The 72,089-nt window shown below is 39.0% G+C and overlaps 1 protein-coding gene across 2 annotated transcripts; it reads right to left on the reverse strand.

Annotated features, from left to right (window-relative positions):
- Window positions 1-1,970: 1,970 nt before the first annotated feature.
- hhip (hedgehog interacting protein) lies at window positions 1,971-42,035 on the reverse strand. Of its 2 annotated transcripts, none has more exons than XM_008420114.3 (13): window positions 41,276-42,035; window positions 36,958-37,150; window positions 32,629-32,773; window positions 31,604-31,805; window positions 24,818-24,969; window positions 22,624-22,797; window positions 22,398-22,541; window positions 20,008-20,126; window positions 18,850-18,973; window positions 17,918-18,060; window positions 14,817-14,898; window positions 5,064-5,212; window positions 1,971-4,357 (listed from the first exon to the last, which is right to left on the reverse strand). In XM_008420114.3, the coding sequence occupies exons 1-13, from the start codon at window positions 41,543-41,545 to the stop codon at window positions 4,161-4,163; spliced, it is 2,094 nt and encodes a 697-aa protein (XP_008418336.1). In that variant the 5' UTR covers window positions 41,546-42,035; the 3' UTR covers window positions 1,971-4,160. The 2 variants fall into 2 exon arrangements, with proteins under 2 accessions (XP_008418336.1, XP_008418346.1); XM_008420124.2 differs by lacking the exon at window positions 41,276-42,035 and adding an exon at window positions 40,904-41,248.
- Window positions 42,036-72,089: the final 30,054 nt, after the last annotated feature.

Below are 72,089 nucleotides of genomic sequence, written 5' to 3' on the forward strand. Positions count from 1 at the left end.
TTGCTAAAAAGTTACTTTTAAGTTATTATTCTTATTTTAAGTATTTATTTTCACTAAAGACTAGATAAAAATGGTAAGATTTTAAGTTTATTTCCCCACATTTTGTTACGTTACAGCCTAACCATTCCTACAATGAAGCAAAGTGTTGGCAACATCATGCCAACACTTTGAGAGTCAGCATAAGCCATTACTTTCAAACAAGTCAGGATAGAGGGAAAGATAGAGACAGATACATAATTGATGAAAACCTGCTTCAGAGCCTTTTCACCTCAGACTGGGCTGAAGGTTCATTTGTCAGCAGGACAATGGCCCAAATTAAGATCTCAGAGGCTTCAGATCCAGTCTGGGAATGTTGTGGTGGAGCAAAGTCAGAGTTCAGACTCGGATCTGCCAAACATTCCTGGAGAGATCTGAAAATGGCAGCACAGACGTCTCCCATCTAACCTAATGGAGCTGGAGAAGAACTGCAAAGCAGAATGACCCAAACTGCTAAAAGATAAGATGAGCTGAGCTAATTGCTAAGTTAAATGCTACCAGAGGATGGGAAACATTTTTTTTACACAAAAAATGTTTGTGTAAACAAAAACATTTTTTTGTTTACACAAGAAACATCCTCATAACATTGTTTCTCAGTTTTGTATTTTAAATATCCATAAGCAAATGAACACAGAAATCGCGTCTCCACATCTAGTTTAAAGTTTTGATTAATAGTAAAACTTACCAGCAAGTTTTGAATCGATGACGTCATCAGCTTTCCGGACTTCCGGTTTGATTCGTTGTAGAGGATGTAGCACAGGAGCGGACGTATTTTTATTTAGTTGTGTTTGTCCTACGAAGAGTGTAGCCACCCAGCGAAACGGTGCGACGAGGAAAACAACGATGATGTGAAACAACCTCAGATTTATCTTAGTTAGCGACTTCTGTTTGTGTCTGTAAGCTGAAGGAGGGAAACGCCATCTTTAAACCGGAAAACAACCGCTGGAGCAGCGGACCAATCAGGTGAGTCCATTGGGAGACGTGATCTAGCGCGTGTCTTAAATTGTGAAAGAGGTAAATAATCAAAGAGATATCTTGGTTTTGTTTTTAATACATTTACAAACATTTCTAAAACCTTTTCCACACTGTGAAAATTATGTATTTTTTTGTCAAAGTGTCATAAAGTTGTGAGAAAATAATACAAACTTTCCATCATTATGTGACATTATAAACTCAGAAATCTGTAGGATAAAAACTCAGAAATGTTCTGTAATTGTAAAGTAAAACATTTGCAACAACAAATATGCCAGAGAGTAAGTTGAGATGGAAACCTCAGGGAATATTTTTTCTCTTTTCAGGCATCAAAATCTGCTTCGATTCGCTTTCAAGTCTGAACCCGAGTTCAGACTTTGAATCCTCAAAGTCTTAAGCAACGTTTTGTCACGAATGTCTGATAATTTCTTGTTTTCATTTAACTTCTGAGATTTTCTTTCAAGTTTCTGAAGTTGTAAGACAGAATCTTAGGTTTAATATTGTAAATTAATGCCTTTAAGCATGAAAATTAGAATTCTTTTGAAATATCAACATTTCTGAGAAAAAACCCCCCATTAATTTTTAAATATAAAAAATAGATTTTTTGTAATATCAGAAATGTTTTTGGTTGAATTATACTCCTCAATGGCCACATTTTCTGTCATATCTACAATGGCCTTAATATTCTGCCGTACAGAATCTTATTTTTAATATTTAATACGCAGTCGGACCTGAAAAGGATGCTCAACTCATCTTACTTACACTTGATCTGACTTTTACAATAATTAATGTCTAGCAATTTATTATCTGCTTTATTGTCTTTGTACTGTGCACTAACTTGAAAACGTTAAAATATTAGCTTTACACTAAGTTTTTGTAATTCTATTTACAAAATGCTTTTGTAAATAGAAAACGAACATATAAGTGTACAAAAGTAACGGTCAGAATAAAGGAGACGAGTGTTGAACACATGCTATAAACTTTAATAGACATATTGATATTTCCGAGGAGAAACAGAGTTATCCCTAGTTTTATTTACAATACAGGAATAAAAAAAATGTCACATACAGTACAATGGTAAAAACAAAATAGAGAACTTAAATAATTATTTTATTTGTGTAACTACTTAAATAATGAAAACGGTTATTCTATTCACACCACGCCGTCTCAGCAGCTACAATGCAACTTTCACATTAAGTGCTAAAAAAGTTATGATTTTTTTTTAATTTCATTTTACAGCATGAATATTCCATCCTGATGCATTAAACCCAGGTAGAGCTGAGCGAAGCAGGAGATGAACGACAAATACAGAATTTATTGGAGTTGCTTTTTAAAGTACACGTAGAAGAAAAACAAAACAAAACAAAAACATTTTACCATCCAAACTGTTAAACAGAACTGGACTCATTTTCATAACTTTTGGGGAAACAAAATAAAACGATCAATTAAAGGAATGAGTGTATGCGTATGCATGAATGCCTGCGTGAGCCAGCTAAAAAACACGCACTGATGGATCTCCTGACAATCCCAGCTGTGTTTAACTTTTTGTTGCTCGCGAGACAGTTTAGTCACGACAAATATTTTCCCTACGGTTATTCAGAAATCTGCACTTGGCGGATAAGATCTAGCCCCGACTGTGAGCTACTTCCACTGCGACTCGGAGGCCCGACTCCATCTTTGATCATCTCACAACAGAGACACATTTTTGACAGTGGTAATATAATCATATGTCAGGGGAAATGGATGTTCTCCCCCAACTGTGGTGAGTTATTCTATGCAGGCACAGACATGCAATACGTTTACACTGACAAAAAAAAAAAGAAAAGAAAGAAAAATCCACACGTGTCTCTTTAAAAGCTGCAATATATATATAAGTACAACATGACCTGACAAGCTTAGTGTAAAACTGCCTTCTAGAAACACCATATTCTCCCATATATTATTACGATTAAAAAAATAAACTCTCTTCTACGAGAGTAATGCTAGATTCTTTTTTTGCGATGCTAAGTAGTAAGCTCTATTGGAAATATACATCACCGTGTTGCTTCTTCCCTTTGTAGTTTAGAGTTTGGGTTTTAGTTTCAGTGTGTGACAATGAACTCAGTTTGTTGGTGGAAGCCTGTGATTTTTCTGGTGTTTAACGTCAAGCCACTCTTAAAATTCATTTCAGGAAGTTAAAAGGAATACAGTGCATGAAAGCCAGATGCGCATCCTGAATCCTGAAACTCGCTTGGTTCTTTGTGTTTTTGCTTCTTCAATTCAATTTAAAAATACTTTATTCACCTCAAAGGTAAACTAAATGTTGGCATCTTCAAAGAGCCGTTGTGGATGGTGATGCTGTGGGCACTAGCAGTCAGTCTCGCAACAAACCTGAAGAGGCCTCTGACATGCTAACAGTTCAGACGATATTCCACAGTGACATGTCCTGGATGACACCATCAGTTGTTAGCTAGCACTGCTAATCCACCTCATTTGCTTTTGCTGCTCCTCTTCGTATCTTCTCTATGTTGATAATAGATGAATGGTGGAAAACAAAGTATACAGACTGCAGATTGGTTTAGTTGTCGTGACAACGTGCCCACTAACTAAAGATAACAACATAGATGGTACAACATGATCTTTGCAAATGCAGGCTCAATGTGGCTTCTCTTCCTTCAATGTGTTGCGTTTGCAGATGGATTGAGAATGAACTTGTTCTCGAGCTGAGCCAGGCTTTTTAATCCCTAACAAAGTCCTGAAACTGGTCTTAGTAAGCCCCTGAAAAAAAAAAAAAGAAGAAGAGGAGCCAGAGTCTCGGTGTGGTGGGGTCCGTTCCAGATAAGTTCCTGAAGCTGTGGAGACAGCCGAGAGCGGGTGAAGAAATGTCTGCAGGCCTCTTCCAATGTGAACACGGCTTGGATGCCAGGCCCGGTGCTCAGCGCAAATAGCTTATAGGCGAGAGGGGGGAGAGTTTCTTTAGGGTGGAAGTGGATCCAAAGCAGTCTGAAGGAATCCCGGATGTATCTGTGGTGTTTCTGTGTGTGTGCGCTCGTTTGCACTCAGGTGAGGGAGATTACATAGCCACGTTAATGACGCCTTGGTACGAGTCTGCTGGCGGTGATAGGTAGATCTGTGTCAATGTGGCGGCGGGGAGCAGGCCCCTCCGCGCGCCCCTATACGATGTAGGTGGTCAGGTCCAAGAGGTACGAGGTCATGTCGATGATGTGATCCAGGATGCCGTCTTTCTCCTGGTCGTTGGGCATCCCTCGCTCACTCTTCTCGCACTGAGCGCCAGAGTAGCCGCTCTTACACAGGCACTTGTTTGGCTCTATGCAGACTCCTCCATTGCGACAGGCTGGTTCACATTTAGCTACAGTCACAGAAAAGCACAAAAATTTGCCTTAAGCTAAATTAAAACTTCCACTACTGCACATGTCAGGAGGGGAAAAACAAATGTATTTTAGTCCTAACGGTAATAAAGCTTAATCAATTAATTGGATTAATTGTGATTAATCAACTATTGAATAATCGTCAACTAATTTAGTAATTGATTAACTGGAATATACAGAATCAAAAACGGCCATTTTCAGAGGAGCAACATATTCAGAGCAGTAATTAAGCTAAAACTTACAAAAAAAAAATAAAATAAATATATATATATATATATATATATATATTTGCATTTAAGTTAAAATGACCTTCACTGTCTACAAATACCTGTTTAAGTTTCACCAGGTTCTAATTCTGGGGGATATTTAATCTGTTAATCCAAAAAAACAATCAAACGATCAGCTCCAGACTGTATTGATATTAGGTCAAATAGAAAAGGCTGAGCTTTTCACATGTTGATGCTTGAAGTATTGTTTTAGCCACAGAGGCATCCTTGGCAACAGATCATCAAAAGAAACGCTATGTTGTTGCCTTTTTTAAATAATACAAATTTTATTCAACTGAATAATAGTAATTGAATTATTAGTATATTTGCATCTTTTAATGCATTTCTAACATTGTATAAAAGGCTTAAAAGAAAAAGAATGTGCCATCTTATCTGATTAACAGCCTTTAATAATACTAACCTATTCGGCAGAAGGGTCCCTCCCAGCCGGGGCTACAGCAGCACTTGCCAGTCGGAGTGCAATGTCCGTTTTTGCAGTTTCTGGAGCAAGCTGTCGTTAGTAGCTCTGGTGGCTCCACCGGGCGCTGACACTCCTTGGGGGAATGAGGCCTGCAGAGAAGAACAAGATCAAAGTCAGTAAGATGAACCAGAAACTTAGCAGACGTGATCACAGAAGACCTAAAACAATCTGCTAATTCTCAAACATTATGCTAATAAGTGGACATATTTGGACACTTTGGGTTCACAACAGTCCTGTTTAGTCCGCTTTAATCCAACTCTACTTTGTTTGCCTAGATAGTTATGATGTTCCACTTGTGGGCTTCACCTTGACAACAGTTTTGAGTGCTACACTGCTGTGCAGGATATGAAAAAAATAAAAGAAAATAGAATAAAAAATAAGAAAAAGATGGACAAAATATACATTTTAAAGTTGAGCTATTTCACAAGAAAATGTAGGAATATTTCAAATTCTACACATGCAAAACTGGTGAAGGGACCAGGGACCCCCTGGGATACCAGCAGCTGTGACTCTAGTTGGTTCTTCTAAGTACAGAGGTACAGAACACAAACACGCGCTGCACTTCACTGATTTCATTTGTAATAAATCCTAAAACCCATCTTCCTTATGCTGCGTCTATAAACATGAAATCCAAGTGTGAGTGAAAGAAAACTTCGGTCACATTTTAGTGCTGCACGTCGAAGGGTGAGGCTGAAAACAAGAAAGGAGTAAGTAACTATTTATTTGCTTTTTTAATTACATTTTATGAGGATTTTCCTTTTATTTGAGTCATGCGGCCATTGTTTTTTTATAAGCCCCAGAAGGAACAGCTATAAACTTTCTAAATGTTAAGAGCTTATAAATCAGTGTGAAGGACTAGGATAACAACAATAAGATGCAGGGCAGCAGCCAATGAAGAACTACAAAGTCTTTCAAAACTATTCATATCTCTTGAAGTCTCACAATCTGGCAGAATAAATGCAGAATAAATGCACACATTCAGCACCTTTCATTTGGAGGTTTTTGATAGGCAAACACAATGGAGTGCACAATTGGAAAGTGGATGGAAAATGATGACCGCTTTTCACAAATAAAAGCCCGGCGTGAATTGACCACACCGGCATGAGTCAGATTTGACTGCCACATAATATCCATCACACTTTATTTATTCTTTGACTAGGCCACTCTAACGTAGCTGTGGGCGTATGGTTTGAGTCATGACTTGGTGTAAGTTTACCCTCCTGCAGAACAAGTTTTTATAGCCTCTGAAATGTTTTCCTCTAGGACTAAACTGTATTGAGTTCCATCCATGTTCCCCTCCCCACAGAATAATGTTGCCACCACCATGGATCTCCGTAGATATCGTGTTTTCAGGGGGATGAATAATGTTAGGCTGCCGTCACACTGTTTCCTATCTTGCCATGTGTGCTGGCTATTGAGAGATGTGTGGTTTGCAGAAAGGTCTGAACTTGACAAAATGAAGGACACTTTGTGGAAATATGCGTGGCACTTTTGATGCACACCTTTTCTGTGCATGTGTGACGGGATCAATGACGTGGAATTCAGCGTCTCACTGCATCAGGATGCAGTTTGTTACTTTTTGGCTTAATGAAGTCTGAGGACTCCAAAGCACTTCACACTATAATCAGTCATTAACTAATTCATTCACACACTCGTGGTGGAAGGAAGAACTGGTCGATATGGCTTAAAAATAAAATCTACGATTGTTTCATACTAAATCTAATTTCTGGATTTTTTTCTTCTCACTGACATTTCTTATAAAGAATTAGTAATGACAGAGCATATTTTTCAGAACTTGCTTTTACTTAAATCAGTCTGAAGTTGACCTGAATTCAAAATGCAAATGCATATAAGCTGGAAAACAAGACGGAGGGTTCTGGGTAGACTGACATCCGTCTGAGTTACAGAAACCCAAATGTTTATTGGTGGAACAAAATCCCAGTTTTCCAAAAATGTAGTCTTCAAAAACAGAAAATTAAATAAACTGATCAAACTTATTTAAAGTCCGGCTCTAATGGTAAGCCACATTGCAGCCACAGTTACAGAACCACCACCAGCAGGTAAAACAAATGTCTTGTCCAAGGAAACGATGGCAAAGTGACTGACATGGGGGTTCAACCCAACAACCCACTGGCTGCATGACAAACCCAAACCTCTGGTGCCATATATCCATATACCTGAGCTGTCAACCTCTGCATCTAAGCATGTCTTGGTTACTTCTATTTCTGTTAGATGTCCAGCCTACCAGTTCAGGTAGAGATGTTGGGTCATCTCCTGGTATGTTTCCAACTTAGCCAGACTTAGCCAGACTCTTCTTCTTTAACTCCCATTTAAACTTTTCCACAACCTTTCCCCTGACCTTTCCGTTGTGTTCCTTGGTCTTTATGATGCTGTTTGCTCAGTAATCTTCTCTAAGAAACCTCCGAAGCCTTCACAACAACTGAATTTATGCCGAGATTTACACTTCTTGCACTGAATTTGACCTAAAACTCAAAGTAAAGGGAGGCTGAACACAAATGCAAAACACACTTTCAAAATCTTTATTTGTAAAACTATAAATTGAAACCTTTCACTTTTACATAATACTACTTTGAGCAAATCTGTCACATAAAATCCCAGTGAAATACACTGAAGTTTGTGGCTATAATGAGGCAGAAAATGACTACTTGTGCAGAGCACCGTAACAATCCTTGTACATTCTGTCTTTTTGTGGTTCCCCCTCTTATATTTCTCCAATCTGAGGAGCAAAACAATTCATATGGCTAAGACAAGGCCACTTCTAGGATATAAACATTACTTGGAAAATTCACACAGACACAAACACAAACATCTCCACACCATATGTGTCAAGTTTGAGAACCAAAGAGACACACTGCGACCGTTCCGTATTAAGACAAACATCCAGACACGCACATCGGCAAATGGGCTGAAACTGAATCTTTTCACATCACGCTCCATGAGTCTGGAAATAATACAGAGTGCGTAATCAAGTTCAAATGTGAAGTGTCTGTTTTACACTGGGCCACACACAAACACACACACACACACAAACACATGAGTGTGTCTGTTTGTGGGGGAGAGAGAAAGAAATATTGTTGCGTTAACATTTCCGTTGTGCTGAGGGACCAAACACTGGACAACCCAACACACGGTAACACAAGCGGAGTAACTGGACTCTGGTCGACTCAGTCTGGTATGAGAGGCAACAAGCATGAGAGGTGAAGTCAGTGTGTGTGATGTTTAGGCCATTAGAGAACGAGCCTCATCAATCACGGTCTAAGAGCAAATGGTCATTCAGCAGCAGAGGCCAAAACTAGATGCAGTTCAGGACCAGTGTTGAAAATGTCTGACTTTCGAGCCAAAGTTTCTTTATGAATATAACTTCCACCTGTGGCTGATATCATTCACCTGACCAAAAGACGGCTTAAGTGTTTCGTGTGGCCTTGTTTAAGTTTAATAAAAGAAAAAACATAAAATAGCATTTTATTTTGCTCTCGTGCTCAATTCTCTTACATTGTGGTGAAATCCATATTTATCAGAATATTGTTCAGAATATTCTTGTGCTGCAATTTTGACAAACATGGTGTATTTTTAAATAAAGACTTAATTATTTGACTGAAATGATGGCAAGATCAACAGTAGTAGACTTCATTGCTGGTTTATCCACTGATAAACAGGCAGTGATTGATATTCTCCTTTTTTTCTGTGGGCCTTCCACCATGACAGGTGCTTTAATTGCATTTTTAGCACTCTATAAACTGACCTGCATTTAGTCATAGTCACAATCCTGATTTTTTCTAATCACCTCTGTTGTGGGCATTTCTACCAGAAAAGTTAGTAGCATCAACCCTAAAGCACTAATAATAAGCATTAGCTATTGCTAAAGCGCTACACCAACATTATACTTAGCAGAAGCTAATGCTAAAGCGCTAACTGCAATTCAAACTACAATCATCGGGTACAAAATAAATTTTAACATTACAATTTATATGTTCTATTATATTGTATTTATGTTGTTAGTGTATGTTTCATGTTTGGGAAAGAAAGACAAAGTGAGGAGAGGAAATGGAAGTGCTGCGTAAATAGTCTTCACCATATCAAAATAAAAGCATGGATATAAACGTCTAACCACCTGACGAGTTCTTAAGTCTATAACCAAAACTTAAACACAGATGTTGAACTTTATTCAACAGAAAGTTTACAAAACAGCCAAGAAAATTTGCACGTTAGAGTTTGTCCTGAAAAATGAACTGTGTTAAACGTTTTCAAAGTAAGCAAACATACTAAACGAAAAATCTGCGCCACTATTACTGCATTAGCGAAGTGTGCCCATCACTGGTTGACCTACTGTCTTAAAAGTCTGAGGAATTGGTTTGGGAATTTTTACACTCTTCAATCACGTATCACTCCACATTTTCTCACCTACGTATCTTCAAGGTTTCAGTCAGTTAAAAGAGATGATTTACCTTGATAAAATATATTTCTGTTCACCTCCCTGCTAAAAAGACACCCACCAAATGCTCTGATAAACATATTGACTGATAGCAGTGACAATAAAGTGGCTGTTCATGTGCTGTAATGGCTTAATTTCACGATTGAAGGTGGGGACGGAGGGGGGTCTGATTCCCATGATCCCATCAGCACCCAACTGCAGACTCCATGCCTGTTGGCTTTTGTTGTTGCAGGCTGCATGTAGTTAAAAAAAAGAGCAAAAAAAGGAAGAAAACAGAAAGAGAAGGAAAAAGAGAAAGAGTAAGAGTCCCTGGAGAGTTGGGGGGTCTGTAGCGAACACTGTTAATAGCAGGCAGGGGTCAGCAGCACTGCTAAACAGCCTGTACGGCTGCCAGGGAGGCTGTGAAAACAGCACCTGCTGGTAGCGCCACTTGACAAAGGCAGCTGGGTCAACAGCCACTGTGGGAATTTATCAACTCTGGAAGGGCTGGTGCATGTGTGATAGGGAGAGAGTAAAAAAGGAAACACTGCGCTCACGTCGGTCAGATAAATTCACAGAAAGAGATACAAATAACTCAACTTCAATGGTTGCATTTACATTACAATATAATATATATATTATAGGATAATGTTCAGGATTGGAAACAGCTGTTTACACAACATATGAGAGAAAAAAGTCACACATACGCTTGTGTTGTTTCAGACGTTTGTTAAATATTCTTTTAAAAATTAGTTTCAGATTTGATTTGTATCGAAGCTGGGGCGTATTTAGCTTGTTAGCTTGTGAGCCCTGTTTGATTGACATGAGGTATATGTGAGAAAAGCGCTATGGAGTGGTGTACATTGTGCACCTTAACAATGGCTTAATCAAACGGCCCAGTGTGGTCTCCTTTGCTGTTTTGTCATCTGACTCCATTGTTTGCAGGCTCCTTTTGTAGCTTCATTCCTTGTTTTCTCTTTGTGCGAGAAATTTACTGTGCATTGTAGAATCTGGGGCTATTCAGTGGGGCTGGCATGCAGCTTTGTGAAGGAAAGGACCACAGCAGAGATGTAGGAAGATTTAAGAGGGAAAGGGAAATAGAGAAAAGGCTTTTTTTTTTTTTCCTGCAGGGTGCTGGGAGCAAACGCAACGCACGCTCACAAAGACTCACAGATGTGCGAGTAGCCACCACCCACACAGTTTGCATCCATACACACAACCCACAGAGAAGCACCCCATGTCCGCTTTCTGAACACATTCGAGATTTGTAACTTCCAGAGCTAACACAGTTCATAAACGGGGAGCCTGTCTGAAGGAAATTAGCAAACCTCCAGTTGAGAAAGCCTTGAATATGTGAAATATCCTTCCTGGTGATGCTCTTTCTTGTTCTTTGTGGCAAATGGTCGCACTGATCAGGAAGGCAAATAGAATTTTACACTAGAAAGCATCACAAGGGTTAGCTCTTTTTACTTACAATGGCTGTATGAAAATACATTGTGTTTTTCTCACTAAATCAGACTGAACCGTAGCTGTTAGGGTTCAAATTACTTAAATTTGCTAAAATATTGAGAGAATGCTTTATTACTTAGTTCAAATTGAGTATATTCAGTATATTCACTTAGATTACTATGCCTTCAAACTATTTGGAAAAGCATAATTATGATACCATGTCCTGTAGAACTTCAGATAGACATCTCAATTAACTGGAGGCACAACTATGGGTGCAACTTAACCTTAAATAGTGCTTTATGTGTGACACCGTTGGGAAATCAAAGGAAATCAGGAAAGAAATCAGATAGAGAACTAAGAAGCTCAACAAATCTGGTTCGTCTTTGGGCATTGATCTTAATTTAAAAAAATCATGCTTAGCTAGAAAGGTGTGTGTGCAAGGAAAGCAGCCCAAAGGCCTCAGGTGCAACAGGTTTGTCAAGCAAAAAGAGCCAAAATTCCACTTAATTATACCAAATAAATGTTCATCCATGCCATCGGTCCACTACCGTTTGAAAATGTATGTAAAGTTTAAAATTTAACAAAAAAATTTGAAAGTAAAGAAAAAAAATTTCGTATTTAACAAATAGAAATAATTTTGTTAATTTTAACAGAATTAAAGCAGGAAAAAATATATAATCTGATTTGAAGTTAGACTAAGTTTTAACTGTGATGTATGCATGGAGAGTATATCTGCTGCTGGTCAATACTTTATGTTGGGAGCACAGGCGAGATCACAGTGTGAGAGATAAATCCCTACAAACATTTTAAAATGTATTCTTAAAGTGTATAAATAAGTGGTTAAACAAGAGACGAGTCTCAATGACACTCGGGTCTCAGTCTCGTTAACCTGCTGCTTTGCCCACCTGCTGTGAGCTACATTAGCATTCTATGCAAAGCACTTTCTATTACCTTGTTGTTGAATGTTGCGGCACAACACACATGCATTGATGCCCATTCTAAAGCTGCGGCAATAATTATGGTGGTTATATAAAGATTATATCTTCTGAAATCTTTTCATCCCACTGCTCTGCCACAAATAAGCCCCCTCCAACATTTTTTTTCTTCCTCTCAAATCAGTCATGCCGCACACATTCAGAGTGTTTCAAAATGCATGGTGGCCTATTTATTATTGGAGGGGTACTCCAACTGACAAACAAATACCTAGGAATGAAGTCATCTGGCCAGGACATGTTTACACAAACACTGCTGAGCGATTTTATGGCTGATGTTTTCTTGTAAGCCTTTACCGCTCCCCCTAACAGTTCCACCATTTTCCCCCTGCTGCTCTATGTTCCCAAACATAAAGTCGATGAGAACGCTGCCCAAGATGCTGTACTGGACCACAAAACCCACTACACTCCAAAGCAAAGCTCGGTTTGAACAGGCTTTAGGGTCTGGATGAGAAAAGACCACCAGACTTGATAACGTGCTGAGGTCAGACACGTTAGCTGCTTCGGTCCTCGTCAGCCCCTCTCCTTTCTCTTTGTAACAAGATCCTAATAACGAAGTCGGTGTGTATTAGGAGTCGGGCCTCCAGCACCACAGGGTCCGGTCAAACTAAACACCTCCAGTTGATGGTGGAAAGAACTGTTCTGTGGGAGAAACGCGTTCGGCAGCCACTCCAGAAAACATAAATACAAAGCAAGCCACGAGGGCCCCTCTGAAACATCTGCGGTTTCATTAATTGTGCGGATGCCTGGGTGGCACTGTCGTCACTCAGGAATAATCAGCTGCAAATATGTTTCTATTATGAATCCGACGCATACAAATTCTCCTTCTGAGAGTCTGCTTTGCTTATTTGATCTGTCTGATTCAATCAAGCGTGACAAACCTTTAAGCAATAAAACAGATCAGGGATTTTCTCTCTACATTCCACTTGATGACTTCGTGACTTGAGTGGTTAGTCTCAGTCCTACGAGAACGTTCTCATCCATCTTGAGCAGAATGCTGATGATAAGATAGGTGGAAACATCAGCTGTGGTTTGGCTGGGCGCATAAAACAAAATTGGTTTGAAAAACAAAGTCTCTTTATGTCTGAACTGTTTTCTTTCTTGTGACTTTTTTGCCTGCTCCTCCCGTACTGTGTGGGATATATTATTTTTCCTCCGTTTGGGAGACAAATGTTTTTCACATGGGTTTTATAGAGCCCTTATTTTCAAAATGATTTTTAATACTTGGATGCATGTGGAACAGATTATGACCTACAGACACGCACATTTATAAATGATAAAGTTGCTTTCATGCACACTCTATGCACATTTTCCTGCACGTTACAGTTGCGGAGCATCAAATATTTGAGTATTAGACTGCACACAGAGATTGGGTTTCACTCTGGAAAATCAATGTGTGTGTGCTGAAGCCTTGTGACATGTGCGTCAACTTTTACCCCAAATGTGCTTATTAAAATAGTTGAGAGCAGGTGAACTTTTCAGTAAAACACCACCAGCAGAGTCATACAAGTTAATCAGTTTAGCTGCTATAATTCCCTTCCTTACAATAACAGTTTTGAAATATTATCCACCAGTTTCTGCTCAACTCTTTTTTGAAAAGGTGCTCGGGTGACGACCTGTTGAAAAGCGTTATTACTTGACATGATGTTTAGGCTGTTCTGGAACTATTTCTGGTTTCTTTGAGGTTTAGCGTGCAGAGAAGTATCGCTCATAAAAAAGAAAAGAAAATGTGGAGTAGGTTTCTTGATACAGGTAATCATTTTAACAGAAAAATACCCTTATGAGTTAAATACTACTCTGACTAACTGCATTACAGTAAATACATTTAAATGACGCATGTAGACACAAAATGACAGGAATTGTAGTTGGGAAAGGAGTTGCTCAGTATTTATTTTGCAGATTACTGATCTGATTGCTTAATTATTCTGCTCTTTGGACCAATAATTGGTGCATTTCCAATCATTACTCTGCAATATATCTAATAGGGGTCTAATGCTAATACGCTTTTGGTTCATTTTGATGAAGAAATCCCAATAATTAAAGAACACGTTAGTGAAGCCACTTACAGGACGGATGAATTACACAAAAATGAAACCACTTGAAAATTATGAAAAATAAATGTGGAGACATTTGAGAATTCAAAAATGTTTTAAATGACAATGGAGTTTAAAAAATATATATATTTAGACAATCTAGTGTACCAGAAGTACTTTAATGCACCAGAAAATCACAGCTGTTGTGAGCCGTCACTCCACAATGCCAGGGTGTTATTATGCTGTGCAGTGTTTTGGACTGGTTGAAAGCTGCAGGCAGCTGGATTTGGACGTTAGGTGATTTTTAATCTAGTACCAATAATTGTTATGCTCCCAAACAGCAGAGTTCAGTGATAGCTGGGAGTCCTGTCTGTTTTGTTTTGGAGTTGTGCTACAGAACATTCTTAGTTCCACACACACACACGATTCATGCGTTCGGTTTAAAACAACACTGGATTTGTTTGGTGCATGTAAGTACCGAACTGACAAAGATGTACTGGATGTGTTTGATACAAATACGAGTGACACTTCACCCCTGAAGTCGAGAAGGGCAAGAGCTAAATGAGTAGAAAAAAAGAGACATATCTGTGTTGCAATCTGATACACTATGATCAATGCCTTCATTTGTGTAAGTTGGAACCATGAGGGATGCATCATAAAGACAGAACAGCATGAAATCACGAGTGAAGGACTAGTTGGTCCTTCTGGACAAACAAGAATCACTTACTCGCTGAGCAAAGACTCAATTAAATAGAACAAAAAGTGCAAAAGAATTTGCTGAGTGTACCTTTTCGGGTCTACCAACTTGTAGAGTTTCCCGCTGTGTGACTGTGCCATGCTTTTACTGCTCGCTAGAATGTAGACTTCACCTGCAAAAGTGAAACAGTCACAGCAAATTCCTGTTAATATTTCATCGGTGGATTACAAAAGGCTATTTGTAGCACGCATGCAGGCATAAGCAATTTATAAAAAGAGATAACATGTGACAAGACAGGCAGACAAGAGGATGAAAGGAAAGGACAGATGAAGAAAATAAATGTAGCTAAAGCTTCCACAATGCTCCACTAGCGAAGGCACTTTAAGAAAAAGTTTAATGGGACAATTGGGTACTCATGACTGGGAAACAGGCGGATAATTTAATGAGGAACAAGCCTGCAAGAAAATTCCATACGGGAATAAATTGTAAACATGTGTCTGTGAGGCCCCTTCGTTGGGACATATAATTCTAGCGTTGCTGGCAAAGCATGAGCCAATGCAGGAATCTATAAAAAGCTCATCAAATAATAACTCCAAGACCTGGCAATAACAGCGATCCAACATTTATGAAGCCTGTGTGAGCAATTCACATCATATGTACATTTTGATTCAAAACATCACAGCCCACAGAGAACCATTTAGTAAGTGTGAGTGCATTTATCTCTGTTTATGTTTAGTAACTGTTAATTTCTACAGTCGTGCTGTTAGAAATTAACATCATTAGCAAAGCAAAACATTGCTTCAGGCATTGTTTTGGAGCAATGACTTCAATATTGATTCTACTTTCCGTGTTTTAGGGTCGCTCGTCTTTCCCCAACACCACTTTTTACGTCAGACACCGTTTCTCAAAACGTATAAAATCTCAATCACTCTGCATTATGGTCCTGATCTGGCACCACTTCCTTAAATCCTGTCAGAAAGCAATCAAATCCATGACTTGATTGCAATATTTAGCATTAATACAACAACCATGTTGTTTTATTATTATTATTCACTCTAATTTAAAGGTGGATGCTCCTCTTCCTAATTGAGAATTGATGTAGTGCTAATAGCAGCCACAGCGCCAAGAGCATTGTGCTTCACTGCAGTGTTTGTGAAAATATGTCGAGGTCGAACTTTACCAACATATTTTAATATTGTCTGACAAAAAACGTAACCTTGCTGGGCATGTTAACCTTGCAGATATATTGCCATTAAAAAAATTCTTAAAAACCACAAACTGCAGCTTGTCCATTGCCATGAGAGATTGTCACTGATTGGGTGGCTGCTGCTATTCAGGCTGTTTTAACATGAGATTAGCTAATTTCTTAATCAATCAATCAAATTTTATTTGTATAGCACATTTCAGCAGCAAGGCATTTCAAAGTGCTTTACATAATTAAAATAAAAACAGCATGTGACATTGAATAAACAGTGAGAAAGAGAAAGTTTTAAAAAAAGATAAAAACATTAAAACCCGCACCCCTTTTAGGACTTCAGTTAAACGTCGTTTAACTGGGACTCTAACCCTCAGGGACTTTAGTCAAAAACACCGTTTGACAAGGACTCCAACCTCTAGGTTTTTAGTTGAACGCTGTCAACTGGGACTCTAAACCCCGTAGAACTTAATATTTTCATGCATTTCTGGGGTTTTTTATTATTATTTCTGGTGTTTTCTAGTTTTGCATGACATTTCCTAATAATTTTAATTGATTGTTTCTAATCCATTCTGTGGGTTTATTTAATTTTCAAAGCAAAGTGAGTTTTTAAAATATATAAAATAAATAATAAAAATAATAAAACATTTAAAGTATTTAGCATTTTGCAAAAATCACAAGTCATTTTTTTCCCCTTTTTTTCCAAATTATTACAACAAATAAATTATTGTAGCAATACTTGCGGTAAAGATACTAGTTTGACCTCAAATCACCTTTATTAGCAAATAATCCCTGTATCAGATTACAGCTCAGACTGAAATAAATTACTGCAAAGATTTACTGAAAAGAGAAACTCAAATCAGACGTAAAACAGCCCTCCAATTCTCTACGGTTGGTCTGAAATTCCTGTTCATCAAAGCTCTCATCATCATCATCATCATCATCATCATCATCATCATCATCATCATCATCATCATCATCATCATCATCATCATCATCATCATCACTGTCAGGCATATCTGTCCTCTTTAGATGTTGTAGCCAAAACAGTAGCAACTGTGATCTATTGTATCAAATTCTTATCCACCATGTTTGAAGTACAGTGTAAAATTTGCAAATGTCAGAGGTCACTACAATACCTACAAATAAATGGGTACAAATCTGCATCACACGAGTGTGTTGTCTTGTGTTTCACAATCATCCTGCCTGAGAAGCTCCCAGCTCTGCCAGTGTGGCAGGAGTAGCTCAAACGATTTGCAAACATTCACTTGAACCAAACTACACCAGACTAGCCTGTGCTAAGAGCTAGCTTAGTGTAGTTTGTGAGGGGATCAAAGCCAAAGCATGAAGACAAGACTCACTTCAGCTTCTCTTCTAGTGTGGCTCCACCGTGACTTTCAAACTCCTCACCCAATGGGCTTTAAAGCACAACAGTCGTACTTTTCAATCATTTTTGGTGTAGTTTTTTGTGCAAATATCTTAAAACAAAACAAATCTAACTTACACGTAACTTTTCAGCAAGGTGTAAGAATTTGTTTTAAGTCAATAATTCCTTAATATTGATTTTAATAAAGTACTGGAAGGTCATTTTTCTGAAGAAATTGTTTTCATTTTCAGTTATTCAAGTCATGGTTATAGTGGTGCATAAATAAAAAAAAAACGTAATTACTTGTTTGAGCTGGACAATGTCTTACCTCTCATGGAGAAAACATTTCAACAAGAAGCACATTTCTTTTTTTCTTGAATTAAATCTCCAGCTTGGAAAATTTTATAAAATAAGAGACTAAATGAATTGTAATAAAGTAAAAATAAGCAGACCAACATATCTAATATCGGTCATGTAAATTGTTCAACTGCTTAATGATTAGTATTTTAAGACTCTGTTTGTTAGCAGCAATGTGGGTGAAACAGGAAAGGACAAAGATTGATGGCTCAGTGACGGATTAGTTTATTAGAGAGGAGGATGTGATCTTTGGGTTTCTGCTGCAGTACTCACCGAGTTCATCCTCTCCGAAACCCAAGACATGCCCCACGAGGGGAGAGGCGCAGGAAACCGAGCCCAGACACAGAGCCTTTTCCTGCCACTGCTCGCTGTCAGACGATGTGGCAAACGGAGACTTCTGGAGGATCCGCAGGTTACTGAGGCAAACAAAACATACAGAGCGTTTAATGTTGAGCTAAATTGTAACCCGGAGCAAACTGGAACAGAAAGATTTATCTTACACTTATGATTCACAGTTCTTGTGACAAAGCCTGAGTGAATATCTGGAATCGGGCTGAACTGTTCTCATAATATGGTTCAGGAATCAATCTTCTTTTCCAACCAAAGTTGCAATTGGTGTTATTTAAGACCTCCGCTTTGGTTTCAAAACAAACATCGTGCCGGGGCTTTTCTACAGCCGCAGCGCTGCGCTCACAAATGGTAATGAGACACAGAATTCAGCGACCACACATTGTTTTAAACACGGTGCCAACTCCTGATAGCGCACCAGCACAATATTTACTTCCTTTGCTTACTCGAGCGTCAGAGTTTGACATCAGCGAAGCAGGATGAATTACAAACCGAGGGAAAGTGTGAACAGCACAAGACAGGATGCCTAGTCTCCATTTACACTCATTGGGCAATTCTGCTGTGCTGATAGTAACAGGAAACCCGTTTGCCCTACATGGATGGAACTGGGTGCAGCTACTTACTGCATGTGTCAACTACAGGAACAACTTTTTCCATTTTTCGTCTGATATCCTTATATTTCCACATTAATTTCGACTGTTTTCAAATCACTTTCCCACTAGAACAGATGTTGTTTCAGGCCTTTTCCTGCTGGAAACATACATCTAGACTGATTTCTATAAAAACGATTAAACACTACTTTGAGACACTTGAATCATCCCCCTTATGCTTCACATGTGAAAACCAGTCATGCTTACCCGTTTCTATCTCCAAACACATAGCTGCCATACAGTCTCCTCGACTGGCAGCCCCTGTAGATGAAGCCCCCCACAGGTGGCGCTCCTCCACTGGACTGCAGGTCATACACAGAAGGCTCATTTTCTATGAAGGAATAAGGAGATATTGGTTTGATCTAAGCCCAACTTGATGAACTTACAGACTGCTCGCTACCTGTAAAACCAAATCCAATATGGTTGCAATATAATTAAGCCCTTTTTCCTAGAATGCAATGTTTTGTTTTTGGTGGCTCTTTATTACATTTAGAAAAGAATGTGTTGCACTTTTAGATTAGATAAAATTTTAGTGTCACTACACATGTCACCAGAAACTGGAAATGGGAAGGAGTAAATATATGATTTTAATTATGAGTTCAACAGTAGAAGACATCTACTTCTGAGATGGTTTCATTAGTAACAAAAGAAAATCGTATAACTAACGTAATACGAATAATTTTCTGGGAAACAATCATTCTGGTAAATAAAAATTTAAAGGATCTTGGCTAATTTAAAAAGAGTTGCGTGCTTGTTTTCCAGTTGAGTGCATTTCAAACTATGGTGACTGGTTGGATCCCACATAAAACCAGATGACAGCTGGTCTGAAGTAAGAAATAAATTCAGGTGAGAGATTTTGGACTAAAAGTGTCTAAATTGATACTCAGTTTAAGAAGAACTAGATCTCTCTCTGCTGTTCTTTTCTACACTTAGGCATCGTATTCCTAGCCATTATTGTTCCGAGCCTTTAAAGTATTTTTATGTGGCCCAACTTACATTCCCTTTCACAATCCAAAATGCACAAAAAAAAGAGATTATCTCTGGTTCCAATCATGGTTTTTGACATTTACCCTTCACTGGGATTTCTAAATTTCTATCTAAAACAATGTGCTCTTGCGAAATAAAATTGATTTATAATAGCAGATGCCGGTTTTAAAGGGATGAATTCGAAAGTTTATCCAAGAGGCTGAAGTATTTCCATTCTGTACTCAAAATGCAATGGCATCCAACAAAACTCATGCAAAGGATGTGATTAGTTACTGTTATGATGGAAAACATGAACATTTTAGAACAGTGAGTTATATCTTAACAAGACAAGGTAAGTATTATGACTCTTAAAAAAACATCTTGAGAATTGTGACTCACCATAATCCTTTCCCTTAGTAACTTCTAATATTCTTCCTGCCGATGAGTTTTTACCACTGGCGTCTGTGCAGAGGATAACCAGACTGCCGTTGTCTGTCTGCAGCCGATCCACTGCACACCTTCAAAACACAGAACACCAACAAATGCACTTTAACCCTTCGGAGTCAATGTTCTAAATGGCCGTTTTTGACAAATTTTTGATTTTACCTTTATATTTCTTAATAAAAACCATTAATAAGGCAAAGTAATCATAAACCTTTAATTTATTCACATTTTGTCGCATTACAACCACTAACCTGTATATTTAAATGGGATTTTATGTGACAGACAAAAACAAAACAGCACATGACTGAAGGGAAAGGAAGATGTTTCAGGAAGATGTCTGAGAAAAGCCTCAGAGGTTTGCTAGAGAAGGTTAGTGACCAATGAAGACCAAGAAACACAGCAGATGGGTCAGTTTAAAGCAGAGTCAAGTTTTAAAACAATAGCCCAACATTTCTGTTCAATCAATCATATGAAAATAGAAGGACACAGCTTCTGACTGAAATGTCTAAACTGACAGGAAAGCGTTAATCATAGAAGCAGCCAAGCGGCCCCTGGTAAGTTTAGAAGAGCTGCAGAAACCCTGAAGCTCACATGCAGATCAATACTTTTCCTAAATAATACAGTGAACGCTCACAACTTTCTTAAATTTCTTTATCTGCTTTGCCCAGGAAGCTTGGGTCCCCTCAAGGTTTTTCATAATACACTGCACCGTTTTATCTGTTTATGATCAAAGTAGCAGCTGTCTACTTTTTTGATTATGTTTTTATGTTTGTATGTCATGCATTGTCTTTTTCTGTTTCAAGCAGCAGAGGTTGTGATTATCGCATTGGCAATAAATCATTTGACTTGAGTTTGAGTGGGAGAATCTGTCTGAAGGACAATCATTAGTGGTGCACTCCACAAATCTGGCCTTTGTGGAAAAGAAGAAGAAATCCAGATGCAATTCGCTACTCGTCATGTAGGGGACACACCAAACACAGGGAACAAAATGTAACTCGCAAAATGCTACATATGATGAAAAACTAACACCACAAATATCCCTGAAAACAGCCTTTCCACATGAAACACGGTGATGGCAGCATCATACTGAGGGACTCCCTGACTTCAGCAGGGACAGAGAAGGTGGTAAGATGCATGGAATGCAGAAAAAAATCTGCTGAGCGGTTGAGTGAATGTTCCTTTCCCAGCAGGACGACAACCATAAATAAACAACCAGTTACAAGTCGACAGTTTATATTAAAGTTTATTAATGTGTTTGACTGTTTCATACCTAAATCAAATTTAGAATTTGATCTGATGCTCAGAGACAGCCTCAATTAAATCTGACTGAGCTTGAGCTATTTTACCAAGAATGGTCAAAAAAAAGGTGAGAATCTAGATTTCGTAAGCTGGTAGAGCCATTATTCAAAAGACTCATTTTACAAATTGTTACCTGAGGGAAAATACAACCCTAGATTTTTTTTATAAAAGATTGTGAAACACGTGTTTGTTTCCACTTCACAATTATGGACCACTTTGCATTCTGTCACATGAAATCCCAGTAAAAACTGTGTTGAAGTTTGTGGTTGTTAATGTGAAGTCAAGGCAGGTCAAAGTTCTTCACACCAGAAAAACATCATACATCATAACATTTTGTCAAATGCCATCATCAAACAAATACAATCAAATATGTTGGTCAATGTTCTAGTTACTACTAATCAAAGGCCGCTCTAAAGAGGTGAGTTTTTAGCTTTGATTTTAAGGAACTCAGTGTTTCAGCTGTTTTGCAATTTTCAGGGATTTTGTTCCAGATTAGAGGAGCATAGAAGCTGAATGCTGGTTGTCTATGTTTGGAAAAGCAGTTCTGGTTCTGGGAATGCAGAGTAGACCAGAACCAGAAGACCTTAGTGGTCTGGGTTTATACAACAACAGCAGATCTTTAATGAATTCAGTTGTTCAGTGATTTACAAACTAACAGAAGTATTTTTAAGTCTCTTCTCTGAGCTACTGGAAGTCAGTGGAAGGACTTCAGCACTGGGATTATGTTATATATCAACGGTCCTTTCCTCGTTCCCTTTCTTTTCTTTTATTTTTTTTATTTCAGCCTGTACTTTCCTGGTTTTAGTGAGAACGTAACCAGCAGTGTTCTGGATCAGCTGCAGCTGTCTGACTTTTTTAGGCACTGTTGCAGTACTCAATGTGACTGAAAGTTCAGATCTGAGTCCATCACTATATGCAGATTTCAGGCCTGATCACGAGATTCTAGCTGTAATTGCTGAAGCTGCTTGCTGACTAAAGTGAAAGCTCAAGGGGTATAAATAAGTATCGCAACAAAATACCTCAAGAATCTCAGATGCGTTACTTACCTGCCTGGGTCATGTAATCCATGTGCAAAGATCTCAGGCGGCTGATTAGTGCTGTTAAAGTACGGATTGTTCCGTGGTATCGAGTAGGACGACGTACAAATGTCCGTGTCCACGTCCACCCTCAGGACGGACCCTGTGAAATCACTGCATTCAAACACACACAATCTTCCGTCACAACACGGTGTTGAAATGTCCTCGTTGTGATTCTTTTGACTTTTGATCTGACCTGAGTCCATCCATTTCCTCCATGTCATCCAGAGTGATCATACCGTCTCCCAGAATGATGTGCAGCAGGCCGTCGGGAGAGAACAGAAGCTGACCTCCGAGGTGCTTCCTGTGCAACTCAGCCACTTCCATCAGCACATGGGCAGTCCTGGTGTCCACCTGGTTTGGGTTTTTCCTGCAAGCAGAGATAACTGTTTTAACTTTGATCCTGGACCAACAAAAACTAACACCTCTAAAGAGGTTGTGCTTTCACATAATCCCATATAAGCTTATTAAACGTCTTTTGACGGTTTCTTGCAAGAAATGCAACAGTAAGGGTAAGTGAAACATTACCACATAAAATTGCCGTACATAACAAACAGAATCCAAAGTTTAAAACACTTTAGTTTCTGGAGACATTCAGTTTGTCAACTGTAACGTCTTTCGCAGGAAAAATACTTTGGGTGGGGAACAACACAGACTTCTTCAAAGTGTTGCAGAACTATGCTGAGAATTTAGTCGGACAGTGCCATCAACAAATGTGTTGTAATAGGTTAGGTGTTATTTTGGGTAATTCTAGGACTTTTAAAAAGCAGATTGCCAAAGAGAAATTACTTTAACTGTTGTTACTCCATAGAAATCCTACATTTAATAACTATGTTGCCGTCACTAGGATTGCCTGGCAATACTATAATTAAGATTAGCTCATTGAGTGAAACATAGAAGAGTGGTTAAGTACATTAAAACGTAGCATTTAAATACCTTCGTGAGAAAACGCAGTTATCTTAAACATAAGTAATTATGAAAGGAGCGTTAGGCACCAACCCAGGTAAAATACTGTCATCATCATAGGAGTGCTGCTCAGCACAACAAATCATAGTGTTCTTAGAGGCTGACGAACATCATGAGTCTCCATTACACAAAGAGGTTGGTGTTTCTCTACGACATTGTTGCCCTTACGCCTTTTGTTGCCAGTGTTAGTGGTAAAAATATCAACTGATGAATCAACATTGCCATTCATTTAATCATAAATATATCTGTGGACAATGCTATTTGACGCACTATTGGCTGGAATTTGCAAAGAGCCAATCCGAGAGCGTCATTAATTTTTCTTTACGCTGATTGGCTGAACTCCCAAAAGTGGAAATAAAGAAGACTGTAGATGCTAGTTTCTGCGGTAGTGCCAAGACGGGTTCTACTGTGTGTTTTAATGCTGGCAGGTGAAAGGTTTTGATTGCACTGCAACACCATCCATCTTTCCTTCAAACCTGACCAGCTTTTAATCTTTATTGTACCGCAATGAGGGCATTTCTGATGTAATGTTAGTTTCCACCACAGTTCATTTTGTATGTTGGCCAAAGGTCTCATCTGAACTGCAGACCTTCTTCCACCTGTTTGCTGTGTCCTCTGCATGTTTTGTGGCCAACTGGACTTCCTTCTTCCTCCACTTCTTCCATATGTTTTGTAGCCTTTGCCTCCTTTAAATGCCTCCATCACACTTACACTCACTTATCTGCTTTGTTTCTTGGTCTTTACGAGGTTAATTATTACATATACTTTTCTAACAAGCAAGCCTGTTGCAGTAAGAAATTACTACACGATAAATTAAAATGAGGTCAATAATTTCCATTGTGATGATTAATATGTTTTGAGAAGCAAGACTTCATACTCTATTTTATGTAGGGTTTTGGTTATGTGTGGTCTTTATTTCCTTTTTATTTATTGTTTTTGGTTGCTGGGTTTTATTTGGGGTATTTAAAATGTCTTCCAGTTAAAGTGCGGAGTGCTCTGTACAAGATTAAAGTTTATTAGTCTTCGAGAGGGCGGACTTGCACCATTATGCCATTACCATCGTGTTAGTTGAAAATGGCCTCAAAACAACAATGCCATTGTTTAATACAATAATTTCTGGGACAAAATGTGTTAATATGATATACCTACTAACAAAACCCTGAGATTAGATTATGCACAGGAAGAGAAATATTTCCTTATTCAGCAAATACTTAGCTTTTATGAAGATAAAACAGAATTTTCCTTCCACTTCACAAATTTGTACTATATTGTGTTGATCTATCAGATACATTAAAATGTTACTTTAACCTTTAAATGCTAAGAAGTTGACACGATCACTCTCAATGTTTTGAAACAACAAATATTTTCAGTAAAAAACAAATATTTCAAAAGGGGAATATATGTATTAGAAACTTCTCCATTACCTTGAAACGGTGTATTCAACCACACGGAGAATGTGGTCGTGCGGTCCGATGGCCCAGCGCTCTTGGTTGGTGGTGTAGGAGACGTAGAGCTTGCCATTCTTCTTGTAATTGGGGTGGAATGCCAGGCTTAGCAGGCCCCTTTCATCACCACTCTGCAGTCAGATGAGAAACACAAAAGATCCAGGAGTTAATTATGTCCCTGCTTGGCTTCTGCTCCATGGTGCGGGGCTGGAATCACCCCCCTCAGTCATATTCATCATCACTAACATGCCAGCTCCACACACCCCGCACCCTCCTTTCTCCCCCCCACTCCCCCCCTTTATTTTTTTCAAACTTGTCTAATCCTCTTTTATATTCGTCCATCACATTCCCCTTTCACTGCTCTGCTTATTATCTCATTCTCTTTTCCTACACAGCGTTGTTCCGCTTCGCACCTTCGCCAGGCCCCTTGAATATACCATTACAGGCCATTATAAAACATTTGACTCTGGGCAGAGCTGCACTGCCGAGCCTTTCCTACAGCCTGGTTATGCGACGCTCGGTCCCTCCCGGTGGCCTCCATTGTGCAGTGATTTGTGTGTGTAATCTTTGGGGGATATTTGTGAATACTACGCTGAGTGGCTGGAAGAATTTATTAGCTCACTCACAGTTCATAGAGAACACAAAGAGCAGAGTGCTTCAGTCCGTGCTTTTTGCTCCCCAATCCTCCTCTGTTTCCTGATTCGCTCAAAAATCCATAGAAAATTAAAGGCGGGGATGTGAGGGGGGGAGAGTTAAAGAAGGGGAGGGATGAAAAAAAAAGGAAACCTAAACAAGCAGAGAGCTGCCAACTCCCACTGTCTTGGCAACATGTTTAGAAAACATCTAAATTGCTTGTGTAATATGTAAACCTTTGTCTCACCCTGGAGGCAGTTACATCGGTTGTCACTACCCTGGTGGTCTGCCCATCATAGTTAGCCGTAATAATCAGCTATAGCGTTTCATTCCCCGGGCAAAGTGAACCGGGTCAGCCTCTTTCTGCTATATGCTCCCTGTTTTTCTGTCCACAAAAGAATCAACAGAATACGAAGCTGAGGTGTGATGAATGTTTATACGTTGTGACCATATAAGGATGTTGCTCAAAATTGCTTGACTTGTGAGTTTTTTTTGTGGACTCAAAGGCGTACAGTTATCTATTTTTGCTGTTGTGAATAAATGAAAAGAAATATGTTTGGGTGTGGCTTGGAAAGGTCTAGCTTGTCACAAACCCATGAGAGCACACAACAGTGAAACAGCCCAAATGTCCACTGTTACAAACGAGAAGGTACTCTAAGTTCCAGTAATCAACAAGAGAGACTAAAGTTATAATTTAGATGATGTTTTCACAGCCTCATTTTAGAGAGAAATATTGAGCAAGTTGCTGAAACCCTTGACGCTGCAGAAGTCATAGATCCTCCGCCAAAAAATATGAATAATGGCAATAAATGTCAGATTCCTGAAGTGCTTTATGGATGTGGATGCACTATAATATTCCGATGGCTGTTAGTCAAAGCAGAGATGGTTCTGCTTGCCAGATATTGTGAATATTGGAAGAAAAAGTGCAAACTTCACCTAAAGGTTAGATCCATATGATGGAAATGGATATGCAGTGACCCACATTCCCAAAATAAACTTGTGACAGGGAATGAAGCAAAGAGGCATAGATCATGAGCCAAACGGGGGACCACCGGGACACACAGAGGTTTATTGGGCTGAAATATTACCTCCCCTGCTAATGACTGACTCGTTCAGCAGCAGAGGAACAGCAGAACTGGCACCAGAGCCATAAGAAACAAACACTGCATACGAAAGCAGTCTGAGGAGATAGCTTGATTAAAAGAAGACAAAGTACCACCCCGAGATTTCTTAGAACTAAGCACAAACTGCTGCCAAACCTGCAGTAGATCAGATTCTGTTCAGATATTTGAAAAGCCGTACTGCGCCTAACAAGATCAGTGCAAAGAGTGTAAAAACACCTCAAACTGACAGTTGGAGAATGAACTTACTGCCAAGTATCACAGAACAAATAAAGAACCACTGCAACGCCTGCACCTAGTTGTAGTTTTACATGAGATGTGTCTTTTGTATTTCCTGTGGCAGTGTGTTACGACCCCCGCAGGACCCTGTGGTTAGATTAGGCATTTATCTTTCCTATGCAACACTGATTACTGATATGGGACACCTGAGGACGTGGTAAGGCCTTCGGTTATTTAAACCCTGACTGCCTCTGCCCTCCTCCACCGGTATGCTGCTGCTGCTGCTGCTGGTGCCTTTTACTTTATGGATTATTTTGACTGCATATTACAACACTGAGTTCATTTTATTTTATTTTCACTGATTTCACACTTCATATTAGGAAGTTTGATTTTTTTTTTTTTTTTTGCCTCAGCTTGGGTTAGAAAAAATAATTATATTTCAGAATTTAAACAGTGGGTTTTTTTTTGTGACCTTTAAGTCAGGTCATAACAACTGAGAGCTCATCGAATTGTGTAATTGGAGGCTTGTTGCTCTTCTAGTAAGGTAACAATTGGGGCTTGTGGCCTTATATTGTTTTGTGAAGATTATGGCTCTTTTGTTGGCACTGGACAAAAGTATTTATTCATGCTGACAAGACGCTGCAGACCAGCTGAACTTTGTTGGTTATAGGAAAACCTGTGCAGCTTGGTTGCTAGTCTTTGCTAAACGTTTTTCATCCATGTGTTTTTGATTGTTGTAGTCATTAAGTATAAGTACCATACTTAATGAATTTAAGTCATTAAGTATGGCTCTTTAGTAGTAGCAGGCACACTTCCGCTAATGTGCTAATAGCGGAGCTACTTTGTCTTTTAGTGTCTTAGCTAACTTTGAAAACGTCTAGCTTTCCCTAAATTACATTTTCTGGATAAATTCAAAACTGCTTATTATTTACTTGGCTGTCTTATACATATTAAGTTGAATAAAGTTTGATGTCTGTGTTGAAGTTTTGGTTATCGGCTGAGAACAAGACATGGACTTAAATACCATTAAACTGGTGCTTGAGGGTTGTAGTCTTTCAATTCCATTTAGCATACTGTTATTCAGTATTAATAAGCTGAACTAAAACACCAGGAACTTTAATAAAGAATCAAATAACTACATGTCAGTAATGACTGAATGCAGTCGCTGACTTGTCTCCTTTTCAGAGCTCCTGTATATGAATGTATGACATTCACAGTTTGTGTGTAGAAACAAATATGATGACTTTCATTTTTGTGTATTGATGACCGATTTGTTTATTTACGTTTCTGTACAAAGAGACGACTGGTGTGGTTTGCCACAACACTAACAGTCGTAAACAGGAGTTCTGAAACCTGGCCACTGACAGATATATTAATGCAATTTCATAAACAAAAATAAACCTGTTTGGTTTCCCACTCATAATCTGCTCATTTTGACTAGAAAAGGTCTAGCCGACAGACAGTCGCTCTCATATACAACATCTGGTCGGCTGCACCTCCCTGGTGGAGGTGTGCTGAGGTGTGCCTGTGTTTATTTGTACTGTAGAATGAAACCACTGTGAAGCAATTGGTAAATAAAGTTTTATAGCTCTGATTTACTGTTGTGTTCAGCATCTGGAACTGTCTTACGTCTTCAGCTCAAATGTTGCTGATCCGTCTATCTTTCACTGTGTGTGTGTGTGTGTCTTTTTCATTAGGTCAGGATACAAGAGCCAAGAAAATAATGTTGAAGTTGCAAACAGCCAGCAAGTACTACTGCTTATTCTGCCTTTAAAAACAAATTGCGCTGGTGAGCGCTGCATTACAGAAAGCCTTGATGTCGACGGAAGACAGAAATAATAGAAATAAAAACACCATATTTCTAGTCGAATTGTTCTAATTAAATGGAACCGCAAAAAGACTTGAACGATTTACGTCCGCAAACAGAATGCAGACGTCACACAGCAGCTTACTGTTTACAGAGGTAAACAAGATGAAGGAAGCTAATAAAAGGAAAGCACAACTAATAGCGATAGCCTTTTATGGGCCATTGACTGCAAATTCTGTAGAGAAGTCTGTTTGGATGCGTAGTCGGTAAAAGGAGAAGTGTGGATGTGATGTGTTGAGCTTCACCGACACAGTCACTTCAGAATTATAAGTTTCTACCATTTATGTCCAGATTTCTCACATCTGGCTTCTTCTGATGCAGAATTATGACCCATGTCTCACCTCAATGACTTAAAAGTTGGATAAAATGCGGCATGATCGTTTTTGGCTCCAGACGCTTTGAAAACTATCAGATTATCCAATTTACTACCACATATGGAAGTGGCACGAATCAGATTTTTGGGGGGTAAAAAGATAAAATTGGGGCATTCAGAATATCATAAAAAAGTCAGATATGGATCGCATTTGCCTCCTCAGTATGTAGCCAAAGTGGTTCATTCCTATTCACTTTTCTCTGCAAAATCCTACATTTCTCCAGACAAAGCTTTAGGGATTTACACTGGTCACTCTTTTCCATGTTTTCTGCATAAGTCTATTTTTCTAAACTGCAACAGGTCTGAAACTCACAGGTTTACGGACCCCAGACTATGGCTTAATTCAAACCCCACTCTTCACTATAATATCTGCTTAACCCCAAAGCCTGTGTGATGTAAATGTCGTCATCTTTACCACAATCAGAGGACATATCGTGCAGGCATCTAAAAGGGGTGTGGCTTGTAGCATTCAACAGAAGACGTGTTGGGGATTTCCCTGGTGTTAGGTTAAACTCTGTGATTAGGCCCTCATGCAGGTTGTTTTAATGCAGACATTGATGCGTCATATTCAACATGTAATTATCTGGAATAGATTCTGTTGGTCAGAGTATTTCTCAGATGTGATAACGCTGGAGGAAGCGTCGGGGCAAAGGATGGAATGATTGGGCCTTCGTCCTAAGAGAACACCCACAGCGAAGGTGGAAGCCTATATAGGCCCAGCATGCTATTGTTTCTGTGCAGTTTGTCTTAATTGGCACTGGGGGATCCATGAAGTATGGGAGAGGGGGGACAAGCAGCAGGAAACACAGAACATTACAATCAAAGCATGTGCATGCGGCTGAAGATAACCTGCTATCTGCCCCGTCCCCTGAGTGTCTGCGTTCCTCTCTCTGTATAAAAGCAGCTCCATCCTGTTGATGCTCCCAGTAAACACCTCAACCCTCTCTGGATCACTCCATCACTTGTTGCCGGGGTCTTCTTCCGGCAGCCAACATCACAGAATAGGACTCCTGGGGTCGGCAGAGGATTGAGCCACATCTAATTGTCATAATAAGTCACTTTATCCACAGCCAGTTTGGATTGAATGATGATAAGAGAGCTGAGAAGTGCAGGAAGTTCATCCCGCAGGGGGCAGTTTCATTTTCAAATGCTGTGCTACGTTTGACTCCTTATAAACAAAGTGTCTTGTCAGTGGAAGAGCAAGGGGCGTGCAAGCTGGATAAACTTCCTGTCTGGGAGTGTGCCCCTGAAAACATCCCTGCTATTCCATCTCCTTGTGCAATCTGAAGTATTTCTGGACATTTTTCAAATTCAAAATCTGATTACGCAAATATTATTGATGGAAAATATGTTTCAAGAATGTAATCCTGAGGCCTGAAGTTTCTTTGAAGCTGAGACACTGACAATAAATTATTTTGAAAAGATAGTTTTTGGAACATATGTTTAGTATCAAAATGAGACAACAAACTTTTCAAATGTTATTTCAGATGCAAAAAACAGAGACAATAATGGATAGTTAGTATAAGTTACGGTACACTTGTTCACTTGCCCTCTGAAACCCCATTATCATCTCACGGTCCTCTCTCCAACTCTGCAGGGTTATGGCTTAATACATTTCTGCAAGGACATGCTCTTCTGGAAACATTTTGAAAGAAAATATTTATCCATGCAATTTATGGCCAGTTTGGGATATTTTAATTTCCACTAACATGTTATTCAGTAACTGCCCTAAAAATAATCTCATTTTCTTTTTCAAATATGTAACCACTAAGTCGGGGAAATTGAAAGGCCTGACTTCTACCCCTGTCTCAGCATGAAGTCAGGAGTAGAAGTCAAGTTTCCTAACCCGTGTAGCCGGTGCGTCTCCGGTACCAGGAGCAGCAGCACTTCCACCAACAGAATCAATTCCAACTCTAGGGAGCTAAATGAAAATACAGATGCATTCTGGACAAACACCCAGCAACAACAGTGCAACACAGTCCTACCAACATAAGCAACCTTTCAAATTAAAAGCCCAAACTCTGCTCTTTCCAATGATATAAGCATCACTGTTCTATGGGCAAAACTCACTGAACCAACAGCTGGAGAAGACAAAAAATTAGGCTTATTTCATGAAGTCTGACCTTTACTGTTTTATGGCCATAATCTGCATTAGAGTTGAATTGAAATTACTTTATTTTGGTAAAGTGCTTTTAAATGACGTGCTTTGAAATGCTGCTACATAAATAAACTAATACCTCTAAACAAACTTGCATGCTTCACTGTTTTTACATGAATTTTGGTACAGCAAATGGTCAGATCTTGTAGTTTACCAGATGCTTTGGTTCGCATTTGCACGTTTGTAATGTGACAAAACGTGAAAATGTTCATGAATACTTTCCCAAGATACTGAAGGTACTGAACATCAATCATGAATATAAACTCCTTATTTTTCTGGTATGAAGTCCATATTAATCCTTTGTAACTTACAAGTCCTTTACACAATCTATGAAAACATGTCTAAGACCCTGCAGTTTGGCAGAAAAATCTCACAAAAGCAGACACTTTCCTACCTTCAGTCCGCTCTGCACCAGCTTGTGGAGATCCAAGAAGGGCTCCTTGATAACTTCGAGGTTATGGTTGAGTATCCTGACAATTCCCTCTCTCTCCACAACAAAAAGCCGCTGAGAGCCATCGCCACAGTGCACCACAGCCACCGGCTGCCTCAGACCACTCAACACCTCCTGAGGACAGTAGCAGTTGTGTTTGTGTTTCCTGGGAAACATGGAAAAGGCAAAAGGTCAAGGAATGATGTGTCCCTCAATAATCCAATTATAGCGGCATAAGAAGCTGAGGTGACTTTTAGGTTGCAGTATTTAAAATCAGGAACAGCACACAGAGGATCAGCTTCACTTTTTGTTGTATATACTCTAGATTGAAAGAATTAATAAGGTGAGTTGAATTGTCAGTTTTCCAAAAGTCCCAAAAGTTTGACCACTACAGCTGCATTTATTTGTATAATGTGTGTCTAATAACTGGTAGCTATTACCATCATAATGATCACTCTCTGGTTCCTGGAAAGTATCAGTCCTACAAGATCATCGCATCTGCCCACCACAAAACTCAGAAATATTGAGATTAATCTAAAAGATTTTCCAGAAAAAAATTTGAAAATTATTGTAGATCAAAAAGTCAAACATTTTCTGGAAAAAAAATATTTCAGATAATCTCACAATCTTTTGTGTGGAAATTTTCTGAGCTCAACAAATTGAAAATTGTAAACTTTTGAAACTCTGAAAACTTCCTAAAGTCAAATATGTTTTACTTTAATTTTTTTCTGAAAAATTTCTGAGAATAATCTTGGTTGGATTAAAATTGGATTTTTATATCTCGCAAACATATCAACTGATATTGACCACATGTATATTGCGATGTATGTTGTTATTGATTTATTGTTCAGTCCTACTTAAATCATAGTTGAAACATGTTGAACTTTGAACTCGTACCAGTGAAACCTGAGCGTCTAGAGCAGATCATCTTACTAACAGTAACTCAAGCACCACATAAAACAGAAAAAGGTGAAAGTCAGAGTACAAACCTGCTGATATCTTCTATTTTCTCATCTTCCAAGTAGTTGGAATCTTGCCCAAGCTGTTGCCTTCGTTGATAATCAGGAAAACACAAGCCGGCACCTCTCCTCCCATAGTACTGACAGAACTCATCCACATCAGCTTGGAACAGCTCTAGCAAACACAGCACATACAAGGCGACACTTACTGCTGATGCTGAACAATTAAAACAGCTTTTTACACAAGTTTCAGGCAACTGAGTTATGTTTATGGATGTCTTGCTTTGTGCACAAATAACAACTAACAAAAGTTGCATAGGGACAGAGTAGGAGGAAAGTTTCCTCAAAAGGATTTGTGGAAAGGAATCTAGTTGAATCAATTCTGGTTCGAAGAGGCTGTAAAGAGCGAGTGAACAGAAACTGAGAAAAGGATAGCAGTTTAACTTTGAGCAGAGCAGAAACACTCAATTCCCAACTGAGACATCCATGCATGTTATTTTTAATTCTTCACATCATATCCTTGTGCAGTTGCCTAAATTTTTTTTTTTTTAAATGAATCTAATCTTGTTGTCTAGACAGTTTCTAACTGAAAAATCTCTTCATTCATGTCTTTACATATATAGTAGGAAAGTCCATAGCTAATCCCAAGTACCTCAGTGCAGATCAAAGCAATATCACAGAAAAAACTCAAAGAAAAACTAATTTTGTAACCCGTTATTGTGATTTTTAGCAGCAACAACCTTGAATGCAGTCATTTTTTAAAATTACAGCTGAATTACATGCTCACTCCTTACAAAACCAGACTTTAGATCATGAACATTATGTTGTTTATCTAACTAATCAGGGTTCCCTGATAAATAAGTGTTTTGCCCTCTTTAAAATGTTGCTGACAGTGAAAGAAGGGATATCCCCAACTGTCAGGGAGAAGAAGTGTAAAGTTCAGCTGAAACAGACGTCATAAGAAACAAAAATCTTTCTGTAAATGTTGTCTGCACACATTAACAGGAACTGAATGTTTTACAAACCGAATTATCAACAATTCATTCAACCCTAATACTTCAGCTTCAAATTCAAACGTTGTTGTTGATGCTTGAAGCTGCATGTGTCAAGTTAAATATATCTTTGCGCAAACAATAAAACTAAGAAGGCGCTGATAAATCAGATTTGATTTCCTTAATTTTGGGAGATTGTGATCGGCGAAAGCGACTTTATCTAACTCAGGAAAGATGTGAAAATCTGCCACTGACTTCTTTTGCTCTCCTGTGAAAGATATCTGACTGACATACCCGGCCACCAGGTCACAACTGCAGGTGTGCAGTTAACAATCGCTTTGGGAATCAGTATCGGCAAATTCCTAATCTTAACAAATCTGAATTGCCACCACAAATGAGGAGTTTTGGTTCCCAATTGAATTGAGTCTATCAGACTATCAGATGTGAAAATGTCAGTGACTGACACAGAGTGTTGGAAGCATCATAATGGCAGGAAATAGAAAAGTGATTTTATTGCAAATGATTTTGCATATTCTTTGAATACCCCACATAAACAAATACAAGAAGATGCAGCAACTTGGTTTAACTTTGATAAAGCTTTCGCTGTTTTGCGTTACTGAGCAGCACTGGAGAACAGCATGTGAACTCAAACAATCAGCCTGTTCAATGTGGCTTGTCATTCAGAGTAAACAAGATGTTCCCATGGTGAGATATGCTCAACACCTAATTTGTGAAACAAAGACGGGATGTTCCAAAATGATGGCAGAAGGTGACCAGTAGTTATCGCTCCGCGACACCTCCAGCCAGCCCCGTCACAACACCATTCTCGTAAGAAAGCAAAATGTGCAGCGGGTCTCTGAGGCACTTTGAGACCTAACAACAATCTTGACAATATTGTTTCCTCTTGTTAATCCCGTGGAGGACAGAAGAGAGCAAATACACCAGCAATAAAAACACAAACAGGACTCTCCCAGTCCCTCCTTTCATCTCCTTCTCCTGCCACACACCGCAACGACTGACCGCATCAAATACTGGAGGTGATAGGATATCCCCTCAAACATCTAAACATAACATGAAGATCAAACACACACAGAGCTCTGGTTATACCACCCACACGCTTGTTTCTGTAGTTATCTTAACCGTGCTGGTTGGGGACCTTGGGTCCAGGATGAGGGAATGAGTGAAGGAAGATATGAGAGGAGTATAGAAAAGGTGGGGGCAGAAGTAAGACTCGAGGCAGGTCACATCTTTAGGGGGGCCGAGTACGTTGCCTAATCAAGAGACAGCAGCAAGTTTTAAGGAAGCAGGATGATAGGTGAAGAATGCTTCAAAGGCTTCTAGTTCGACTTAAAACCGTTGTGCTTAAAAAGATCCAGTCAAAGCAACATTGGTTTGAACATCACAACTGTAGGAAATTCCTACTTTGCTTGTTGTCTGTTGGTAAATCTAAAAAAAAAAAAGATTTTAAAATACCAGCATTTTGAACAAAAAAAGGAGAGTTTGAGCTAAGAAAAGGTGTAGGACAAAGAGAAACAGAGAGACAGTGTCCGTATTCCTGGCTCCCCGGCTCTAAAGTTATACTTCCATCTGGTTATCTTCCAAGCCAACCTGGGTGGCCCACCCAAAGCACTTGACATCTTGATGCACTTCAGCAGTTTTACATACACACAAGCTTTGTAGAAAAATAAATGTGTCATTCGTCACCACATATGCTGATCTGTGGTGGGCTGAGCGGGGCGAGCGAGAAGGAGCATAGAAGCAAAAAAACAAAACAAAAAAGAAAAGAAAAGAAAAAGGAAGAGAGCATTTCTGTCTTCAGCTTTTTTGATGAGACTCTTGGAGCCCATATGTCTGTCGGTATTCAAGCAAGAAATCTGTAACTTAGAACAAGTGCTCTTCTTCCACAGCCTTCTTGTTTTCTGTGAAGTCGCTGTCACCACTCTCGGCTGTAGCTTTGGTGTTCCACTTTATATACAAGCACCATGTTTGATGCAACCAGATATCTATTTGGATGAATTATACGTTTGACTTACAGCTTACCATGTTGTCGACATGTGTGTTTGAAACTGTTCTGCCTTCTCAAGTCCCTGCAGATCTAATCAGTTTGAGGAGACTCACAGCCTAAAGTGTTTGATCATATTTGGCATGTTCTCTGAAATCACAGCGAACTATGATCTTACTTCTCTTCAAAAGAAAGTCTTCTGAAGAGCAGGTGCTTTCAGGCATAAAAACAATTCCTATGTGACAAACCACATGCGATGCATCAAAGAGTTTTGATGCCATCTCCATCGCTTCAGCTATGTTTAGAATCCTGTGCGGTTGAAACTTCAGAGAAAACAGCAACGGAGGAGCTGAGATGTAGCTTTTTAAGTGACAGTTTGTACCTGAAACAAAGCACACAGGAGATGTCTACACCACAAAATAGGGTTCACATGCTTTCTCAAAACATTTCCCCAGGAGAAACACAGGCCAGGTCCTGGTATCAAGGTGTGCCAAGGTTTAAAAGAGTTCTGGTTTTAAAACAGCTTACATTTTATGTCATACTGCTGCTATGCTGCTGGTGGTTCCTTATCTAACTCTGAAGTGTTGCTATGTCAGTATTTCAGTGTTTACAAAAAGTGATACTTGGTATACAAAAGTTTCACAACAACTGACCTAAAGAGAAGTAACTATATTTTATAAATGAAGTTTTTTTTTTTTTTTTTTTTAACAAAACCTATTAACATTAAGTTGTGCAATTGTACTGCTAAATAGTACACAACAGTTATTTTCAATGACCTATATTGATATGTATCAATGTTCCATGTGAACATTAATGTTTTAGGGATCTGCAAGCATAAATAATTTAAGTTCATTGCAATAACAATAACTCAGAATCTCTCCACAGTAACAGTAATAGAGAAGATTTACCATTATATGGAGTATGAATGTCTGTGCTCTGGATGAAATGAGCTCTATCAGACTGATTGAATGCTTGGTCTGCATAATGAAATTCTAGTGAATAATTTTGATCAAACTTTTATCGATTCATCCTCGCCTCGTAAGTACAGCGAGAAGCAAACCAGCGAACACGTTTTAGGACAGACTCGGCTATGAATGGAGGTGAGGTCAGATGAGGTAAGAGCTGGATAAATAAATATTCCCTGACCAGACTACTGACGCACCACTTTCTGCATAAACCCGGGGCTTTGCAAGGTCCACATGTGCGAGCAGAGTCTCGGTTACAAACAAGACCTGTTGTGAATTTTTACTCAACACAACAGGCAGGGCCCCAAAAAATGTGAATGTGTTTGTGTGGTTATCGCTAGGTGACCACACAGGCACACATTAAAGCTGCATTCATTGCCTTTATTATGGGTTTCATTACCTGGTATGTGCCCCCTGCAGGTGTAATAGAACTCCCGGCAGAAGTCCTGGCAGAGCCGCGGCAGGTCCGGCTCTCTGTGTGGCATCCGATCCATGTCTAAGGAGTGGAACAACACCTGGGCATTGGGGGAGCAGCGTGCACACTTGATCTCCTCCAGGAGATGTCCACATTCTGTGTTGTTGGTGGAGAAAATCTGGAGACCACACACAAAGAGAGCCAGCACCTTCTTAAAGGGGTTGAGAATCAACTTATAAACTTTTAACTCGTACTAAGATGTAGTTAAGAATCAGTGAGTTGTGTAAATAAAAATCATCAAATCTGAGAAACCTGCATTAAAGGTTGGATTTTTAATTTTTATGGAATCCTAACAACCTGCACCTGGTGTCTATTGGTTAAGGAAGTGATCTCTGACCCCATTGTCAGTCAAAATATGGAAACTTCTACCTGACAAAATGTAATGGAAAAAAAACTCTTTAAAAATAGGTCTTTGCAAAGTTCTGCAAATATAATTTTAAGGCTTAAAACACAAAGATTTTTAACATTTAATTTCAAATCTAATAATATTTTCTATTCAGACCAAATAATCTCATCCCCTGCCTGCTCACTGAAGTTTGCAGACAGTTAAAAAGTAATTACAATCTTCACGTCTGACAGTATTCAGAACAACAAAAACAAAATAAAGACTCTAAGTTACAGTCATTACGCAGAACTACACAAGGAGTTAATCCAAAAGAAATTAGCAGGATTATTTACATAACAAATTAGCTATAATAAAACACAATGTAATCTGTTTTAGGTCAAAAGCTCCGCTGTTGGGGCAGCCAAGCATGCTGGTGGTGTTTTGCTCTGTGTGAGGTCCATGTGTAAACACCAATTTCAAGATAGGCAGGCACATCATTCCCACTCTGGTATCAACAAATTAGCAGTCTGTCGAAGTCAATTAAAGCAGGGGACCCATGGCTAACATATGGACACCTTGCACTCGGGTTGCAGAACAAGTCCGCAACTCTGTAAAAGACTTTCTGCTTTTAAGTTGCATGGAGTTAGGTTAGTGCAACAGGTGGTGGAGCCCTTGACAAAAACCTGATGTTTCAGTACAAAAATACGCCGCCATAAAGGACAAAAAAACAAAAAGGTATTTCTGGAACAGACAGTGTGATGGTCAAAAACAGAACAGCACAAAATGTTATTATTCCATTTCAGCTCACAAACGCCAACCTGGATCACACTTTATATATAATAGATCCAAAGTCAATTTTCTTTTACTCTGAAAACGAGCTGATATGTTCCTCTGTCACGGCGCTCTCTGCTCTCATGCCTTCCAGTGTTGCGGGCATGCCTGCTCCCTTGCTCTAAAGTGCCCATTGATTCTGTGTGCCATGGCCTGGCACAAGGTCCACAGAGAGAAGCATTTGTGTGCTCTCAGCCATGCCCCGTGTCCATATGTTGCTGGGATGGACTCCAATGTTGCCATCATCCAAACCAGAACAAGTGGGCCCTTTGTTTGTTGTGTTTTTGCTGAATCTCCGGGGGCATAATTCTCAAAATGAGGAAGAAAATAACAGGCGGGCTAAAAATGGCCAAAACCTAAACACACAGGTTGTCAGAGTCCATTACAATATATTTTAAAGAGATGCCTACATAGTTGCAAGATTTGTGTAGGAGAACAGCCATAACAAGACTGTCACTATGCTCCTGTACGATCAGAACTGAATAGAGTAATTTCAATCAAAATATAGTAATATTACGTCATAATAAGGATCAAAATATCCCTCAAACAAATTGGGACTTACTTATTATTTGTATACTTTTGAAAGAATTGGTCCTTTTAAAAGACATCCAGAACAACTTTCAACATCTTTCAGTTTTAGATGATGTCCCACTTTAAACTATGATAAGAATTGATGAGACTAATCTTGCATATGAAAACACCATCATCAACATCTAACTGAAGTCTGTTTTGCAAATTTCTAGTCTAGTCACCGTCAACAGAACTTTCTTGATCTTTCTTCAAGAGTTTAAAGCAATAAAGGAAATAGTTTCTGTGTAGCACTGACAGACTTGGGCTGAGAAAGAGTCATCCCCAAAACCCTTATCTAAATATTGACAATTTGCACTAAGTGACAACTTTTTGGGTACTTGGTAGAAGAAAGCCATGCTCGGAGAACGGGGAGTTGCAATGGGGAGTTGCAATCGTCACAAATGTGAAGATGCACCTGCTTCCTTCACCTGCTTTCTGCTCACCGATATAAGCAAAAGGATGCTTCTGGTTTTTGTAAAGGAAAACTGCTTTCATGCTCACTACCATGAAAATTGCATGTTTTGTTTTTAGTCTGCGGCTGGTACTCAACAAGCCCACAACCCAGAGCCAATCTGCAACACACTTTCAGCCTGGCTTATGCATAATGCTGGAACTTCCTGCTTTTACTCCAAAAAGAAGAAGAAAAAAAAACTAACAGAGCACAAATATAGGCCTGGGTGGGCCACCAGTTCCAATGTTTTAAAAGGTTATGTTCTAAAAATCACGTAAAATTTCACAGCATACTGTTCCAAAGGTTTTAAGTACTTTAAATTATATGCTAAGGAAGTGTCACAAAAGAGTGAGTCAGTCACCAGACAAAAAAAAACTGTGGTGGGCTTTTCTCTCACTTACAACTAACAAAAATTCAGCTGTTTTGAAATATTTTCTGTTGCGCAAAGTATAGAGAGGCAATAAGTGGAAACTAAAGGAGCGACACCTTTAGTTTCCGCTTAATGGAAACTAGCTAGGAGTAACCTCCACCCAAACAGACAGCCTGCCTACTTAGAAAATTGAGAATATATTGTTCTCAATTTGCCCTTCAAAAACGACATAGCACTATTTGGTTAAGTATATGTCTCAAACAGACAATGAATGACATGATAATAAAGAAGTCAAGTTATAGTGGAAGCATAGAAATAAAAAATCGATTCAGGTATGTATTTTTGCTTTTTTTCCCCTGTGTGTGTGTGTTTAAATGCTATCTTGTTGGTGTAATATCTGTACTCAAGGTTATCAAATCATCTGATCCTCATACTGGGCAGGCATCTTTAATATGACTTCCGCTTCTCTAAAAACATTTTTTTTTTAAAGGAAAACTTGTCTTTGGGGTTTCAAAATGCTCGTCCACAGTCAACCATAAGAGATGGGGGAGCAAAGGCTGCACTAAAGCTTAAACAAAACACTTGCCCTCAGGGAATAGGTGTAAGTTTGCTGGCAGGGGGAGACACTGGAGAATACACACCCCCTCAAAGGCATTAACACCCGGACAAGGCTGATTACTGGGAGGGGGAGAGAAGAGAGTGATGTTTTCCAGCTTCTCCTATTAGTGAAACCAACAAGCACAATGGTGTTGTTGTTATTCTTTTGCTATAATCAGAAAAGGCTCCGTGTGTGGGCAGTGTAGTAGGGGAGGAGGAGAAGTCGAGTTCGTCCTATTCAGTCCCCACCTCCGCCACCCCCTCCAACCCCCACCACCCCAACCACCACCTCTTATTTGCATGACTTGAGCAAATTAAATGATGCAATATGTGCTTTTTTGTATCGCACAAAGTGAGATACCACCCAGCCACTGAATTATACGAGGGGCACTTTTACATGAGAATGGCCCGATGAGAATCCAAAGGAGTCGCCCGTTTGGCGCATACAGTTGCGTTTTGTGCACGTCCCAAGAGCGATTCAGACTCTCCTGTAGGGGTTTTTAATTCGCGTTTTAACGGTCAAAGCTGACGTGAGCCAAAGGCTGCGGCTGGAGTGACGATTTTCTCTCTTTTTTACGTTCGAAATGAAAAGAACGTCAACTACCCAAACTTATCTTAAAACACTTCAAAACAACCGAGAACATGCGACATAAGTGACAAGTCTATGAGCTCCTGGTTATTAAAAGACTAAAAAAATTAAAAAAAAACACACAAAACAAACTCCTACCTTTTTTCACGAGCAAGCGGGTTCGACAGCTTAGCTAGCAAGCGCTCCGTCTGGACGGTTAGCTCACTGTGAAGCGAGATGTAACGTGAATCGGGGCGATTGATTGCCATGGTAACGCAGAAGCGAATTGGACACACATAAACGTTACACCAGCATGTTCAAAACGCACAATAAACACGACGGTTGTTCTTTTGCTTTCAAAAAGGAGAATAAGCACTAAATATGTACACGTTTTGTTATAAGCGAAGAGGACAAACTATTTTAGTAACATTCCCGTCACATTCCCTACATTAATAATAGAAACGACAGTGATTGTAGGCGTTTGAGTGTGTTTCCCCAGTAAAAATCATACTAACGTCTTCTTCTACCTACCCGGGCATCCCCGCGGTGCAGGATCTGATAGGTGGCTCTCCTGGTGGGACAACAGGACACACGGGGGTACAACCTGTGGCAAACTTCTCCGCTGCTGCTGCCGTCAAGCAGCACTTTTCGCTCCCTTTTCTTCAGACGCTTGGGCAAGCTTCCGTCGTAGCATCTTCTCCTCCTGGGGCTCAACTCTCCTCTCTCACCGAACTTTGCGTCCCCACATTCCCACACGTTCACCGCGATGGCCAGGACGAGCACGAATTGCAAGTGCTTCATTGTTTCAAAAACATATACAAACAAAATAAAGAAGAAAAAGGGGACTTCTCTTTTTTCAAAAATGCAAATGTGCCCCTGCAGCACAGTTTGTATATCTAGTTGTATTATCCAAACACCAGAAGCTGCTAAAAAAAAAAGGTATTTTATACTATTATTCCTAGATGAAACTGTCTTTAATTTAATTATCACAATGAGGAAAGTTGTTTAAAAATAAATTAACAAACTCCTTCCTCAGAATAAACGGTTTAACTTGACATTTAGAAACCAAATAAAAAAAGAGACCAATAAAATTTATCCTCAAGAACACACACACACACAAACAAAATCCCCAACAGAAAAGAGCCTGATGTTCCTTTAAAAGGGTAAATTCCTGCAGGGAACGGCTCGCCAGCTTGTGCACGCACGGCACAAAACAACATGAGAAAATAAAAGTTGTCTCTAAGTCCTCTCAGAGCGCTCACATGTTTTCTCGTGCTGTTTCCTCCTTCTTTTTAACCAGCGCGCGAGAAGCGGAGCGAGCGCTGTGACGTATGGCTGCGCGGGGGCGCGCGTGGCAAGCACGCTCGCGCGCGCCCACGTCGAGGTGGAAACGTTTTACCTGGCAGAGCGTAGACGGAGGCTGGAGATGAGTGCTGCTCCTGCAATGCCCCGTATACCGCGGTCTGAGTAAACTTGTAATGCAAATGAGAAAGCAAACAAACAAAATCGGGTTTTGTTTGTTTGTTTAGATCGCACGTGTGTCCTTTGACGTCACAGCGTTGATTGCATTGCAGAAATGGTTTTTCCAGTCTCCCAAAAGCACACTGAAGGACAACAGCTACGGTTTTCCATGACAGTGAAAAAAGGCTGATTCTGAGCCACATGTGGCAGGTACATTTCTGAGATCCAGGACAGAATTTTGTTCAAAACCGTTCTGAACTACCTAATAAAATAGTTCAGGATTACATAACTACGAAATGAGAGTTATATATTATCATAGGAGACTATAAGACTCATAAATTACAGCATCATAACTGACAATGAGTCACATCTTACTTTCAACCATTCACAAAATTATAGAAGAAAATTTTAATCTATTGAGATTTTTTAATAGTTGACAAGAGGCCAAGATGGAGTTCTTTACAATAAAGCTTCCATCCATCCATCCATCCATCCATCCATCCATCCATCCATCCATCCATCCATCCATCCATCCATCCATCCATCCATCCATCCATCCATCCATCCATCCATCCATCCATCCATCCATCCATCCATCCATCCATCCATCCATCCATCGCTTGCCCTAACAAAGACAATAAACCATTTTATGCTCTTCAAATCTGGAACAAACTCCTAGAGGACTGCAAAGATGCTGAAATACAGTTCTTTGGAAATCTTTCTTTTTTTCTGCCTGTATTTTGATATTTTGCCATTTTTTCTATCCTTGTTACTTCCACATTTGGACATTTGTTCCATTTTTTGAGTTGTTTGACTATTGGGCAAAGGAAACGTCAAGTCTGGTATATCACATTTCATCAGTATGGCAATTCAAATGACCTTTCACCACAAAATATAAAACAGTAATCATTTATAAAACAAGCAACAAACATAACATTATGCCAAATGCCATCACCAAAATCATTAAGTAGATGTACGTCAGATATATTAATCAATGTTCCGGTTCTTATGCATCGAACCTTTTTAAAGGATCTCAGTGTTGCGGCTGTTTTGCAGCTTTCTGGAAGTTTGTTCCAGACCCAGTCACAGATTACTCAACACCCTTCATTTTGTTGTCTTGCCTCACATTTTGAAAGGCATCTTAATTTGTCCAGTTTCACGATAACAAATGTGGAGCAATTCCTTTCAGAAAACTCACTTGATAGCATGATAACAATCTAAAAAAAGAGGTGGGGGGATGTCCAACTGTGGCAGTTACCGGAGAAACAACAGCCCCTGCTTTTTTCACAACAGAACCTGAAATCATTAACTTTAACAGCACCTGTTCTTACTTGGGGGTCTGTGGCACTCAGCAGATTCCCGGCTTAGCTTATCTACAGGAATCTGGAGCGGGTGGAATCCAAGAGTGGTTGGTTTGATTGTGGGCTATTATGGAAATGACTTTGTGTGCTATGAAGCTGTGACCGACCTCTCACGTTCACACACACATTCGTAGAGTCTCTATCTTATCCAAATGGAGACATTTCCGGACCAAATGCAGCAAAAGTGCTTCTGTCCTTTCACGTCCGTAAAGGAGGGAGGGAATCAAATCAAATGAAGAGAGCAATCTGCCACCAACAGCAGTGTCACCGCAAACGAGAGCTACAAGAACAGAGGAGAAGTGCATTGTTGAACAGCGTGAAAACATGTGGGATGCAGCTGTGGAGCCGAGCGGAGTGCATCTGCGAAGGGCAGATAGATGAAGAGAAGCACAGTTTGACAGACCGCGCTTCTGAGCTGACAGACCAAGAGTAGCTCTCTAAACATACATAAACAGAAATCCATTCAACATTTCCATCTTTTTAATTCCTGGCAGAAACGATAGACTTTAGCAGCGAACACAGGGCTGGACGGATCAAGCTAAATATCGATACTATCAATACTAGCGTGATAAGATCGATACTTTGTTTACAGCTTCTCTTCCATATGTCCATAAATCACTTGAATTTCCTCACAGAGTTCATACTAGCGCATACGCAGGAATTAAAATGCCAAATATCAAGAGTTTACATTTCAATTTGAGCAAAGGATTTTATACCTTTGTAATGTTTGCAGTTAAAACATTTGCTTTTTTCTATCACAATCTGTTTAATTCTCCCATAAGAAAAGTTTTACTATTATCTACTCAGGCAGTTGAAATGAATCTTACAGGAACTTAAAAATATACACTTATGCAAATATATACACCTCAAACCTGAAATGTGAATATGGCTGGATGTTAAATATTATTCCTGTTTAGGTTACATGCAGATTGCAATTACAGACTCACTAGTCCTAACAAACAGTTGTTTGCAGTAGAAGGTAATAAGGGAATTGTGTTATTTCTACATTGCTTTCTAGTATACGTAGTTAATAAAAACACTTGTCATAACACTGACAATCGTCAATAATCAACTAATTGAAGTCAAATAGCTAAATTATTCAATAATAATGACATTATATATGTAGCGGTATTGACAGTACTGACCCTGTACTAACTTAGTTTCTGATTAATAACAAAATTGCACATCTTTTTCAGAAGTACATTTTTTCCAGCCTACATTTCAGGAGCATTAAAAATACAAGAGAGTACATGAGGCTAAAACCTGATCAACTTTCACTGCTGCTTCCGCTGTTTCAATCTGAAATCATTAAATATTGTAGGATTACTGGGTGATAGATTTACCAGGATGTTAGTATCAACGTCAACATCTTTGATGATCTCAAATCATTTATATCCACAGTTGAGCATAACTAGTTATATTTATGCTGTTAATTTTACATGAGTAATCTTTTGGGGGAAAGTACTTATAGGAGTTTTTCTCTATTAAGCTGTACTTTTTACTTTTACTCAAGTACTTTTTTAAATTAAGTGTTGCTACTCTTACTTGAGTAAAATTTCTACCCACTTTGAGTACCTTCACTGAATGAAGAACAAGCTTGTTTTAATGAAAAAAAAACTACCAGACACAGACGAAGCAGTTTTATAAGATTAATATTGAAAAAATGAATTATTTTCATTTTGATTTTACCAAACTTTTCACATATCTTTATATTTTGGTCTATCTGACTATGTAATTTTAAAATTTTAAGTGACTGATGTTTTCATCAGTTACTCTGTACAAGTACTTACTTTCTAAGACACTGGAAAGAGTATTTTACTCTTAAGAGTAAAACATGTTTTTACTCTTACTTGAACAATTTCTTGCACTTCTACTTTTTACTTTTACTTGACTAAAAATAAGTTAAAGTAGTGCTACTCTTACTTGTGCACCTTTTATTTGTATTCTACCCACCTCTGTTTATATCCACACAAAAAAGGACCAAAATGTAGCAAATAGTGACACATGCATACATGTAGTACCTAATATATTTAAATATTCATCATAGTTTATTGAAAATATAACTGAATAATGACAGCAGCAGATTTGTTGATCTGCAATGTACTGAAATCCTGGTGAGAAATATTCTTTTTCTGTTTCATCTTCCTCTTTTTCTGACTAAACAGAAAAAGCTAATTGTTGCCCCTGTCAGTCTCTGGTAAAAATCACATATCTGTGAGGGGAACAGAGTGATTCATCTTCGCTCAAAGAATATGAAATCGAGCATGAGAAGGTGAAGCTCCAGGAGTGTGGAGACCTCAAAGCACGTCAGGTGGTGCCTTTAGCACTCAGTGGACAGATCACTGAGACTCAGTTTAATCAGAAACATCGATGCTTCTGAAATGAACAGGTCTGAAAATAACAGTGGACTTCACAGAGCCAACCAGATGTTTCTGGTGAGGTCAACAGAAAATACTCTGATGTCACAGACGTGTCTCATCTTCAAGATAAAATAAACTACTAGACATGCTGTATTTAAGATGAATAATTATATCCTTTTGAAAATATAAGTATATCTATAAAATACATTCAGGTAGATATAATTTTAATTTAATATTGACACATTACTAAATTATAATTACATTTTGCATGGAACAGTGGCACCTGCATACATCTGGCCAATCATCAGGAAGTATAGAGGCATTTCACAGAGTCCTTCCTTCCTTCCTTCCTTCCTTCCTTCCTTCCTTCCTTCCTTCCTTCCTTCCTTCCTTCCTTCCTTCCTTCCTTCCTTCCTTCCTTCCTTCCTTCCTTCCTTCCTTCCTTCCTTCCTTCCTTCCTTCCTTCCTTCCTTCCTTCCTTCCTTCCTTCCTTCCTTCCTTCCTTCCTTCCTTCCTTCCTTCCTTCCTTCCTTCCTTCCGTTTTTCCCTTCTTGTCTTCCTTTGTTCATTTGTTGGTGTGTTAGTTCATTCCATCCTTCCTTTCTTCCCTCCTTCCTTCCTTCCTTCCTTCCTTCCTTCCTTCCTTCCTTCCTTCCTTCCTTCCTTCCTTCCTTCCTTCCTTCCTTCCTTCCTTCCTTCCTTCCTTCCTTCCTTCCTTCCTTCCTTCCTTCCTTCCTTCCTTCCTTCCTTCCTTCCTTCCTTCCTTCCTTCCTTCCTTCCTTCCTTCCTTCCATTTTCCTTTAGTTTTTCCTTCTTGTCCTCCTTTGTTCATTTGTTGGTGTGTTAGCTCATTCCATCCTTCCTTTGTTCCCTCTTTCATTCCTCCGTTTCTCCCTTCCTTTGTTGAGTCCTTCCTTCAATCGTTTAGCTTTTAAAGGTAAAAACTGTATTGAAATCTTTAGACTCACCAGAGAAATATCTGCTGTGAGTTAGTATGAAACTCTTATATTTATATGTTAGGAATGGACCAGATTTATGTCTGGAAAAGTGTGGAATTTGGACACAAGAAACGAGCTGGAAATTTAACGAGACAAACATCACACACTCGGTGTCAGCCTATCGCAGTCTTTATGTCTTATAAAGTTTAGCACAAACATGAAATCATAAAAGTCAGCCCGATGCTAACCATGTGTGTGCTTCCCTCTTCTGACAGCACACAGCAAGCAGCATTGTGTTCCTCTCACACCTACTTTAATGGCCCGGCTTTGTTTGGCAGTCGTATGCCATACGGCATACAGACCTCTGCAAGTGTTCACAATGCCATTAATAGTCCTGACAACAGCTTAATGAGCCTCTGCCATCTGTTTGTGAAGGCTTCAGGGTGGAGGGGGGAAAAAAGGAACAAGAAAATCAGACTCAGTAGCGATTTCCAGTCGTGTGAGTGCCTCTGATTTCCACTTGAACAGATCCAAACACATGAGGACATTTTAAGTGTAGTGACTTATGTAGCGTCATCCAGCCTGAGTCAGTGACTGAGGCTGGGCTGTCTGCCCAGCATCAACAGCCTCTAAATCACGGGCTTCAGCCATCAGACCACACAACCTCGCTTTTAGCTTCCTCGCCCCTCCTTCGCTCTGTACCACCCTGGAGTGTCCTTAGGCCTTGTTTGGCTGAAGTATACACATGGCATAAGTAAGAAAAGCCACCCAGGGCTCCCTAATGTGGTGGCACGAGACACATACAAAGTTGCAGAAGACAGTGACACTAATGTGTTGCCTGGTTAATGCCGCCGTGGTGTCTTTAATTACGCCACGCAGGAAATTGGATTGCCTGGATTTGACGCTGCAACGCAGCAACGCAGCAACGCAGCAACTTCTTAGAACATTCCTGTTTCATTTTCAGCTGGACATGGAACAAAAAACTGTGTTCATATGTGAGGATTTTTAATCTAAAAAGTATTTATACAACTTGAACCGCTTCACTTACATTTCTAGAACTGCAGTGCTTATGGTGACTGAGACTTGGAGCAGCTCTTTTACTTTAATTCTGATTTGTTCTTTTTGTGGAGTTTTTATTTGTTGAGACGTTGCTGTTTTGGACAATTATTCAATCTGGATTTGGACGTTGTGCTGCTGGAAGAGGGTCTGCATTTACTTTTTCACTTTTTGACAGTTGTTATGATGTGAAACTTTGGCAACAAGGTGTTTTTCTTAAAACTAGGAGCAGCAGATTAGCATCTCCAAAGCTCAAATTATACCTGAACTACGACCCCAAATCCCAGGGGAGTTGAGAGGGAGGCTTCATGGATGCAGAGAAGAGAGAAAACCGTCTCTCCTGTCGATCATAACGGTCAGGAATAGTTTCCCCAACTCCAACATCTTTCCACCCGGCTTTCTAACAATATGGCTAGGGTGACATTTAAAGAGCAGCAGCAAAAGCAAATGAGATGGATTAGCAGTGTTTACCAACAACTGATTGTGTCATCCATGACATGTCACTAGCATGTTTCCATTAATCTATATTCCATTAATATATAAGTTCAATCCTTTCTGCTTGACTTAACATCAACGTGGGGCTAATATGATGAGTATTTGTTGCATTAACTGATTAATAATTGTGTAGCAATAGGTGCTTTTAAAGTATTTGAACAAACTAAAGCTGCCACTTGAGGAGCTCTGGGTAGAACATATGTACAGGCAAAGGTTGTTTTTTTATCTTAAATGCAAGAACTAAATTAGTTAACCATTATTTCAATAATCAGTTCGTCATAATTACTCAATTCAATTGTTCTAGATATATAATGCTGGTAGAAACACATTAAAAAAGATTTGACATTGTAACTGCAGACAAAAGTGACTCTAAAAAGTAATAACAATAAGGAATGTGTGCAAATACACTCCAGATTTGGAAACATATGTATATTTTTCCTTAAGCATCTCAATCAGGCACTTTAAATCAGAAGATTGCCATAAAATATATTGTAGCTTGGGATGTGAATACTTTTGCGAGGCACTGTATTTCCCATCAGAAAATCCCATTAGAAATAGACTGCAACTTTAACAAATATATTTTGGCTGAATGACATTTTACAAACTTGTTGACCTAAAGTAGTTGCCCAGAACTGAAAAACTGATTTACTTTAAGTCAGTACCAGTGTTTTTACATTTTCTGTTGGGCGTAAAGTGGAGCAAGCTTATCTGTGCTTGAACAATATCTGCAGACTGATTGTCATATGAGGAGATTCTTCCCTGCATTCCTTGCCAACAGCAGACACAAGCCAAATCTAAGACATGCATCTGTTCTGCAGCGGTGAAACACAGAGCCAGGAAATATGTTGGACATCGTCTTAGTTTGTACGACAAGGGACGGATATTGAAATGCCTTCAACAGAAGGAGGGACATCTGGTCATCTTGTGTGCAGCTAAAACCTTTTACTTCACTTTAATAATGGCATTTTGCATTCATAAAGTAGAAAACACAATTCATGTCCGTTTCAAAGTCTTTGTTCTTGCCTTACTCATACAATAAAGAATCCTTCAAAGGAAAATAAAGAGGTGATATGCATGTTTCTGTTTCGTGGTCGCTTGTCTGTAAAAGATTTGATCAGGATGAAAAAGATTTCAAAGATTTTAGGCGCAGTGCATGTACGTGCAAATTGCAGATTAATTACAGATAAGAGTCACTGTGCTGAAAACGGTTTGGTGGGATGGAGGTGGGCGGCTGGTGGTAAATGTTTGGTGTGGGCAGCAGTGATGGTGGTCCCTCTCTCTCTCCTCCTTCCCTCCCTTTGCTCCCTTCTTCCCAGTGTCCCGTTGTCCTCAACCCATCTGTTCCTGCTTGGCCTCCCAGGCTTTCCATCAGGTAGGCCTCAGTAACTGAATGCTACTTTAACTTATGGCATCTGAATATGTCTGGTTGAGGAATCTGTGTCCACCTGAATGTGGTTTTGCAGCATTTTGTCTGTATTTGATGGTAAACATTCCTCTTGAGCTATAAGTGTGGTGAACTGATTGCATGTAATCAGATATAAACCTAAAATGATAAAAATTGATGCAATTTTTTTTCCTTCTGTTGGAAAATTTTTTAATTCCATTTCTTTAATTATTCTCACCTCATTTTTATTGTGTCTATAAAAACCATTCACTCTCTTGGATTTTTTTTTATCCTTTTGGGTCAGGATCAACTAAATGCTTTGTTTTTTTGTTTTGTGAATTACAAAACAACCTTTAATGTCAAACTGAAATCTGATTTCTACATAATTAAACCGAAATAAAATATTTAACATAAAAAAAGTGATTGCATGATTATTCTCCACTCTAACCCTCTAACCCTCCTTCAAGTCAGTATTTAATAGATGCACATCTGGACGCTGCAGTTTTTCTCCATTCTTCCTGCTAAGCTTTTCTATCTCTGTCAGGATAATGACGTCTGGGCTTTGACTAGGCCACTCCAGGACATCCACCTTATTGTCTTCAGACCATTTCTGTGTAGCTTCAGCTGAATATGTTTGGGATCTCCTGTGGTGTTCAGTGTCTCAGCAGCTCTGCAGAAATCTTTATCTTTCAGCTTGTTGAGTTTTTTTTTAAGTAAGCTCGAATTCTTCCAATAGATGACGAAAGCAGAGATTAAACTCTCCACAACAGACCAGACTGCAGCATCTTGCTGCAAACACTGAAGAAACTCCCTCAATAAGTCCAGTGGATATACCATCAAAGTTCTCCAGCTGTTTTGAGCCTATAAAAAACGTCTACCTCTGCTAAAGGGCGGCTGATTATTACTACAATACAGGGACAGCAACAACAAAAGCGATCACCACACCACACGCAGACCTTTGTCACTGTGGGAATCTGCACTGCAGCTGATGTAGCATGAATCACAGACATAGAGAAGGACAAACAGCTCCAAATTGTGCCCATCTTCAACCACAATGGAAAAGGAGGAATTTTTTTTAAAATTGCAGCTTTATGGCATTTAATACATGTATTTCTATTTTGCATTCTCTGTGCATGATTCCTTCTGATTACACTGCAAAAACAAAATTCTCACCAAGTATTTCCTGTTTGGTTACTGGTGCAAATATCTCAGTACCCTTGAAATAAGACAAAAACTAACAACAAGTAACTTTCCATTGGATCCCATATTTTTTTATAATCAATATTAAGAAATGATTGACTTAAAACAAGTTCCTATATCTTGCTGAAAAGTAGTTTGTAAGTTAGTTTTGTGTTATTTCAAGTGCACTAAGATATTTGTACTAGAAACTAAACAAGAAATACTTCTAAAGATTTTGTGTTTTTGCCACGTGAGGAAGTGTTTAGGCACGAGTGAATGGCTGCCAGGAGAGATTAAAGGATTTCTCAAACATGCATCCGAGAATCAAAGCAACACTCCAGGTATGTTTTTGATGAGTGAGTAACATTATAACATGATAAAAAACTCAAAAAGAGTCAATTTTACATAATACCCCTCCTTTAAATGTTTCAAATGATAAAACTAACTGCTCCAACTCGAAGCACTGATATCATCAGATGAGTAAGAAAATTGATAAATAGATTACATGGGAAAAATGTATTGTTATAAGTTAAATAATCTGCCAGTGGAACTAGTATTTATTTTTTACAATCAATTAAACAATGCTGCTATGTCATGCTGAAAAGTTTCTTGTGAGTTTGTTTTGTCTTATTTCAAGAGTACTAACATATTTGCACTAACAAAAATACTTAGTAAGATTTTGCGTTTTTGCAGTGTTAATCAGCAAAAGGTCTTTCTGTCCTGAGAAAACTTTCACACACAAGGCTGAAACTGATGGTAAATTGCAGAAACGTTGAGACAAGATAATGGAAGCAACCTTGTGCAGCGACGACTTAACTGCAGACATGCTGGTGGCAGCCGTGTTGTAACAGTGTGATGTGAAGTTCTGGTGCAGGATAATGACGCTGTTTGACAGACGGAGGCCTACCTGAGTGTGGTTGATCCCCAGGTGGGTCTAGACGGTGAGGTTGTTGTCGAACGGCGGCTCTGCTGTGGAGCATGGTGAGAGAACAGGACAACATCTGGGGGAAGAAGAAAATAGCAGGGGCCTAATTGTTGATTACCAAGAATTCAGCAGCATGACCACCTTCACACTGCAGGGGGTCCTTCAGTGTTGTCATTATCCAGCCACTTCCTAATGGGCTGTATAAGTGGTGGAGAGCTTAGTGAGGCCTTCATCCTGCGTGAAGGTGGTCTTAACTTACACTACCAAAAAGATCACCCTCTCTAGTACATCATTGGACCACCTTTAGCTTTAATCATACCACACATTTGCTCTGGCATTGTTTCGATAAGCTTCTGCAATGTCACAACATTTATTTCCAGCCACTGATTTTTCATCAACATCTTGTACTGATGATGGGACAGTCTGACCACCGAGCAAAACCTGCTCCAGAAAATCACAAAGATTCCCAACTGGGCTAAGGTCTGAACTCTGGAGGCCGACCCATGAGAAAATAATGTCTCATCCTCCCTGAACCGCTAATTCACAGTTTCATTTTGGAATATCCTCGTGACTATGCTTAGAGTAAGAGCAGCTAATTTAAACCACTGGCGGGACACAAACTACATTGAATTAAAAAATGTTAAAATGTGTTTATTGTGATTTTTTGTTTTAGGTTTAATCAGCTCAACGAAAGCAGTGTTGTTATGAACTCTTTTTATTATTAAATATCCAAGGGCTTCTGACTTATTAAAAGAGAAACAGACAACTTCCAACTTTGGGTGATCAGTTGTTTTCTATTTTGTTGACCAAATTCTCGTCAACATGAATTTGTGGTCAGGGACCAAGTAAAATCATTTCAAGGGCCACAAACGGCCCCCAGGTCACACTTTGGACACCCCTGGTGCAAATGATACAAATATATGTTGGAATAGATGGACTAACTTATAACATAAAGTAAGAAATTGATGCAAGAATTTAATCAGTATGTCACAGTTTGTAAAGGTTTGCTGGGTAAATATGGAAAAATATTGATGTAATTTATCAAATGTAGTTTTTATATTAAAAATAAATGCTTCAGTAAATTTAATTGGTCATTAGGAACAAAATGTATTTGGTTTTGTTTGGAAAATTCACATTCTTCACTTCTTTTTTTAACTTGATGTGAACCATAAAAAACAGAGCAGCCTTTCTCAAAAACTAAATTTGTTTGGGAACGTATTGTGGTTGCTTGTTCCCCAGAAACATTTTGAGTCCTCGTTTCAGAATAGCAATTTCTCAACAGTTTCTTTTTATTAATTCTTTTCAAATCTGAAGTGAAAACTTCCCCCTTCGTCGTGGGTCTGATTGCCCGGCATTAGTCATTTTTACAATGTGTTTTCCTATTTTTTGCTCTAATTCCACTCACTTTATCCAAGATTGCATGGAAACACAGCCCAGTTTTTAGAGTATATTTTCCTTTTATATTCCCAAGTATAACTTAAACGAATCTCCGCTTTGCGATTATGGTCCACACAAGCCATGAGACATATTTAGTGGTACCTTTGAAGCAATGTGCAGAAAACTGTAAAATGCCAGATTTGCCACCTTTTTAATAGCCTCCTTTGCCCTGAGCACAGTGTGTCATTATTACCGTGTTTCATTTTTTATGTCCAGGTGCATTTCTGCTATGCTGCTGTGATTGTTCTTTATGTATCACTCACCACTTTAATAGCTACAAAGTCTCAGAATTGGTCATGACCGCCAGCATTTTTGATGTGTGCTGCCTCCTCACGGTCTTCAGGTTGTTTTCATTAATGGCAGGCAGAGCCTGGTGTCAGAAGGTGGTCTCCACGCTGGACTTGTTTCTAACAATGCTGGACGCAGTCATTACCAAAAATAAAATAAAGTAAAAAGAAAGCAGGCAGAAGGAGAATATTAAAGTCACCACACAGCTAATAATGGGATTAAATGAAAAAATGTGGTAGTTGAGTAAATGTGTAGTTGCTTTAGCCCAAAACCTCAGCAGCAATGTCCCAGCCAACCGTCCACTGGCCACTTATCCATCCATCCATTAATCCAACCATCCATCCATCCATGAAATGGGGGTCAGTGATTATCTTGGGATGTTACGCCAAAAATGATGTTTACAATAAACTCAGTACAGTGTAAAATATGAAACCAAACCAAACCTAAAGACATTTGTAAAACATAAATACTGTCAGTTTGACTAAAGTCAAAGAGATGAAGAAAAAAACTGCTCAATGCGATATAAATCAAATCTTGAAATTTCTGTGTGGCTCTTTACGATGATGATGAGGTTCATTTGGCTCTTAATGCTGAACTGGTTTGCCACTCCTAATATGGCACATTTTAGCATCAAGGCAGCAAGTGTTTTACGCCATAAAAATACAGAAACCAATTATGAAACAAAGGCCATCAACAAAATCATCAAGTAAATGTACATCAAATGTTGTCGATTACATTAACTAGGAGTCAAAGGCAACTCTAAACAGGAGGGTTTTTGACTTTAATTTAAAGGAACTCAATGTTTCCACTGTTGTTTTCTAGAGGTTTCTTCCAGGTTACAGGAGCATAAAATCTTAATGCTGCTTCTCCATGTTTGGTTCTGGTTCTAGTTGACTAGAACTAGAAGACCTGAGAGATCTGGAAGATTGATACAAAACGGCAGATCTTTAATGTAGTTTGGTGCTAAACCATTCGGGAATTTATAAGCTACCAGAAGTATTTTAAAGTCTAGTCTGAGGTACAGGGAGTCAGTGTAAGGACTTAAGAACTGGGGTGATGTGCTCTTTTATCCTAGTTTTAGTGAGAATGCAAGCAGCTGTGATCTGGGTTTGATTTTTTAGGCAGACCAGAAAAAACACTGTTGAGATAATCAATACAACTAAAGATAAAGTTTCTCAAGATTCTGCTGTGACTTTCTCCTTTTAATTATGGAAATGTTGTTCAGGTGATAAAGGCCGTCTTTGTAATTGTGTTTATGTGTTTCTGATGGTTCAATTCTAAAAAGACAGACAACTACTGCAAACATCCATGTTTTTGATTCTTAATCCCAGCAATATTATTCAGAATAATAGAAAAAAGCTAATAACCCAATGAGTGAGGTGAGTTTTTTTACACAGAGAGTGCTTGACTTATAAAAGAGGAAATCTCAGCTATTTGCTAATATTTATAACAACCCAGTAAAGCAAAGAGCACCTTGAAGCACTGAGTGGGCTTGAGCACTTACGACTCATCCTCAGACTTCTCTCAACAGGGTTCATCTCCCACTAATGGGGTCACTACTGTCTGGCACTGTATACCCTTTCCCATTCGTCAAACCCTCCATCACACAGACACACAGACAGACAGAGAGGCTGTCTGAAACGGCCTCAGACTCACAGATGTCTTCCATGCATGCACACAGACCAGTCTGCACAAGAAAACAAAATATGCAAACTGTTGCAGCGCTGTTACCGCCGAGCACTCAAAAGCATAAACACTGGTTCATTATCAAGCCCTCCCTCATGTCCTCAAAGCCAATTAAAGCAGACAGCAAATTAACACAAGTTAGTGACCATAAAGACAGGCTGGATGTTTGGGCTTTCTTGTGGGAAAAATCATTTTGTAAATAATTGGGGGGAAAGGGATAAACGGGTACAGTTTAAACTGGGAGTTTATCTTCGGCTAATTGCAGAGATATGGAGCAGAGCTTTCTGGGTGAAGTCGCCATGATGCTCCGTTCCAGATGTTGAGAGCAGCAACGGACCACCAACGAGCGTTTCAAGATGAACGCATGAGCCGAGAAGAACGAGAGCTTTGATAAAACAGAAACACGTTTTTTAACTGGCAGAGATGCATCCAACCATACATCCAACCAATGGACCGACTGACCATCCATCCATCCATCCATCCATCCATCCATCCATCCATCCATCCATCCATCCATCCATCCATCCATCCATCCATCCATCCATCCATCCATCCATCCATCCATCCATCCATCCATCCATCCATCCATCCATCCATCCATCCATCCATCCATCCATCCATCAATCCAATCAAATATCCAGCTAGCTAACCATCTACCCAACCAACCATCCATTCAGACATACATCCAACCGATGGACCGACCGACCGACCGACCGACCGACTGACCGAACAACCATCCAACAAAATATCCAACTATCCAACATTCTACCCAATCAACCAATCATCCATCCAACCATATATCCAACCGACCGACTGACTGACCATCCATCCATCCATCCATCCATCCATCCATCCATCCATCCATCCATCCATCCATCCATCCATCCATCCATCCATCCATCCATCCATCCATCCATCCATCCATCCATCCATCCATCCATCCATCCATCCATCCATCCATCCATCCATCCATCAATTCAACCAAATATCCAACTATCTAACCATCTACCCAACCATCCATTCAGACATACATCCAACCGATGGACCGACCGACCGACCGACCAACCAACTGACTGACAGATCAACCATCCAACCTACCATCCATTCATCCAACAAAATATCCAACTATCCAACATTCTACCCAATCAACCAATCATCCATCCAACCATATATCCAACCGACCGACTGACTGACCATCCATCCATCCATCCATCCATCCATCCATCCATCCATCCATCCATCCATCCATCCATCCATCCATCCATCCATCCATCCATCCATCCATCCATCCATCCATCCATCCATCCATCCATCCATCCATCCAAGCTCCAGTTTAAATTTTAATTTATCCTGATTTTTCCCTGACAGCACAGCTGATGCTGTGTTTCATGTTCATATTTATGTAGTTATTAACGTTTCTGGCATCCCAAATCTCTTTGGACTTTGGAAAAGGTTTAGCGTAATTATAAACAACGGCGTTGTTACACGAACTGCGGTCGTCATGAGCAGGTGTTTAACGTCAGCGTTCGCAGATGTTGAATTTGTGGTAACATGCTGTAAATTGCTGTCTGCCCCCACCCCCCGCCCCCCAATTGCCAGAGAAATATGAGGGAGTAAATTGGATTTCTTGCCAACATCAAGTCATAACTGCAATCTGACACAATGTCTTTGATTAGTAAGGCTGTTATGATTTTACAGGCCAGTACGTAGAAACCATACAGCATGTTTTACATTACAATGCTAAATGAACCGAGCCCTTATGTTCTTGCGGTGCATTCAGGCCACCAAAGAGCTGTGTGAATTCTGATATTCACGAGCTCGACAGTGCCAGGAAGATAAACCAGCGAGGAAATTAGAGGACATTTTAATCATAAATCATTTGTTCTGCAGTGTACAACAGTCAGATGGATTTCAACACTTCTCCTTGGGAAAGTGGATTTTTTTTCCACCAATCTTTCACAACCTGTGACTTACAGGCTGTTTCAAAGAAAATGAGACTGCCAAACATCACTATAAACTCCACAAATATTTGTACGGTCATGTGGTGAGTGCTGTGCCCTTAGATTACATAAGTGATGCTAAAATACTCGCGTTTTGCAATCACATATTCAAAGACTGAGGTTTTGCTCATAAATACATTAAAGGATAGATTCATCTTTTGTGATAAAATTGTTTCATATTTGCAACAAAAATGTCTAAATCAACTTAAACTGCAACTGTAACTTTTCTTTATTATCTAAGTCCTTTTCACTACCCAGATTATGTGATGTTCTCTTATTTTTACCGTACCAGGTTCTTCAGTGATGAAAGATCAGTTACAATGGTTTCTTTATTTGTGTATGAAAGCTCTAACAGTGGCTAACGTGAATACCAGATCTTTATACTGAGATATTTTAAGTTCAACTTCAAGTTGTCAGATAGTTTCAGTTTTGGAGTTTTTTGATTCAGTAGTTCAGGCAGTAATCAGATCTGGTCATGTCTGTAGAACTTCAACCAAAAAATTATGGATTTACAAAAGTTTGGACAGTTTTCCATCCTTTATGAAATTATTAAATATTTCAAAGCTGGGGCTGCACAGTGGCGCAGTTGGTAGAGCTGTTGCCTTGCAGCAAGAAGGTTCTGGGTTCAATTCCCAGCCCCGGTCTTTCTGCATGGATTTTGCATGTTCTCCCTGTGCATGGTGGGTTTTCTCCAGGTACTCCAGTTTCCTCCCACAGTCCAAAAACATGACTGTCAGGTTAATTGACCTCTCTAAATTGCCCCTAGGTGTGAGTGTGTGTGTGCATGGTTGTGTGTCCCGTGTGTCTCTGTGTTGCCCTGCGACAGACTGGTGACCTGTCCAGGGTGACCCCGCCCTTCGCCCGGAACGTTAGCTGGAGATGGGCACCAGCAACCCTCCCGACCCCACTGAGGGACAAGAGTGCAAAGAAGATGGATGGGTTTCAAAGCTGGGTTTTTTGGGGGGTTGACTCGTTAGATATTAACATTTATTTAATGATGTGAAAAGTAATTTTACACTGAAATATTAACTGATGGGTGATTCCAGTTTTCCTGACTGGTCGTCCTCACAAATATGTTTCTCCACTCCTGGTCTGTTGGACCTTTTTCAGCTTTTCCATTCTGGATTTGTTTTTGTTTAGCGATTAATCACTTTAATAAAGACTTAAATATGTCACTTCTTAGAGTAACACAGCAACTGTAGTTTTGATTAATGCAAGACTAAGGTAAACACTTGTGTTTATTGAAAATGACAGCAAATCCAGTACAGTAATGTCTAAGACATTATTTGTGGACTTCACTGACAGACTCATTGGTTTAAGATCATATTTTACAAATGTTTGCACCAACGGGACAACTTCTCCAGCAGCCAAACAGAGACCCGCCATGTGTTTATAACTTAGAAATCCATTGCTTTCGTAAATTCAAATGACGAAATTGGTTTCCATAATAGAATACACAAAGGAACTCTTTTATTATTCTGGATAGCATAACATTATATTTGTAGTAAATGTAATGTAATTTTTCACAACTTTTGTTTGTTTAACTCTCCTGGTAATAAGATATGCACTGTTTATTAGAATTTATATATGAGAGCAAGTAAAAAATATTTAGTTTAAACTATCCTCCAAAGTAAAACAACCCTATGTGCGAAATAAAAGTAGACCCTTGCTGGTTCAGGTTTTAGAAGGGAAACAGCAACAGCCTGCTGCTGATCAGAAGCACCTGATTGACTCATCATCAGTGTGAGCATGTCAGGAGCTGCGTTTTCATTACAAATGCACTCAAAACTGTGTTAATTTTGCAATTGCGTTGTTTCCATTAAATAAAAAACTATTAAAATCCCACGTGAATACGTTTGTTCACACAATAAGTCATTAGAAAAACATACCATGATCGTCCATGATCATCCAACTACTCCCAGATGTCTCTGTGGTTTGCGCCAGTGGCAGCATCCGGTTGATGATCATGTGACTTGCACCATGCGAAATAAAGTTTTTGTTGCAGACTTGCAAAATAAACCAATTTCGATATGGCCAAAAAAAGACTACCTCATCTCAGCACCAAAACTTTTTAACGAAAAACAAGATTTTATTTTTTTTTATTGTTTCCATTGCATGTTTCCATTAAGCAAGTTTATTTCAAATGTCAGATTGTGCAGTTATATGGTCATTGGAAAAGCAGCTTATGAAAACATTTGCAGCAAAGTACAGGTGTGATTTATTACAATGCCAGGACAGAAATGTACTGTAACTGTCACGTCTCCCAACAAACTCAATGTCTTATTTCTGTTGGTATTTGCACAGTTTTATTGTCACTTATTGAATTTCCCCAATATACGTGCACAATTTGTAATTTCTTTACTTACTTGTAAATTCCTTTGGATTGGAGGATCTATTTTTAATAACTGCACAGTATTGTGTAGTTTAAATTTGCCCTTAATGTACAGTATGTTCTTGATTCTGTCTTTACTTTTTGTTTTGTTTTTATCTACATAATTTATCTACATGATTGATTCTGTTGCACCGGAATATCCCCACTCTGGAACGACGGAGGGCATTTCTATTCTATTCTATTCTATTCTATTCTATTCTATTCTATTCTATTCTATTCTATTCTCTGCATTGCTCTTCTTTAGGTTTTTAGGACCCACCATTCATCGTCTCTGAGTTCTTATTGTCCAGTTTTGAAATGAGGTCATCTCGAAGACAAATTGGTAGAATTTCATTCACTTGGTTTTACAAACATTTAGAGGGCAGGAACACAGTGAACCCAGCCACTGAATAATATTTATAGTGCCACCTTTGCAGCTCAAACTGTATGTTTTCTTGTTCTGCGGTATCAAAAAGAAAGTCAGGAACAGTTTGACATCTGAAGCTAACAGAATATCACAGAGCATTTTCAATCCAAATACTAAATCCTCACATGGAAACATGAAGGAGGCCATGCAGTATACAGATGATGCCAGTGATAATTGTGTAGCAGGTTGTTTGGACTGGCTGTGTGTCACAGTCGGGAGTCCTGGCTAAATATTTACTGGGGGGTTTAGGAGGCATACTTGGCCTTGCTTGTGTCTCTGGTTCAGGCGCAAAGACACGAAGAGAGTCTAAGATGTTGAAATCATCATCACCAACTGATGTCGTCAGAGAGAGCCCTGACGATCGCGCCTGACCCTTTTACCATTTTGGGGGTCCTCGGACTGATACGAGTGTTACTGACCCAGAGGCCATGTGTGGCATGTTTGGGGTCTGCAGAATATATCCCAAGCTTTAACCTATACAACAGAGCCAATTATAGCTGTGAAAGGCCAAACAATACAATCCATCAGTCAAGCTTCTTTGGTAAACAGGAGTGGGCGGCCCTGGTCCGGGTATAAACTCCAAGTCTCAGAGAAGCTAAGGGTCAGCGGAGCTGTTTGATTGTCTAATTGGGGGAAGGCCAGACTCCATCTTTTATCCTTCATGTGGCGAAATGAAGGATAAGAGCAGAATATAATCACAGGCATAAATAATCTCCAATACAATGTTTTGTTTTGTCTCTTTTTATTTGTGCATAGTCAATTTCTGACTTTTTTCTTATAAGCAACTACCTGTCCTCCATTAAAGGTTATTCAGGTTTTATGAAGATCTTTTAAAGATTTTCTTTAATATTTGATTACATTTGAACAAAATTTCACCTCATTTCTCAAAACTGTTCAAATTGTTGAGAAATGCTGTTTAGTTTATTATTGTTTTTGTTTGTTTGTTCTGACCTGTCAATCTTTTAGCAGTGAAAGTTTCATACTAGCTCTATCAATGAATCAATGAACGAAAGCCTGTTGTAATACACAATTAATTAATTGTCCACATGGTAAATTAAATTGAGCTTGAACATTTCCTTAATGATGATTAAGCAAGCCTTAATAATCAATTTTATTTCCATTGTTTGTGGTTTTTGTTTCCATTTTTTTAATGCTTTTGGTTGCTGTGTTTTATTTAGGATAGTTAAAATATCTTTCAGTTCCAGTGGAAATTGTTCTGTTCAAAATTAAACTTTGTTGGTCTTTGAGAGAGCAAATTTGCATTATTATGCTATTTTCAATATATTGCTTGAAATGGTCTCAAAACAGCAATATTACAATTTATCGCAATAATTACAGGGACAATTTATCATCTAGCAAAAATGTTTTATTGTGACTTTGGAAATAATTCTTCTAAATTAATCTTTTGGCTTTTTTTGTACTAATAATTAGGAATAAAAACTTAAATTTGCTTCAGTTTCAGTAATTGTGTCTGAAAAATCCAGCATATACATTTGCTGAACTCCGAAATAGTGTTTGTGCCAAGTTGGTGGTGCCTGAAAAGCTGCTGGTTGACATACCTGCAGTGGAGAGAACAATCAGCTGATGCTGTCCGGAGTCTGGATTTGTTCCTGCTTCTGAAAGACCTGATTTTCAGAAACTTCTCATCTTCTGTGACATTTTGCACATGACTGAACTGAGAATGAACAAAAAAGCAGAAAAATACAAAAGAACAACTCTAAAAGACCAGAAAATTAACAAAAACTCATGAGGAAGACCATTTTAAAAGATTGAACCAATGTGCTTTAAGGCTTTTGCATAGTTTATTTCAATGTGTGTGAGCGTGAGTGTGTGTGTGTGTACATCACATCTCAAACAGCGCAGGTCTACAGGCACAGAAACACCTAATGAATGTGTGTTTGTTCTCCAGACCCCACACACATTTGTTTATTTGAACATGGGATAGTGTTCCTGAGCTGTTTTATCCTGCCCGTGTTTGCCACTTAACACATGCACCGCAGCGTCGGCCTGGTCGGCACTGCGCTCCACTTTTTTTTTTCAGTTTTTTTTCCCCTCCTGCTTTTTTTGGATAAAATTATAACTCTGCTCGAGAATAATGACAGACAAACAAGCTTTATCTTGTAGTTTGTGGACACAGTGTTCCCCTTCGTTACTGTTCGGTCTTCATTATGGAGCTGAGTTATAATCCAAACAGCCCCGGAGCGAGCCGTGCCAGAGGCAACGGGCCAATGGGAGATTGGCGGTCGGTTTAGTGTCAATGATGTGGTGATGTGGGTCAGGGACAGCAGCAGCAGTGGTCATTGCACAGTGGCTAAGAGCCCAGGGAGACCACCGGGGAGGAGGCTTTCACTCTTTTGCTCAGTCAATCACTCACACATGTGAATGATTCAAGCAAACACAAGCAGACACTCTAGCTCACACCTTGACATCATAATTTAAAGCCAACCTTAAAATAGTACAAGTTTTCAGTTCAAAGAACTCACAGCTTAGCAGTGGTGAGCAAACTGCAAAGGATGCACAATGTTTGACTACTACCAGACCGGTTTCACCAATTTCTGTTTTTTTTTTTAAATTAATGTTTCGTCTATGTGAGCATCTCTTACCTACTTCAAAACTCCCACAGCTCTGAAAACCAAATGAGGGTTGAACCAAGTGATTTCTAAACACTGAGAAATAGAAAGATCCATCAACACATGCCACTTTGGTTGGTCTTATACTTTCAGACCAAGCAAAAATGATTACAATTTTAAAAAATTGCAAAACCCAAAAACAGTTTGTAAACCATGAAACAACTACCAGAAAGAATAAACCAAAACTTAAAAGACATAAATAAATTTCATCTTTTTTATTTGGGATCTCCCAGGGCAAAATCAATCAGTCTTCACTTTAATTCATTTGAGGATCACAAATTAACACAACAGTGATAAATATGACAACACATTCACATTTAAAGTGTCATTAAATGTTTGAGCACCAAACACAACATGCTGTCATGATTTCCCCTGAGATGGCGCTCATTTTCAGAAGGCCGTCTGTCGTTTAGCAGGAATCAGAAATAAACCCCCTCCTCTGTTACCAAGCTGCTCGCAACACAGATGATGCAACGCCGCCAGAATCTCCCAGAGCCAGAAAAAAAGATGCTCAGTTCAAGAACTGGACCGATTTGCTGGACACTTTTGTAACTTTTTAATGTGAAATTTTCAATGACAAATTTGTATCAGAATCAACTTTAATTGCCAAGTTTGTGCCTACAGAAAAGGAATTTGACTTTCTTTCTGCTTTAAATTTAAGACCTTATACATAAAAAAGGGGCAGAAATAAAAATAAAAGTGTTCTTTTTTCTTGTAAACAAGGTTATGTGTAAATTGGTGTAAATATGCATGCATACAAGAGAAGTGGGGAAGGAACACACCCCTGAGGGGCGCCGGTGCTGATATATATAAATATGTATTTTTTTGTAAGCTATGTTTTTTCAATTATTGTTAATTTTACGGTAAGGATGGCCAAAAATACCCATGCCCATTTATTCAAAAATAGACTTAGGCACACCCATTCATTAAACTTGGCTAAATACGGCGAGGGTTTTCAAAGGAAGTTCTGGTGTTTGTTTCTGGAAACAGACTGAAGATATTTTCTCGACCAGGTGTCTGCGACCTGCTCCAGAGCTTTCAGTAACTTTGGCCAAGACGAGTTACAAACTGATCAATATTTTTGAATAAAGCTCATGAAAATGACTTGCTTTGGCTGTTTTTCAGTGTGTTTATTCAATTCCTGTATTGATTTTCTAGAAAACAGAGCTAAAGGTGAAATTCCTATTTTTTTAGGTAACAAGATGAATTTTTAACATTTTCATAAATCTATAACTTAAGAAAATATATTTATTGTCAGTTTATTAAAGTTAGGGGTTTATTTTATTTGTGCTTCAATCTAAAATATATAAAATTGTTTATTGATTTAATCATAGAACAAATAAAAATTCAGCAGTATAATAAGTGGACAAAGTTCATTTGGGACGACACAAGACAGAAATGTCATGTTTTCATTAAATGTATGCAAAGAATTGTGATAATTAACAGAAAAAAAAGTTTTTAAACATCCATCTATGTGTATTTGGTCTACAAAATGTGTTTCACTTAATCATTAAGCGCCTGATAAATGGATTTTTCAATAATATTGTAATTTATCAATGTTACAATATTACAATTATAATATTAATTTGATAAAATAAAACTTGCTTGCATTTTTAAAGAGGTTTTCACTCTTTTTCTGTCAAAACTAGACTCATCTAGTTAAAAACGATGCAGAGAGTTTGGACACCAATAGTTCTCCAGTTTCCAAAATCGACTCCCTGAATCCGTGTGGATGAGTTCATAATTCATAACCTGATTCACATACATGTCTGATGTATGTGAAACATGTGCTGTTCTGCTGTACAATTTCCCCAAAATGTCAGAGTTATCAAGAATAATGAGTCTTATTCCTAGACAGTTAAAATGAACTAGGTCTTCTAATAGTTAGCTGCCTACCTAACACCAAGTCTGTAATGAAAAACAGCATCTTTAAATTTTAAAATATTATTATTTTACAATATATCATGTTGATATGATATCAGATGAATGTTATTTTTTAACATAATTAGCTAGTTTATTGTTTTTACAATACCTCATGCGGATTAAATATCAGCAGGATTTAATTTTGTAACATAACACTGATAATTTTGATATTTCTCCTTTTATTTCTATAGCATATTTCAGCAACAAGGCAGTTCAAAGTGCTTTACAATCACCAATTATGAAACGAGCATAATTTGATTTTTATTAGACAAAATAAATATCAAGTTTTTCTACTATTTTAAATCAATTTCCCAGGCAGGCAGAATAAACGTGAATGCAGCAGTTCATGAGTTGAATATTTTCTCAGAGGCTGCCCTGTGTATAAATCTCGCCAGCCCTCGCTGTTGTCTGCTGGTGATGCTGCGATGGCGCTCGCTGAGAGTCATTCTTCCAGAGTCTTTCAGTCGCCTCGAACGCTCTACTTCAGGGCAAGGCCTTATTGCCCACCCAGATAGGTTATAGGGATTCTCGACTGCCCTCTCTCTGCCTAAGTGGGTGGTCCTGTGGGGTATGGCTGAGACACAGGTGGATCATTGTAGGGGTGCTCACAAAAATACCCCCACACACACACAAACACACGCACACTCACATACACACTCCTCATCAGCAGCACTTTTTCCCCGTCTCTTTATGCTCATTGGAAAGGTGAACTTAATGTTGCACAACTGTTTATTGCATCAGTAAGACACTAATCTTGATAAGTCTCTGTTGGATGTGCGCAGGAAAACACATAGATCATCCCCTCACCAGTCTGACTAGATAACCTGTAAGCAATGAGCAGTGAAGGGGGGTTGTGTCAATAAATAAATTGGTAAATAAATAAGACCGCCACCGCCGTCGTCGTTTACCAAAAATATTCCCAGGCTCTGGATTTGTAAATAATTAGAGTTCTGCTGAACTTCGTTTATAAAGTTTAACTTCAGTGCAGCCTATCTATTGTTTGGGACCCCACAAACCACCAGCAAGATGTTGACATATGGCAGTTCTGGTGTAGAGCACAAGGCATGGATTAGTTGGGAGCATAATAAACAGGAGGATAAAGAAGGACCTGTACGGGCTGCCGTAGGCTGACTCTCCTCAGACCTCCTTGTTTTTATGTCTCTCTTTCTGAGACTTTTCAGAGGCTGAAGTGGGGAGTAATGCAGGATTTGATCAAATCACATTTCAGTGGTAGGTTGTTGATAGACACTTGCTCATGTGTCTGTCATAAAAACATAAAATAACACCATATAGGCACATTTAGCCAGAGTTGGAACTAACCAGTTCCGTTTACTTGAGTAACTTTCTGGACAAAGTGTATTTTTACTTTTACTTGAGTAACTTTATTATTAAGTTTCACTAGCCTTGAGTAAAATTTCTGGACAAGCGCGCTCCTCCCTGGTTGAAGAACAAACCTGTTTTAACCAAAAATTCACAGACACACACTTTCAGTTTTTGTTAAAGTTTCATAAGCTTTATATTTAAAGAAATTGATTTGGAAAGATGTTTCTTTTGCTGAATTTTGTGATGTTGTAGTTATGCTATTTGCATGAATCATACCAGTAAGAAACTAAAACCAGAGACACAAGTGGATCCACACAGGTGGTGTATTCCTCAAAAAGGTGATATATTATGGTTCCTTGAACAGGTTAGGATCGGTCAAAACAGGATTAGTCTTTCTTTCCAGCAGCCATTTTGCAGCGCGCACACAATGGCTGCTGTTGAAATTGGGTGGAGGAGCTGAGTGGGTAAATAGTGAGAGCAAGTTTTTAGGCAACCTGAATAGTTGTCATTTCAGATTGTAAGAAAGAATCAAGGCAACAATCCAGGTCTGTTTTTAATGAGGAAATAACTTTAAAACATGATAAATATACACATATAAAAGTTCATAGAGCTGATTTTACATAATGTTCTCCAAACTCCTCTGAAAACAGAGTGCTCACAAAGCCATTGTCACCTGAGACCTGAAGGCTGAGTGACGGATAAACTCCAGAAATATTTGATCTAAAGTGCCAGCTGCTGAAAGTTTCCAACCTCAAAAACTTAGTTTTGCTTCTTGCTCAATAAACTAATAAGAAACTATAAAAGGATCTGATCTCTGGAAAATGTTCTGCACACTGGTCAAGTTGTACAGATGGTCCCAAACAGAAAGACCAGCAGAGTCGATCTTCTTCATTCAATACTGCTGCAGGTCTCAGAGAAGTAACAAAGAAGAAATGTGGACGTTTTCGAATATCTTCATATACTTTTACTGTAGAGGATTTCTCTGAAAGCTGACAAATTTGGCAATGCCCGTGGACTCTCAGTAACAAGCATCTGAAGCAATGACTGGAATGTTAAAGAACCAGCCAACTTCATGTGAGGCTATCAGAGTTCCTATCCTCTGACGTCTCACATAACTTCCTACTCTGATCTTTTGCAAAGGCCAGATGGTTACATTGGCCACTGGGGAGAGCAACAAGCCCAGATAGACAGTTTTACAATGTGCAATTACTGGACAGATAAACTAAACGCTCAACAAAGCTAGGCATTTCCAGATCCCTGGCTTTTAGACTTTGATAAGGCAACAGTCTGCATTCCTTGGCCAATTTACTGCCTTCAAAACCAAAATACCTCTACTGATAGACACTTATGCTTTAGCTGATGAAGGAGACTTTTGTCCTGTGTGGTATTTTATATATTTATATCTAACAAAGTGCACGCTTGAAAACCAAATCCCTCAAATCTGACTAACATGTCTTCTGCTTGGCAAAACGCCAACTGATGCTAAAGGGGATAGAGTTTCTTCACCAGTGATCCTGGCTCCAAGTATTGCTACACTCTTAGTTCAGCCTTTTTTGTTCCACATTAACATTTCACAGAAGATCAGGCGCCTGCCCTCTGAGCTTCACTCCGGGGAGCAAGGATCCCCCACAAACTGACACTGATACAATCTCCAGGTAATGGCCGCCCATTTGCGAGGCCAGGGGCCGTCTGACGAGATGCCGCTTGTGTGTGCGCAAGTGCGTGTTTTGCTCGAAGGGGTACGCAGCTCATCTGGTGTGGTCACAGGGCCAAAGTTCACTCAGAAATGTGTGGCCCCGGGGTCGAGAGGTGCTACAGCCGCCGTTAGCTGTGAAGGTAGAGTTTCAGCGTCCAGCCTCACCTATTTCTCCAGGCTGCGGCTTTCATTTCTCACCGTGACACATGAATGCCCTCCACCGCCATCATCGTTAATCAGCTGGCAGAGGATGTGAGGAAAGTGATGAAAGAATATGTAAGTTATCTCGATTTCGAGGAGTAAGAGTTTGTTTCAAAACACAAGCTCACCAAAAGTGATTACCCTTCATTTTAGGATGCTGTGATGCAACAAAAAGGAGGAAAGAATTGCAGCAGCTTGCCTGGTTTGGATAAACATCGAAACAGAAGTGTGACAAAACAGTTTTTTTTCCCTAAAAGGTGCCCCTATTCAGTCAGTCATTCTTTCTTCCTTTCCTTCCTTCTTTCTTCCAGCCTTTGGTACCTTTGGCAGTCTGCACTGGTACCAAGTCCTGCTGGAAAATGAAATCAGAATCTCCATAAAGCTTGTCAGCAGCATGAAGCATGAAACGCTCTAAAATTTCCTGGTAGACGGCTGCGTTGAAGGTGGACTGCAGAAAACACACCAGAGAGGAAATGAAATGCAAACTTTACTTTCATCTGAAAAAATGACTTTGGATCACTGAGCAAAATTAAATCTTTTTTCTCTGCTTAGCCAAGGTAAGTCTTGTAGGCCATGATTTGTCTGTGTCTCTTAGGCTGTGTTCACACAGCAGGCAAATGAAATCTGTATCCAACTTTTTCATTGCAGTTCAATTCCAATCTTTAAAAAAATAAAAAATAAAAAATCAGATCTGCGCCACTTCCACATGTGGAACTAAATCGAACACGAAACTGATTTTCCTTCAAAGCATCTGTAGTCTGAACGATCATAGATATGATAAATGGTTCATGATTCTGGATATAAACAAACACAAATCTGGATGTAAACAATGGCTGAAGATTATGATAATGAAATTCTGAACAAAGCCTGTGTCAGTGAAGAGCATGACATCACAATCCGGTCAGATTTAGTTAATAATATGAATGGCCACACATTTAAAAAAATGGATTTCAGCAAAAAACTCAGAATTGAGCATCAGGACGAAACCTTAAGAGCCTCAGTTCACTTCATTTGAAGTTCCCCCAAATACTTCACTTGATTTTTCTTGCCAACCCATTCAAAGGTTTCTGTGAATATACTTGGATAAAGAGTTGTGAGACCCTAACCCTTCTTGTGGACAGAGTCACCCGCTGTGTTTCCATCAACCATGACATTTCATCAATTAGAATTAATAGAAACGCGTCAATTTTGGAAAAACAAATTTTTTTGACAAAAGATTTAGTGGTATGAAGAGGTGGTATTTCAGCAGTATTGAAATAAAAGTATTTAGCAAAACTGCAATGGAAACACTTTTTCGCATCACACAACTTATGTGATAAACAGCCGCATGTTGGTGAAAACCATGAAGAAGACAACAGGAAGCAGTAGGAGGAAGAAGTTTGTGTTTTTCAGACAACAACTCCATCAGAGCTCACACAGCATCACACAGTTCATGAAACCTTATGTGTGATTTGAAAGTGTTGAAATCAAAGCTCATCTATAAATTTACGACCTGATTTGATTGGGACAATATTTCACTTTTAGTTAAATTAGATAGTTAAATGTTTTACATGCAATATATAAAATATTTCACAAAACTTAGCGACAACATATTTTAGAGGTTTTGTTGTAATAAGTTTACATAGATTGAGTCTATCTGGGATAATTGTCAGAGTTTTACTTTCAGGAATGAGTGAACAGATGTTGAACTTTTTCAGGAGTTTTGAGCTTTATTTGTTGGTGGTAGAGTTCGATCAGTTAGTGATTAGAAACAAAGTCGTCGTATGTGCCCTGTATTGTTTTTATTATAGGAATTTAAATAATAAAAATAGAAATAGCGAGAAACAAATTGGCCTATTTTAGAATTTCTGCAAAATATTGTTTTGATTAAAGACTATATAATCCCAATGAATATATTTTGTTTTTAAGCAAAGACAGTTTAATTCATTTGGAGGAATTTCTGCATGAAAATATGTTTGCAAAATGTTACCTGCTGACTCAAGCAGCAAACTGGGGAAGAGATCTTCTTATTTATGAAGGACAAACATTTGGAAAAATGTTTCTTCCTGCACAGTTTTGGGAGCCAATCAGTTTTTGTGGAATAATGTGACGACGTCACCGATGTTCCTGTTCCAGTTCAACACCTTCCAACCGCAGCCACTCAAGGATGGCTGCATAAAAGTATGTGTAGTGAAAAAGGGAAATGGAAACCACAAGGCATCCATGACTAGAATTTTGGCTCTTTCTTGTATGGACTCATGTATTTCATTTGACATTTGTAAGATTCAGTCACTGTTTTAAGTTCTGTGTTTTCTTTGTAAGAGACGTTGCGCAAAAGCAGTGAGCCAGATGTGATCATGCATGGTGTTTTTTGTACGCTGACCGAACAAAAGGGCAAAAGGACACAATTAACTAAACTTATAAGAGAAGGAATTATATAGAACCATAGTAAAAAGAACAAAGCCTTAAATATCATAAATGATTTTAACTCATGATGCCAGATTTGGTTCTCGCCCAGAACGTTAGCTGGAGATGGGCACCAGCAACCCCCCTGACCCCACAGGGACATGGATGGATGGATGGATGGATGGATGGATGGATGGATGGATGGATGGATGGATGGATGGATGGATGGATGGATGGATGGATGGATGGATGGATGGATGGATGGATGGATGGATGGATGGATGGATGCCAGATTTGATTATTTAGCAAAAGGTTTATTTAGTAAGGATGCTGTATATTTAAAAAATAAATTGTGGGATAAACTGTTTTAAGTGCTTAAGAATGAGAAAGATGAAAGAAACTGGTTATTCAGGAGCAACCCAGAATCCATCAAGCTAAAAAGAACTGGAAACCATTGGGTTACCATCTACACGCTTTAATATTCTGCTAATGTCAACAAAAAGCAAACAATTTTGCAATTAAATGTTTCCAATAAAGAAACTCAATAAAAAAATGTTCCCTCAATAAGTCATTAAAAATTATGTGAAAAACACAAATTTGGATGCAGCCGAAAAACCACCTCATCCTAGCGCAAAAACCTTTTATGGGAAAATGTGTTTTTTTTAATTAGCGTGGATTTTTTTTATTTTTTATTTTTGTAATTGGATGGACAGACGAATGGATTGACTGAGAGTTAACATGGATTGGATGAATGGAGGGAAGAAAGTTTTACAGCAAACCTCTGTGAGAAGTGAGTGTATGGATACCCAGAATGTTTGACCCAACTCAGACGCTGTGAGGAAAATTCTACCAACACTGGGGAAATGTTTCCATCCATCCATCCATCCATTTTCTTTACACCCTTGTCCTTCAGTGGGGTCAGGAGGTACTGGTGCCTCTCCAGCTAATGTTCCGGGCGAGAGGTGGGGTCACCCTGGACAGGTCGCCAGTCTGTCGCAGGGCAACACAGAGACACACAGGACAAACAACCATACACAATTTGACACAATTTGAAGATGCCAGTTAACCTGACAGTCATGTTTTTGGACTGTGGGAGGAAACCGGAGTACCTGGAGAAAACCCACGCATGCACAGGGAGAACACGGAGACTCCATGCAGAAAGACCGGGGCCGGGAATCGAACCCAGAACCTTTTGCTGCAAGGCAACAGCTCTACCAACTGCGCCACTGTGCAGCCCTTGGGCAAATGTTTGTAATGTTTAAATAAAAATTTCAAAATGCCATGGCTCGTTCTAGTATTTAGTAGGAATAGTTTATGTTTTCTGAACGGCTGTTAAAGAGTAAATGTTAATGTCACACTGCAAAAACAGTAGAATTAAAATAAGACTAAATTAACTTAAAACTTAACTTTTCAGCAAGATAAATAAACTTATTTTAAGTCACAAATTCTTGCTATTCTTGCCATTTATCTTGCCAAACAAGTATTTGCACTAGAAAGTATTTTTGCAGTACAGATTGTGAGGAAAAGTGTTTAAACATTTAGTCTGTAATGCACACAAACTAATATCTACGCCTTCGTAACATATTTAACATCTAAATGTCTAATTACTATAAATGCATGCTGTAACCTTTACTATTTTTTGACGTTTTATTATTTATAATACATAGAAAAGTTTTTAAGTAATTATTTGTCTAACACCAGACGAACAAAGACATCTCTCCCTGTTTTATTGCTGCATGATTCGCCGTGGAAAGCGGAGCTTTACAGTCCTTTCCCTTCTGCTTTGGAAGTGACCACTTCACGTAATATATGGTATTTT

Source organism: Poecilia reticulata, chromosome 1 (assembly GCF_904066995.2).
Source record: "Poecilia reticulata chromosome 1, P_reticulata-male-v2, whole genome shotgun sequence".
Taxonomy (NCBI): Eukaryota; Metazoa; Chordata; class Actinopteri; order Cyprinodontiformes; family Poeciliidae; genus Poecilia; species Poecilia reticulata.

Coding starts and splice junctions, on each gene's coding strand:
- hhip (XM_008420114.3), bottom strand. CDS start 41,545: ATGAAGCACTTGCAATTCGTGCTCGTCCTGGCCATCGCGGTGAACGTG. Junction 18,974..20,007: donor TACTAAGGGAAAGGATTATG/GTGAGTCACAAT, acceptor ATTCCTTCATAG/AAAATGAGCCTTCTGTGTAT. Junction 5,213..14,816: donor AAGTTGGTAGACCCGAAAAG/GTACACTCAGCA, acceptor TCTTCTCTGCAG/GCCTCATTCCCCCAAGGAGT.